Raw genomic sequence first — 72,089 nt, 5'->3', positions numbered from 1 at the left:
TATACCAGCATTTGATATTGATAGATACATTGGAATACGGCAATTCGAGATGATCATCTAAGTTCTTAACCAATGGGAGCTGCAGTTCAAACATTTGGAGGACAGCAGACTGCCTATCCTCAGTTCTAGCATTTCGTTCTTCCCTTGGGACTAATTTTGGTGGGAATAGTCCCAGGGGAAGCACAAAACCGCCTATACAACTACTGCATCTGGTTTTTCAGGTGACAACTTATGAAATAATGCACTGGGGCTGAGCACAACATCTGCCCTTCTGGTATATGCCATATACTCAAATATGAACCCTAAATTGGCTAACATTCTGCTGCTGATATTAAACATCCCTCTCCCCTTGGCGTTCTTCTTTGATCTTTCCAACTTCATGGAAAATGTTGTATATAGACTAGATACAAGGGTCTGGGACTCCTCTCCATTGGTCAGTCCATCAGCAGGGTAACTCACCGAGTTATTGACTAAGATGGGCAGCTATAGAAAATGGATGCGTGGATGGATGAATGAACTTTCTATTTGTAAGCCGCCCTGAGTCTTCCGACAGTGGGCGGCATACAAATTAATTAAATAAATACAAATTAATTAAATAAACTCGGTCACAATTGAGCAGAATGGAACCAAATTGGACATAGGAGGAGAAGCTAACCAAAAGATTGCAAATAGGCCCATGTGTGGATTTGAGATGCAGAGAAAAACATCCAGAAAAAAACATCTCACCTTGAGAGAGAATTGGGCAGTGACTTGGAATGCTGCTACTTCATTTCAGAAAGCCAATCAGAGGTGGTTATTCAGCAGGTTCTCACCAGTTCTGGAGAACCAGTAGCAGAAATTTGGAGTAGTTCGGAGAACCGGTAAATACCACCTCTGACTGGCCCTGCTCCCATCTATTCTCTGCCTCCCAAGTCCCAGCTGATCAGGAGGAAATGGGGATTTTGCAGTAACCTTTCTCCGCTAGATCTACCAAGCCATGCCCCAAGCCACACCCACAAAGCCACGCCCACAGAACTGGTAGTAAAAAAAATTGAACCCCATCACTGAAATCAATTCTGTGCTTCCCCATATTCACATGCATATAAACGGACACTGATGTCACACCCCTATTTGTGCCTAGGGACCCATCCTGATTAGACCCAGATAAGTTACACACAGACAAACACAAGTAACAGCTACGCACATACCTGAGTTAATCCCCGGAGAGAAAAGGGACACAGATGTTACTTACTACACCAAGGAAGCTATAAATGTTTCTTCCTGCCACTGTTGCTAAGGGATTTGGAAAGAATTTAGAAATAATTCTTCTGCATGCTTCCCCTACTTTATTCTTGTAGGAAGTTATCACCCAGCCCTTTCACAGAAAAATGAAATATCCTAGGAAATATTGGTAAAGGCAGAATATTTCTCTGGATGTGAAAAGAAAGAAACATGTTTTAAAAGACAGAATAGCTGCCGGCAGCTTCCTGCCCATCCCCACTTTATCAATGGGCCATTAAGAAGGCCAAGCTAGTCTCTTTACATAATAAAGACTTCTCCACTGCAGCTCCAGGGGGAATGGGAGTAAAAGCATGATAATATTGGTCCTTTACTCAACTGACCACATGGCATCTGAGAACTCAACCAAACCTGGATTCAAAACACAGCCTAGAGAGTAACCCCTGCATGGCCCCATGGGAGTCTGACAACCAATCAGAATACATTTCTTACACAGGAACAGGAAACAGAGAGGTGGGACTGAACAGGTTATAAAAAGCCTAGCAAGCCCCTTCCTCAGCCCTTCTCTTCTTCTCCACCAACATTGAAGCATGTGATCACCTTTTCTGTTCAGGACTCAAGCCATGTGGTCCTGTCCACCAATAAACCATCTTTCCAAGCAGCCTCCATGTCTCCAGTGTCTTTTTCTCCACTTGGAGCTGAACCCAGAAGGACATTTCTTTCATCATTCTATAATTGCAGAACTGGCCAGAAGCCCTTAAAAGCCACCCAGGTGAAGGTAGCTCAGGGTGTCTGGAGGCCTGCATCTGCCTGGCTTTGCAGGGACTACCCTGTCCTCATTCTGTTGCGTTTTAATACATGGCCATCTCATCTCTTCTACCAGTTGAACTAACTGCTCCAGCTAGAGGCTTGCATTTCCTTCCATTCTCTTTCATGTCTTTATTATGCCAAAAAGATTACAAGCACTGATTAGCACCTCTTTAATCAGGCTCACTGCCAAGATGGGAGGGCGGCAATGCTTACTGCTGTTAAAAGAGTGTGTGTCTGAGGAACAGCTTCTTCTATCTTCTCTCTGCCTGTCTGTCTCCAATGCTATAATTCAGCAGCAACAACTTTAGTTGGAGCCTGTGGTCTGGCCTCCTTCTGAGAGCCAGGGTGTAGGAGAGCATATGAATGGCCTTGGGTTCACAGAAGAAATTACCATTCCTTACAGAGATGTTTAGATTAGGAATTCGTAACTTGACTGTCCATGGATAGATTAAGTGGGATGGGAAAAACTGAAGTTTTGTTTTCACTAACTGAAATTCAGCTCTACATTCAGATATCTATTTTTAAGCAACTAGGTGATCTAACTCAGTAGTCATCACCTGGTGGTCCACGAAAATTTTTGGGTGGTCTGCAGAAAAAATTATTTGCATTTTTTAATATTGCACTGCAGGAAGTTATCACCCAGCCCTCTCCCAGAAAAATGAAATATCCTAGGGAATATTGAAAAGGCAGAATATTTCTCTTTATGTGAAAAGAAAGAAACATGTTTTAAAAGGCAGAATAGCTGCCTGTAGCTTCCTACCCATCCCCACTTTGTCAATGGGCCATTAAGAAAGCCAAACTAGTTCCTTTATATAATAAAGACTTCTCCACTTCAGCTCCAGGGGGATGGGATTAAGACATGATACTATTGGCACTTTACCCAACTCACCACATGGCATCTGAGAACTCAACCAAACCTGGATTCAAAACGCAGCCTAGAGAGTTGCCCCTGCATGGCTCCATGGGAGTCTGACAAGAAATCAGAACACAAGCTCAAGATCAAAGGCCAGAGAGGGCATAAAGCCAGGGACTTTCAGCATCTCAGTCCTTCCTTCTCTTTTCTCCACCAACATTGAAGCATGTGATCACCTTTTCTGTTCAGGACTCAAGCCATGTGGTCCTGTCCACCAATAAACCATCTTTCCAAGCAGCCTCCATGTCTCCAGTGTCTTTTTCCCCACTTGGAGCTGAACCCAGAAGGACATTTCTTTCATCAGCACTAAATCAGGGGTCCTCAAACTACGGCCCCTGTGCAGGATGCTTGTGTTGCTGCAGAGAGTCTCCCCCTTCAGGGTCTTTTTGTGGGGGTCAGAGAGGAGGAGAAATTCCGACATGGGGTCTGCTTCAGCCTCCTGGTGTGGGGCTTTGGGCGAAGGCTGGAGGGAAGTGCTGCTGGTGGCGAACAGGAAACAGAGAGTTGGGGCCCAACAGAGGGTATAAAACTCAGGCTCTCTCAGCAGCTTGGCTCCTTTTTTCTGCTCAGGAGCTCAAGCCATGTGATCCTGTCCACCATTAAACCATCTTTCCAAACAGCCTCCATGTTTCCAGTGCCTTTTCCCCCACTTGGGACTGAATCCAGATGGACATTGCTTCCAACATGGCTAACAAAAATTAAATATATATGTATTGGCAAATGAATATCTATATGTACATGTGGATGGCAGGTGTGTTTATTTGTGTGTGTGTGTGTGTGTGTGTGTGTCATTCCCAGCCAACTAACATCAAGTAGCTTCTGAACAGTGACGTGCGGTGAGGTTTATGGCTGGTGAGGCAGTCTTCTCCCCCAACATCCCACTGTCTAAAGTGCTTTCTTTCTTTCGCCCACCTGAGTTCTGACAGGCGGATGAAAGAAAGTAGCAATAGCAATAGCAATAGAAAGTGCCAGAAAGCGGAGTTGTTGGTGCTGCTTTTGGTGAGCGGAGCACGAACAGGCGGCACCATGAGCTCCATTCTGGATGTCCTGAACCTCTACAAGAACCTGATCAACCTCTCGCTGAGAGAAGAGCTGGACGCGCCCGCCTCCGCCTTCTCCTGTGGCCGCTTGGCCTGCTACTCTGAGGCAGTACTGCCGGGCAGCGGGGACTTGGCAGTGTGGTTGCTGTGCAGCCCCTGAAGCCCCAAGGGCGAGCAGCCACGGCCCCTGTTGCGCCCGGACCGCTTGGTCAGCCTGATCGAAGGCAAGGTGGCCCAGCCGCTGCCACCTCCACCGCTGGGCTTCCCGCCGCTCAAGCCACCCGGTGCATCCACCCCATCATCCCACTACAAGACGGAGCTGCGCCAGAGTGTCAGCTTCTCTGGGGTGCCCAGCGCCCCGCCGCGCCTCCCCCTGCTCGGGCTGCCCAACCTGGCCTCCTTCACCTGTGCGCCCTCTTTCTCGCCCTGCCCGCTTCCACTGAGCTCCTCTCACCTGCCTTCGAGCACCTCAACCTGGACCCACTTGCCCTGGTGGCCTCCTTCAGGGACTCGCTGGCGCCGCCCCCCACCGGGGGCTGCTGCTCATACTACTGCGGGAGAAGAGGGCGAATCCCAAACCCAGCCAGCTGAGTCAAAGCCCACCGCAGTCACGGCTGTTGCTCCAAAGCCTCCAGGAGCACCGGCTCCTTTGCAAAAAAATAAACCGAGCGGCGGGAGGGGAGGCGGTCCCTCGAGCCTGAAGTTTGCTCGAAGAACTGACTCCTCCCAGACTCGGCTCTCGTGTGGTCTCTTCTGACAAGAGTGAGCCTCCTCCTTCTCCCCCACTCCTCTCTCCTCTGAAGCACACCCTCCGAAATAACCCGCCCAACGTAAGCGTGCTCAACTGCAAGGCATGATTCGCTGCTCCCAGATCAGGAGGCGGGAGAATCACATGCCTCCTTTGCATACGAAATTTTTCGCTTTTTAACCCTTGCTTAACTCTTAAAAGGCGAAAAATTCCTTATGCAAAGGAGGCCCATAGTTCTCTCGCCTCCTCCTACAGTTAACACTAAGCAGACTCACTGTGACTTGGAGTCTGGCAGCAACTACCTTGGCTTTAATTATTTTAAAAAAAATTCTTTAAAATTCTTTTCTTTTCCTCAGGAGACTGGTGAGGCCCCGCCTCCCCTGCCTCTAGTGACTGCACATCCCTGCTTCTGAACGTATCATTAGCAATAGGATGAGCTTGATTATCTTCATGGCTGCTTTGCCAGGGAAAACAGCCAGATCTTCAAGGCTTTCTGAAAAGTGAGCAGGGTCAACACAAGCTCGAATAGATGGTGTTCAAGAAGGCAGCTGCAGCTTCAGGAAAGGAAATGTTGTTCTCAAGGCACTCATTTCAGCATAGAAATCAATGAGAGCGACTATTGCCTGCTTCTAATTTGCTTCTACATGCGTGTAAGAGTTGACCTTGCATTAAGAGTAATTGGAAAAATGATCCCTATTGGGGCATCACTAATGGCTGTTGAGTTGTAATTACAATGCACTAGTGAAAGGAGAGCTAGTGTCTTTCTCAGTGCTGGCATTGAGTGAAGACGGTGTGTTTCTCACCGTGATCCTAGCTGAAGACACAGATGGGTTTGATAACTTGAGAAAGGCTCTTATAGATCAGCTCTACCAAAGAAATGGAAAGTCCCCAGGAACTCAAGAAGCAAATCAAGGTCAACCTGTACTTGGGCCCAATTGGAGGCTTGAAGTGGTTGCGGAGTATTTAACTCTTTCCTTTATGTGTTGGAGAATTAGCTAATTATTCGTTAATATTTTCAATGATCCAATAGAAAAGAATACAGCATGTGAAGCTCAGGATTGAGTTATAGAGTTCTTGGGGCTCTCTGAACTTGGTTGCTTGCTTGCAGATGTTTCATTCCCCTCGCATCCTGGACATAAATTGTTTCAACTCCTACCCTCAAAATGACGCTATAGAGAACTGTACACCAAGACAACTAGACAACAGGACACCATCCCCGAACGCCATCACTCTGCTAAAGAAATAATTCCCTCAACACTGTCAAACTATTCACTAAGGCTGCATTGCTATTACTATTAGTCTTCTCATCATTCCTATCATCCATCTCCTCCCACTTATGACTGCAGGACTGTAACTTTGTTGCTTGTATCCTTAGGATTTACATTGATATTGTTTCCTGATTGCTTATTTGTACCCTATGGCTATCATTAAGTGTTGTACCTTATGATTGCTGACGAATGTATCTTTTCTTTTATGTACACTGAGAGTATATGCACCAAAGACAGATTCCTTGTGTGTCCAATCACACTTGGCCAATAAAGAATCATAAAGGATCTTGGAGTCCTAGTGGACAACCATTTAAATATGAGCAAGCAGTGTGTAGCAGCTGCCAAAAAAGCCAACACAGTTCTAGGCTGCATAAACAAAGGGATAGAATCAAGATCACGTGAAGTGTTAATACCACTTTATAATGCCTTGGTAAGGCCACACTTGGAATACTGCATTCATTTCTGGTCGCCACCTGGTGTAGAAAAGATGTGGAGACTCTAGAAAGAGTGCAGAGAAGAGCAACAAAGATGATTAGGGGACTGGAGACTAAAACATATGAAGAACGGTTGCAGAAACTGGGTATGTCTAGTTTAATGAAAAGAAGGACTAGGGGTGACAGGATAACAGTGTTCCAATATCTCAGGGGTTGCCACAAAGAAGAGGGAGTCAAATTATTCTCCAAGGCACCTGAGGGTAGACAAGAAGCAATGGGTGGAAACTAATCAAGGAGAGAAGCAACTTAGAACTGAGGAGAAATTTCCTGACAGTTAGAACAATTAATCAGCGGAACAGCTTGCCTCCAGAAGTTGTGAATGCCCCAACACTGGAAGTCTTTAAGATGATGTTGGATAGTCATTTGTCTGAAATGGTATAGGGTTTCCTGCCTAGGCAGGGGGTTGGACTAGAAGACCTCCAAGGTCCCTTCCAACTCTGCCATTGTATTGTATTGTATTGTATTAAGAGGATGACCAAGGTGAATGGACCCTGTTACAATGGTGATGAGTGCACTCTTGTGAATCCTGAAATATCAGGATAGGGACAGGTTATCATGGAGCCAATCTATGTTGTTGTTGTTGTTGTTAGTTGAGAAGTCATGTCTGACCCAAGAATCAGACATTCCTCCATGCCTTCCTGTCCTCTACCATCCTCTGGAGTCCATTTAAGCTCATGGCTACTGCTTCGGTGACTCCATCCATCCACTTCATTCTCTGTCGTCTCCTTCTTCTTTTGCCCTCAATCATTCCTAGCATTAGCCTCTTCTCCAGTGAGTCCTTCCTTCTCATTAGGTGGCCAAAGTATTTGAGCTTCATCTTCAGGATCTGGCCTTCTAAAAAGCAGTCTGGGTTGATCTCCTCTAGGACTGACCAGTTTGATGGCCTTGTAATCCAAGGGACTCGCATGAGTCTTCTCCAGCACCACAGTTCAAAGGCCTCAATTCTTTGGCACTCAGCCTTTCTTATGGTCCAACCTTCACAGCCATACATTGCAACTGCGAAACCATAGCCTTGACTATACGCACTTTTGTTAACAGAATGATGTCCCTGCTTTTAAGTATGCTGTCTAGATTTGCCATAGCTGTGGTCTATGTGGTCGGTCAGAGTTAGATAACTTGATGGCATAAAAGGTACATTGTTTATTTTGAAAGTCTATGTGTCATCAAGCCATTTTTTACTCCTAGCAGGCACATGAATTCATTTTTGAATAATGTTCTGTTCCTAACCTGTTCTTTCAAGTCTTCAAGGGTGAGCTCATCACCACAGTAACGGAGTCCATCCACTTTGCTGCTGGCCTTCCTTTTCTTCTCTTTCCTTCCACTTTCCCAGCAAAATTCCATTTTACAGCTTTAGAAAGGCTTGCCCTTATATTTAAAGCTACTTATGGTAGGAGGTGAGAGATAAGTGTGCTACATGAGATAAATAGGAGTATCTCTATTTATTTCCATAAGATAAATAAAAGCAATCACGAATAAAAGCATTCTACTTATTATTCAGCTCACGAGAGAATATCTAGGCTTCCCTGTTCCTTCTTACAGGGAGAGCCTGTAATTCTACAATTTTGGAAGCATTATTGGGATTTCATAAAGGCTGGGATCTGATGGCCAATTAATTATAGGAGTTGACAAGACAACAGAATGGAGAAAGATGTAGGAAACTATAGCTAAATCCTAACAAATTGTAATTATTGTTAGATGATGAGGGTGTGGGTTTAAGAAATGAGTGAATATTTTTAAATATCTTTATGATAGGATTTCATGGCCTTCAGAAGAGGAATGTAGTTTGAAGGTAGTCCTTAATTCACCTTTAAGAAAGCTAAGCAGAATTTAAGTGTATCCCATTGATCTGATTCCTTTGTGGAAAATTTTGCGATCTTCTGAGTATTTTTCCTTTGAATCTTTAAGTTAAAAGATTTGGAGAAAAAAAATCACAATTTAGGAGGACTATAAAGTTTATAAAGACTATAAAGTGGGTTTTTACCTGTTATGTGTTCACACCAGGCAATGTTCTAGACTTGTTTATTAGATCACGGGAATGCTGAAAATGTACAGTAGCAAATCTTGATCTCAGTAAAAGGTTTCACATGTTCATGTAATATTGTGGTACAATGGACTTACAACTTGATGAAATATCATACCCAAAGGATATTTGAGTGTAAATGGTTTGGTGTTGCCCAGGAGGGAAGTATCATGTTGAGTCTGTCATGACTGTCCTTAGTCCAGGGCTTTTGAACATTTTTATAAACAATCTACAGGATGAGAATGGGGGCCTGTCATATTTGTAGAAGACATCAACTAAAAATAATTGGCTTTAATGACAAAAATAATAATGAACATAGGGTCAAATACGACAGAATGATGTTTATCTATGAGAAGTGTTAAGTCCTACATCTAGAAAAATAAAATTAGCAAATATATAACTGGGAAGCCTGGGTTGGTGAGTTATATTCAAGAAGGGTCTACAGCAAGTGTCAGATTCTTGGCCCACAGTGTGTATCACACACCCACAGCGTGCATCACACACGCTGACCATGCCCACCCCGTTTTAGCAAATGGGGAAAAAATGTGATACGTCACCTGAGAGACCACCTCCTGCTGATTACCTCCCATAGACCGATCAGATCTCACAGGTTAGGTCTCCTCCGGATTCCATCCGCCAGCCAATGTCGGCTGGCGACCCCCCGGGGGAGAGCCTTCTCTGTTGCAGCTCCAGCCCTCTGGAATGATCTCCCTGTCGAGATCCGGACCCTTACGACCCTCCCGGCTTTCCGCAAAAGTCCTGGCTGCTCCAGCAGGCCGGGGGGCCTGTGAAACATCCAGCCCCGCGGAGATTGTGACTGTTGTGGTTTTGTTTTTAAAGTGTTGTCTTTGTCTAGTCTTCCCCCTTGTGTATTGTGAGCCGCCCGGAGTCCTTTGGGAGTGGGCGGCATACAAGACAAATAAATACAATACAAATACAATAAATACAATACATGATGACAACGTGACACCGCGAGTTGACACTCCTGGTCTAGAGGTAGTAAAGGATGACCATCTGAACATGACCAAAAAGTACAATGTACAGATTCAAAAAGAGAAGGATTGCATCCAGAAAATAGGATGAAATAGTTCAATCGTGCTGATTGGACCATATTTTAAATCCGGTGTCCATTACTAAACCCCATACTTTAAAAGAAGACATAACAGATGGAAACTGACCTAGGAGAGATTCAACCTAGAAACAAGGAGGAACTTTCTGACAGTGAGAACAATCAACCAATGGAACAGGAGTTGCCTTCGGAGGTTGTGGGAGCTTCATCACTGGAGGCTTTAAAGAAAAGACTGGACTGCCGTTTGTCAGAAATGGTGTAGGGTCTCCTGCTTGGGTGGGGGGTTGGACTAGATGACCTACAAGGTCCCTTCCAACTAGGTTAATCTGATGATCTGATGACAATGGAGTGGATTTGGAGGAGAGCTACTAGAATGGTAAAGGGTCTGGGAAACAATAAAAAAGATGGATGTATTTTATTTGTGAAAGAGAAGACTACGGGAAGATTTAATAGCAGTTCAGAAATATTTTAAAGCGGGTGGGATCTATTCTCTGTTGAAACAAAGACCTGAAGCTGGCCTGAAGACTTAGAATTAAATGAAAGAAACAAGCTAAATTTTAGGTGAAATTTCCTCATAATAAAAGCTGCGGTAAAAGTATCTGCCTAGAATAGAGAAGGCCTCCTCTGTCATGGAGATTTTCAAATGGTGACAATAGCTTCCTGTTGGAGTTGGTTTAGTGCAGTGGTAGTCAACCTGGTCCCTACCGCCCACTAGTGGGCGTTCCAGCTTTCATGGTGGGCGGTAGGGGTTTGCTGTAACTCTGCTTTATACATTTTATAAAGTAAAGTTACTTCCCTACTTTATAAATCACCATTACTGTGGAACTGGTGGTCAGTTAGAAAATTTTACTACTAAAAGAGATACAAAAGTGGGCAGTAGGCATAAAAAGGTTGACTACCCCTGGTTTAGTGGGTTCCGGCCCTGAGCAGGGATTAGAGTAGAAGATGCAAAAGTCCCTTTCAACAAGCACATTCAATGGTTCTATCAGACGGGGTCTCTGAGCAAAGAGATTTGCACTCTTAGGTGCAAATGAGTTACTGAAGAGTACCGTACAAAATTCTTGGCCTCCTTAAGTATCTTTAAAAAAGAAGGCAAATTGCTTTTCTAATGACAAGCGATACTTCTAGATGACTGTGCCTTCCATGAGTCCATTGAAAGTAGAACCCCCACCTTAGCTAGTGCCAGGATCTATGGATTTTTAACAATTGCTTTTCATCACTTGTTGCCTAGACAACTTTGGCGTCATGCAACCCTTTTCACAAACTTTGTCTAGTTTTTTGGTTGGCTCAATGGCTGGGCAGGATAACCTGACCACGCAGTCTATTATACTGAAAACAATTCATGAAAAATGATTTGTAAGATTTAAGTGCTGCAGAATTCAGCTACCCAAACTGTAACTGCTGTCATTAGTTGGAATACTTTTCACATTAATTTTAGAAGAGCCATACCACATTCCAAGCCCACTTCAAGATGAAAAAACAAACAAACTAAAGTCTCCTCATGTCAAAGTGGACTACATATTGCTTTATTGTCTTCTTCTGGGATTTCCCCATCCCACCAAGGTTCTAATTCCAATTTATCATTCTTGACTTGCTGGGTGGTCTCCCATCCAAATGCTAACTGGATCAGGGCTATTGTATCAAAAGTGCAAAACTTTGGATGATTTTGAGATGATAGGTATGAGTTTTCTTGTCTCTTTGCTGCCAACTGGTGGCTATTTGAATTTCTATAGGCTTGATAAGGTAAAGGTAAAGGTTCTGCTCGCACATATGTGCTAGTTATTCCCGACTCTAGAGGGCGGTGCTCATCTCCGTTTCAAAGCCAAAGAGCCAGTGCTGTCCGAAGACGTCCGGCATGTGGCTGGCATGACTAAACGCTGAAGGCGCACGGAATGCTGTTACCTTCCCACCAAAGGTTCCCACCTATTTTTCTACTTGCATTTACTTTCAAACTGCTAGGTTGGCAGAAGTTGGGACAAGTAATGGGAGCTCACTCCCTTACGTGGCACTAGAGATTTGAACTACCGAACTGCCAACCTTTCTGATCGGCAAGCATCTTAGCCCCCGAGCCACTGCGTCCCACAGAGGCTTGATATGGCAGCCCTAACTAGTTTTGAAAGTGGACATGATAAGATAGAACCCCAAATTACTCAGGCTTCTCGTGTAATGTGTAATGTGCCATGGATTTCAGTGGAAGCAAATTGTATGATCTCTGAAAAATATTTTACTGTACCCCAGACAGATGGAAATGAACAAGTCTGCCAATGTCTTTCATCCACCAATCAAAACCCCTCACAAACAACCCCTGCGGTTTTATTTATTGTGACTTTTACATCTTGTTTTTTCTTTGAAAGCTCAGAGTAGTTTATGAGGGAATGAGAATCTTCCATTTTTGATCTCTACAACTGCAATGCTTTGAAGTCTGTTGGAAAGAGAGAAATAGACAAAAATCATTTCCTGAACTCCAGTTGGTAAAGTTTGAGTCTCACTTGCTCCAGCCCCCCTCATCATGTTCCTACCCGGACGCATCTCACAAAAGAACCTCAGAAAAACACGGATCCTCTTCTCCTAATATACTGATGAGAAAATTGTCTGGAAGAAAGGGGGGAAAATACACACAAAGGTCTGTAAATCAATAATTTGTCAATAACATCAAATTGATCACCTAGTAATCTCCTTAGGGCTTTACCTCCAGGTATTTGAAGCTGGAGTTTGAAGAATGGCCTGTAATTTTTCTTTTATTCATTTATTCATGCTCCTGCACATTACCTTGGTGACTGCAAGGAGGACAGAAAATGTATTTGTAGATAAAAGAGACCTACAGGGAGATTGTAAGCAAGGAGTGGGGTCACTGATCCTGCATCTCTTAGCTGTCCCCATCTATTATCAGAGCATCAGCTGCTTCATACAGCATCTGAATGTAAAGGGTCATTATAGAATTGTTGGCTTCGTTGAAAAAAATATATGCTTCACCAGCTTGGTTAAAGACCTAATGAGCCACATTCAGACAATATGTGAAGCTTGGATAGTGCGGCCATTATTAGTATTGCTCTGGCTTCATGTTTGCTAGTGTTGTGGTCTGCCAGCAGCCAGCAAATCTGGCAGTAGATTCAGACAGTGAGGAGGTTGGGGAGGAACATGGGCCAGTCTTGGAGTCCGGGGAAGACTCTAATGAGGACTCTGTGTTAGAGGCAGAGAGGGGGCCAGGGCCGTATGCCAGTTATCAGCTGCCCTCAGAGTCAGACATCAGTGAGGCAGATGAACAGCTGCAGCCTGTTCCCAGTGTGTGCATGAACAGAGTTGCCAGATGAAGGGAACAGCTAAAGAACAGGGGTCGACTTGAGAGTAAGGCTACAGGTGGACGGTAAATGGCCCCTCCCAGAGGAAATAAAAGAGGGGTGAAAGGGGAGTGGAGTTTGCAGGAGACTATTAGTTTGCTTAATAGAGCCGAGGTGGCACAGTGGTTAAATGCAGCACTACAGGCTACTTCAGCTGACTGCAGTTCTGCAGTTCAGCTGTTCAAATCTCACTGGCTCAGGGTTGACTCAGCCTTCCATCCTTCCGAGGTGGGTAAAATGAGGACCCGGATTGTTGTTGGGGGCAATATGCTGACTCTATAAACCGCTTAGAGAGGGCTGAAAGCCCTATGAAGCGGTATATAAGTCTAACTGCTATTGCTATTGCTATTGCTAATTGGTTTGTGACTCTCCGAGACTCCTTGCCAAATTTTGCAGATATCGGCCTGTCAGCTCTCCAAGCCAGGTAAAGTCTGTGACTGTAAATCCTCCCTTGAAAGACTTTGCTGGATGTGAATGAGTAAATTAATAAAATGATTTTTTGGGGGGAGGGGGAACACAAGGAGTTCCCTGCGTGCTCTTGGGAAGCCTAGGTCAGAACAGCTACACATCCAGTTAGTTTGACTTTATGGCTCAGTCCCCTTTACTAACTCAACTGGATGAACTTAGTAGTCAGGCTGGGCAGGTTGCAGGGATGCAATGTAGAGTGGTCATGGTCTTGGAAGTTATCTAGAGATAGATGTGGAGGTTTTCCAGCCTCTTCTGAGATCCTTCCATGACAACAAGGTCTTCTCTCCTAAGTTGTTCTGTTTCACTGTTTTTTTTTAATGTTTAACATTTTTACTGGGTTATAAAATAAAGTAAGATTCAAACTATGAAAGTAAATAGGAAAACAGTGGGAGGAAGAGGGGGGAGAGAAGCGAGGGAGGGTAAGAAAAAAACAAAACAAAACATTGACTCCCAACTCTTGTTGTTACACTACAATAAGTGTCAGAGTTCCAAATAGCATCCTCAATGAAATAAGAGTCCGACGCTAGGCTTTCCTCAAAGTTCCCAATAATTAGAAGAGCCATGTTGGCATGTCTGGGAAAACCCGAATCTGAAAGCTTCCAGGTTTTCCCCATCCAGTTGAAAGTTGAAGTCCCTGCCCAGCACCCACATGTCCATCACATGGCCCAATCCAGTGATGGGTTTCAAATTTTTTTAGAACCTCTTCTGTAGGTGTGGCCTGCTTTGTGGGAGTGACTTGTGACCGGGTGGGAGTGGCTTGCCAGCCATGTGACTGGGTGGGAGTGGCTTGCCAGCCATGTGACTGGGTGGGCATGGCCAACTTGTAAAATGTGATGAAACTCACTTAACAACGCTCTTGCCTAGCAACCAAAATGTTGGCTCAGAAACTCTGGCATTTGAAGCACGCAAGTCTTAAAGCTGTCAAGTTACAAGATCCTTGCACCACTAACCCTTTAGAAAAAAAACCCAGGGGTGTTCAAACTTGACAGCTTTAAGACTTGTGGACTTCAACTCCCAGAATTCCTCCTCTCCCTATTCATCTTGATGATGTGCGGATGGGCGGGGGGGGGGGAGCTGGAACTGGTTCTAAACGGCACTGTAGATTTGTGGAACCTCTTCTATAGAAGAGGCTAGAACTGGCAGGAACCCACCCCTGGTCCAATCAGTTACTGTCCCACAGAGAGATTCCTCCCAGCGATGCCCCTCCAGGTGCCGAGGCCAGATGACCTTCCATTAACATCAAATCACAACTTTTTTTTCATAATAATATGAACAAGCCATTTCTATTAGATTCTATCAATGTAATTGGTAAAACCCAAAATCAAAGTTTCATTCTTTTCCACTTCAAGCACAAAGTTCAGAAGCAGTCTCCATATGGAAATAAAAGTACTTGTGTTGTTTTTTTAAATCAAAATAGTTGATTTTGCCATTTTAGCCAACTCTATTGGCTTCAGCAACCATTCGTCCATGATAGAAATCAAAGTGTCTTTCCATTTTTGTGCGCAGTCTGTTTCCCTGTTGAAACAGGACTCCACTAGAATTCCTCTACCCCCAGCAGAAATTTCATTTATTTATTTAGTAAATTTATATGCCACCCATCTCATTGTTACTCATTCTTACAAGGTTACACAAATGTACTTTTTGTGATTTCTACTTAGGCACCATTGCTTCTAACATTGAAGGGATTTTCACAGGGATAGTTTGTCACACAGTAAATTCTCAAAAGCAAAAAAAATATCTTTGAACATTTGTAGTTTTTTTTAAAGGAACAGACCTTGGTTATGCTGCTCTCAGGATGGATAAATTGACCTGTTTGTTTTTTGTTTACTTCTCATATTTTGCATTTGTTTAAGCCCCTTTGTGCATCACTTGGAAATTAATTTCACATCCACGCACAAAGGAATGTCATTTTGGCTGCATTTCCAATACGTATCTTTTTCAGCAAGGATCTTTCTTAACAAATGACTTTCTGGCAGGCATTTCCCCTTTAATATTACGTATCGTGTACATTCTTTTCATTAAACTGTTCCTTTTCCCACTCATTTTTCAATACCGTAATAATGTTTTTTTCTCAAAAAAATGCAGACTGCTTTTGGGAACATGGAAATATGAGTTGGCTTGATGGTTAATGTAAGAAATCATTAAATGTCACTCGGATTATTAGCAAATTATTATTATTATTATTATTATTATTATTATTATTATTATTATTATTATTATCATTAAATGTCACTCGGATGAAATGGGCAGTGTAGAAATTTAATAAATAAATATGAATGTAGTCAATTCCTTTTTAAAACTAATTTTATTAAAAGTTTTAGTTACAATAGCAAAAGATAAAAAAAGGTAAAGGAGTCCTTGCAGATTTTACTCTGCTAGTCATTGCCAACTCTAGGGATGGCGCTCATCTCCATCTCAAGGCCATTGAGCCAGTGCTGTCCAAAGACATTTCTGCGGTCATGTGGTCAGCATGGCATCACAGAGAAGTGTTACCTTCCCACTGAAGTGGTACCTATTTATCTATTCCCGTTTGCACGCCTTTAAACTGCTGGGTGGGCAGGAGCTGAGGCGAGGAAGGGAGTGCTCAGGTCTCAAACCTAGGCTGCCACCTTTCCCACGGACAACCCCAGCATCGTAACTACTGAGCGATTGCATCACCCTAGTAAAAGATAATTCAAACCAAGAAAGAAAAAAAGAGAAAGAGAATAAAAGATGCAAAAAAATGAAAAAGGAAGAAAAAAGGGAGAAATCCCCAAGAAAGAGATTTCCCCCCCTCATCATGACAAGCATAAGCAATTTTACTCTAATGAGCAGATATAAAACTCTTCCTGCTGTAACTCAACTTCTATAGGCAAATCCAATAAGGAACAGTCTTCTCCAATCCAGCTATCAATTAGGAATAATGTATGAATGTGAACAGATGTTTCTGTCCTACTGCTAAATTTGTTTACTTAGATGGGGCTACAGAATTATGCAAGCAAGCCTGTTGATGCTCCAAGCTCATTGATTTAGTTAGCTTGTCTTGTCTGACTCCTCTCTTATTGCTGGTGCTAAATCCTAGGTGAGCACTAAGAATCCTTTATCTTTTCAGTAGGGGTTTTGCTAGGCTATGGTTAGATCTTATGGCTCTTTTCCTCCACAATTTGGTGACTGCACACTTAAAAAGATGTCGGGGCATTATTCCTTACCATGAAATGTTACTGGTTTTTATCATCTCTTTGCCTTTCATTACAGCATTACAGCACACAGAGCCCTCTCTCTGGGCACACCAGCTGTCACCCCAGCCCAGTTCCACTGCGCATGTGTTTGAATTGTTCGCCACCCTGAGTCCTCCCGGAGAAGGGCGGCATACAAATAATAAAATACCAAATACCAAAAATACCAATGTCTCCCACCAGCCAGCTGATCTTTGGGCCTCTGCTGTGCATACGCGGGAGCGGGGCACATGTGTAAGGTGACCAGATTTTCAGATTGGTAAAGAGGGACCCCTTTGACTGGGGGTGGGGGGCTTGATTAAAAATTTTATACGGAACAACAAAAATTTTCATACAACGCAAAAATAGTATTGTAATTTTTTAAAATTTCAACATAACTACAATTTACAAATATAAATTGTAACTGTTGCCAAACATCAAAAATTTGATCACGTGACCATGAGGATGCTGCAATGGTCGCTAAGTGTGAAAATGGTCGCTAAGTGTGAAAAATGGTCATCAGTCACTTTTTTCAATGCCATTGTAACTTTGGTCACTATACCACCTTTCTTGCCACAGTTCTTAAGTGAATAACTGCAGCTGGCATTTTGTATTTTGGATAGAATCTTTTTTTAAATAGTCTAAGATAATTTAAAAAAAGAATCCACACAGAATAAATTGAAGTAAAACATTTCAAAGTATTGTACATAGAATTTTTAAAAATGGTTTAACTTCAATTTATTTTGGATAGAATCTTTTTCAAAATAGTCTAAGACAATTTAAAAAAAGAATCCACACAGAATAAAACTATTTTAAAATATCCTATGCACAATAAATACAATATTATTTTAAAATACATTAAAAAAATAAAAGAAAAAAAACCAGCTCACTTACCAGCAGGCACAAGTGAGCACTCCAAGTCAATCCAGAATGATGTAGATGTTAATACAAAGAACTGAGCAAATTAAAATGGTGAAATTAGTCAGGGAAATATGTTTCAAAGAAACTTTGCCACCATTTTTTCCACACGAGCCGACCTCCAACCTCTGTGCCCCTCCCCTCCGGAAAATCCAGGAAGGAACACTCGCTACCTCTTTAGCCAAGTATTTCCTGGAGCTCTATGGTACTGGGTCATCTTTTCTTATAAAAGTGAGTAAAAGGGGCAGGGGAGATCCGTTTTCTTGCTTTAAAGTTTTAATATCTTCAATGAAAGTACTGAGACAGAGAGAGAGAGGTTAGACAGAGTGTCTTTTGTCTTGCCCCGGTTAGGATTTCTTAAGCAAATCCACTGGGCTTTCAACATGAAGCCAGAAAATCGGGACTTTTTAAAAACGCCCCGGGACACGGGACAAATTGTTATAAATTGTGACTGTCCCACTGAAATCGGGATGTTTGGTCACCTTACACATGTGGGGAATGTGCATGTGCATGTGCAGGAGTGGGGGGGACATGTGGGGGGCACTTGCATTGTATTTTTGGGACCTCGCACCCCTTTTGGGTTTCCAGGTGAGTGCAGGGGGCCTTCCAGGCCGAAACCGGGGTGCGAGGGGGTCACACGTGCATGCCTGGGGGCACAGGGGTTGTTGCACGGGCATTGCATTGTGGGTGTTTCGGCACATGACAACAAAATGGTTAGCCATCATTGCTTTAGAGGTTGATGAGAAATGAGCAGGCAATTAAGAATTTGGAGCTGTTGACTAGCTGCAGTAATATGACAATAGCATTAACATCTGGCCCTTTTAAACATTATTGAAAATTGAGATATAGAACATTTCGCTGCCTTTGCATGCATCTTTTTAAAAATTTATATAAGAGCAACAAGGTCTATAAGACCATAATCTCCAATCAAGGTTCTATTTTAGGCCCAGTGCTCATCAACATCTTCATAAACAATTTAGATGAAGGACTAGATAGGGAACTCATAAAATTTGCAGATGACGCCAAGCCAGCAGGAACAGCCAATACTCCAGAAGATAGGCTCAAGGTCCAAATGGATTTTGCCAGACTTGAACACTAGGCCCTATTTAACAAAATGAAACTCAATGTAGAGAAAAATAAAAAGAGAAAACAAAAACAATTGTACAGGTACAGATTAGATGAAATGTGGGTATGTAGTAACTGCGAGAGGGGTCTTGGAATCCTAATGGACAATCACTTAAATATGAGCCAGGATGTGCTGCAGCTGCCAAAAAAGCCGATACAGTCCTAGGCTGCATTAACAGAGGGATAGAATCAAAATCACAGTGTAGGAAGTTATCACCCAGCCCTCTCTCAGAAAAATGAAATATCCTAGGAAAAATTGAAAAGAAAGAAACATGTTTTAAAAGACAGAATAGCTGCCTGCAGCTTCCTGCCTATCTCCCTTTGTCAATGAGCCATTAAAGCCTGAGCTAGTCCACTTTAAATAATAAAGAGTTCTCCCCTTCAGCTCCGGAGTGATGGAATTAAGGCATGATAATATTGGCCCTTTACCCAACTCGCCACACGGCATCTGAGAACTCAACCAAACCTGGATTCAAAACACAGCCTAGAGAGTTGCCCCTGCATGGCCCCATGGGAGTCTAACGACCAATCAGAATACAAGCTCAAGATCAAAGGCCAGAGAGGGCATAAAACCAGGGACTTGGCATCTCAGTCAGCCCTTCTCTTTTCTCCACCGACATTGAAGCATGTGATCACCTTTTCTGTTCAGGACTCAAGCCATGTGGTCCTGCCCACCATTAAAACCATCTTTCCAAGCAGCCTCCATGTCTCCAGTGTCTTTTCCCCCACTTGGAGCTGAACCCAGAAGACATTTCTTCCAACAATGGGAAGCGTTAGTACTGCTTTATAAACCCTTGGTAAAGCCACTCTTGGAATACTGCATCCGGTTTTGGTCACCACAACTTAAAACAGATGTTGAGACTGTGGAAAGAGTTCAGAGAAGAGCAACAAAGATGATTGCGGGGCTGGAGGCTAAAACATATTAGAACAGTTGCAGGAATTGAGTATGTCTAGTTGTCAGCCTCTGCTTCGCTGCTGCTTTTCGGCTGCCATTGAAACGGGGAGGGGAGGCATGGTATTTGGGAGGGGAATCATTATGTACTGGAGGATTGTTATTAGGAGCTGTCCTGACCATCTATCTGCGCATGTGGAACAAGGGAGTTTCCCACCAAGGCCAATTGTCCAGCATTCCACCCTGATGATGCTTTTTGAAGACATCTCCCACCTGACGGGTGAATTATTATTGAACTATGAACTGGGGTGCCAAGGGGAGGGGATTGAATTATACATGATATTTATTGCTTTCGCGCCTTTTTACTCAGACTCAGATTTGCTTTGCTACTCATCGTTTGTAATTAGTAAAAGTACACTTAATTCTAACCATGGAGTTGAGTGGTTTCTTTCTTGATTATTAAACGAAGGTGCACCTGACACTAGTCTAGTGAAAAGAAGGACTAGGAGTGGCACGATAGCAAGCAGTATAGTAAGTATAGCAAGTAATATAGCAGTATAGCAAACAGCATTCCAATATTTGAGGGGGTGCCACAAAGAAGAGGGGATCAAACTATTTTCCAAAGCACCAGAAGGCAGAGACAAGCAGCAATGGATGAAAACTAATTAAGGAGAGAACTAACCTAGAACTAAGGAGAAATTTCTTGACAGTGACAACAATAAACCAATGGAACAGCTTACCTTTGGAAGTTCTGGGTACTCCATCACTGAATGCTTTTAAGAAGAGACTGGACAGCCACTTGTCTGAAATTATACAGGGTCTTCTGCTTGAGCAGGGGTTGGACTAGAAGACCTCCAAGGTCTCTTCCAACTGTGTTATTCTGTTATTTAGAATGAAGAGTCGAAGTCATCAAAACGTAAAAACAGATTGTGAAATATTAAAGCAGCACAGATACGATTTCTATCCCATGTTTAATGGGTTATATGACAATAATCCATTTGACTGGTTTATGATCCAGTACGCAAACACAAAAAATGAATTGATTCAGTGACCAGGTAAAGAGTAATGTGTGAAAGTAGTGAAAAAATTATTTCGGTTGGGGAGAATAACAGTTTTGGCAGCAACTAAGCATAATTAGCTGAAAAAGTACACCGTTGCGCTTAGTCCAAATTTATTTTCATTATATTATCATTTAGCTAGCATGCTATTCAGGATTCCAGTTTGGCTGAAATCTTCCAGTATTTAATGATACTAGCTTTCAACTGTTAAGAGCAAAAACAACCTTGAAACTTGATTGGATTGCACAGGGCTGTTACCAAGAAATCTGTGAAAAAGAACTGAGCGACTGGAAGAGAAGAAAAAAGCATTTATATTGATCATGGGTGGTGTGCTTATATGAATATAATCGGCTAACAATACTACAATGCCTCTTTGTGTGATTCTGACCAGTGGATTGATTGACATTGATTACGTGCCAACGAAGCCACTTTTTAAAAATCCCAATGATCACATAGGTAGAAGAGAAAATGGTCAGAGAAACAGAGATAAAACCAAAGGCCGTGAATACAGGACAGATAGTCCTCAATTTACAACAGTTCATTTAGTGACCATTCAAAGGTGACTAACGATTGTTTTTCCACACTTACGACCCTTGCAGCATCCCCGTGGTCACATGATCAAAATTCAGGCACTTGGAAACTCACTCATATTTTTTTTTCAATATTTTTTGATTATTTTTACATTTAAAACAATGCAGTACCGCGGAGTCGAAGTGACCATACATTCACATTATATACAGCTAGTCTCAACCATTAACAATTAGCCTACTTAATACATTATCTATCCTTCTATCCAATCACAATATATACAGTTTGTTCCAGTCTTGTCACCTTGTCTTATACCAATCATAAAATCTGTTCCAGACTTCAAAATATTCTGATTCTCCTTTATTTTTAAGTTCAAGAGTGAGCCGATCTGCTTCCACACAGGCCAACACTTTTCTGATTATATCTAGCTCTGATGGTGTATTTTCTTTTTTCCAATATTGTGCATAAGTTATGCGCGCTGCAATTACTACATGTATAATTAAATAAAGTATATCTTTCTTAAACCCTTCCAGTATTATACCTAGGAGAAAAATTTCTGGTTTAAACAAGATTTGGTCTCCCACCATTTGTTCTAACCATGATAGAATCATTTTCCAATAATTTTTTGCCTCATTGCACGTCCACCACATATGATAAAAAGTGCCCTGGTGTCACTCATATTTATGACGGTTGCATGTTCTGGGGTCATGTGATCACCTTTTGCGACCTTCTGACAAGCAAAGTCAATGAGGAAGCCATATTCACTTAACAACCATGTGGCTAACTGTTTGATTCACTTAACAACTATGGGAAGAAAGTTGTAAAATGGGGCAAAACACACTTAACAAATGTCTTGTTTAGCTACATAAATTTTGGGCTCAACTGTGGTCATAAGTCGAGGACTGTACAAGTACAAGAAGAATTTGGTACTTTCATGAGAGTGAAGGAGAGAATCAAATTTCGTTGGTGATATTTGTTTTGCTGAATCCATTTTTCTTCTCCTCGTTTATGAAAACTCAGGCATGTTCACTTCTTCATTTCACTCCCTTGCTATTTGTAGTACATAATGGAAGCTGGGGGGATGGAGGACTTTTTTTCTGATGAAAAACAAGACGACACAATCACCATTCCTCTATTTCCACTAAGCCCGTATTCAGAAAGAAATCATAATATTAGTTCATTTTCCAACCTTATAAAGCAGACAATTTCCAGAAAACAGGTTTGCTTTGACCGTGACCCTGGGATTTCTGTGCTTCCAATCATCTGACAGCAGAGCTAATGGCTGGAGATAATGGGAGTTATAGTACATTACTGCCTAAGCAAGGACTTACATTGTGGTATTTGTTGTATACCCCTGCTACATTATTATAACAGAAGGGATGGAACGGAAAAAGGAAAAGGAATTATATTAAGGAGAAAAGGATGCCGAGATATGATTTGCAAGTTGTTTTGGAGAAAACAGTACAGGAATGGCACAAATCAAAAGGATTGTGTTCCCCCTGACTTTCTCTAAGAAACTCTTGAAGGTGCAACTAATGAATATAACATTAGGGGAAGAAAAAGCTGTGTTACCACAAGCACATCATAGGACAATACTTTCCAGGTGTGACTACAGGTAGAGTTTTGATCATACTGCTTGTGGCTGTTATCTTGACTTTGTTGATCACAGCCTACAAATTTCTTTGATACTTTCCCATTTTTGAAGTTCCCAATGTTGGGATTCTTCAAGCTGATGAAAAATTCCCTGTTCTGACCTAGGTTTCCCAAGAGCATGAAGCAAACTCCTTGTCCAGACAAAAGCCCCTTTTATTGATTTACTGTGAATTCTGCTCATTCACATCCAGCAAAGACTTTCAAGCCAGGATTTATAGTCACAGACCTTATCTGGCTTGGAGAGCTGACAGGCTGATATCTGCAAAACTTGGCAAGGAGCCTCGGAAAGTCACGAAGCAATTAAGTAAACTAATTGTCTCCTGCAAACTCCACTCCCCTTTTGCTCCCTTTTTATTTCCTCTGGGAGGGGTCATCCATCATCCACCTGTGCTTAACTCCCAAGTCGACCCCTGTTCTTTAGTTCTTCCCTTCATCTGGCAACTCTGCACATGCGCACACTGAGAACAGGCTGCAGCTGTTCATCTGCCTGACTGATGTCTGACTCTGAAGGCAGCTGATAACTGGCATATGACTTTGGTTCCCTTTCTGCCCCCGACACAGAGCCCTCATCAGAGCCTTCCCCAGACTCCAGGACTGGCCCATGTTCCTCCCCAACCTCCTCACTGTCTGAATCTGCTGCCAGTTCTGCTGGCCACTGGCAAGCCACAACAGGTTCCCCTCTTAGAACTAACATGGAGATAGATCTGTTTCAGAACATTCTCACTTAATATAGCTTGTTTAATCACATGGCATGGTGGTGTAATACTATCAATTAAAAATAGTCAGGGACTAACTACAAACACAAATCATATAAATATGCAACAGACATTTATCTGAATTTTAAAAACCTGCCACAGGAGATCCTTGATTTCATAAAAGTGCCAGAAAAATGGTCTGAGAAGGGAAATTTATTTTGATTTAGAATGTATTAACTATTTGGGTGTAGCCACATAATAATTAAATGAGTGAAATATCTCCTTTCATATTTATAAATATGGATACTTTTTAACATGTAAGAAAAATTCTATTGGAGTAAACAAACAAACAAAAAAAGCTTTATTCTGGTTACAATAAATGGGATGCAACCAAAGCTAGGGATGGGGATGACATGTATTGAAGTCAACTTGCCAGAGCAGTTGACAGAATTGTAGAATAACAGTTTGATGGGACTTTGGAGGTCTTCTAGTCCAACCCCCTGCACAAGCAGGAGACCCTCTACCATTTCAGACAAATGGCTGTCCATTTAAAAAACAAAAACAAAGCACCCATAACTTCTGGAGGCAAGGTAGCGCAGTGGTTAGGGTGCAGTACTGAAGGCCACTACAGCTGTCTGTTATCTGCAGTTCAGCGGTTCTAATCTCACCGGCTCAAGGTTGACTCAGCCTTCCATCCTTCCGAGGTGGGTGAAATGAGGACCCAGACTGTGGGGGCGATATGCTGATTCTGTAAACCGCTTAGAGAGGGCTGAAAGCCCTATGAAGCGGTATATAAGTCTAACTGCTATTGCTATTGCTATTACTTATTCATTATTCTCACTGTCAGGAAATTTCTTCTTAATACCAGATCGGATCACTCTTTGATAAGCTCCCATCTGTTACTTCTTGCCAGCCCTCAGGAGCTTTGGAGAATAGCTTGACCCCCTCACTGTGATTGTCATCCCTAGTCCTTCTCTACATTAGGTTAGTTTGTTTTGTTGATTTGGGTACCCATGTAAAAACTGTAAATACTTTATTGTTGTTGTTAGTTGTGAAGTCATGTCTGGCCCATTGCAACCCCATGAACAACATTCCTCCAGGCCTTCCTGTCCTCTACCATCGTCTGGAGTCCATTGAAGCTCATGCCCACTGCTTTGGTGACTCCATCCAGCCGCCTCATTCTCTGTCATCCCCTTCTTCTTTTGCCCTCAATCTTTCCCAGCATTAGGCTCTTCTCCAGTGAGTCCTTCCTTCTCATTAGGTGGTCAAACTACTTGAGTTTCATCCTCAGGATCTGGTCTTCTAAAGAGCACTCAGGGTTGATCTCCTCTAGGACTGACTGGTTTGATCGCCTTGTACTCCAAGGGACTCGCAGGAGTCTTCTCCAGCACCATAGGTCAAAGGCCTATAAATGTTATTTTTAATGTGAATTTATCCATTTTCAGCCAATAGATGAACTGAAGCTTAATTATTCAGCATTTGCAGTTTTTCCATTTTTGCAGTGCAGTTTCTCTAGATACATGCACACGCACATGCGCGCACACACAGACAAACGAAATCCATATATTCAGTACAATAATAAGCTGGGATGGCAACATCCATTTCTCCCTCTTGTGGTTTAAAATCTGAAAAATGTTGGCATGGTGTTATTGAGTAGGCACATTTAATCTGTGCCCTTTCTAACAGTCTATGACTGTTTTTCCTTGGACACATCATATATTATTGCGTCACATCAACTAATAGTTGCAGACCTGTGTGCATTTCTCTTTCCACCACCTCTAATATTTTTTTATTCTCTCTTGTCTAGTTTGTCCAACATTTCTTTTCTTGCTTAGGTCTTTCTGATGCCATGTTCATTATTCATTCCACATCCCTTACTCTTCAACAGAATCATAAATATGAGAGTGGGAGGGGAAGGAGAGGGGGAGGGGGAGGGAGCGGGGATGGAGAGAGAGAGAGAGAGAGAATGAATGAGAATATTTTATTCAGTTTTGTTGCAAATCTTAGATGATCTACTGTACTGTTAGTTACCCTGTGGCTTGTTCTGGCTTAGCCCCGAGTACTAGGAATATATATATATAGTTTTGTAAAGCAGGAAACAGTTTCATCAGTAGGAAAACCTATGCCTCAGCTTTCCAACCACCCAAAGAAATTCAAGTTGGTTTGAAGATTAATTGGCTTGTCTTTTGTGTGGGAGAAAAATCATCACTTTCTTTTCACTGATGAAAACCCTTTCAGCTCTCAGCCATTTGGTCTTTTGGTGGAAAAAACTCAACTTTACCATGTCTGTTTTTCATGTTCATTGTCACTTGGTGATCAAGAATTCAAGAAATGACTAGGAATTATTTAGTGTGATTAGAAGTAAATATTTTTACTCACCCTATTAATCAAATACTATCTAATTAGTGTTAGCTAATTAGCCATCCCCAGCCTGTCCCCCTTCAGATATGCTGAACTATGGACCTATTTAGTTCTATTTAGCAGCAGCTGTAGCTAAGGTAGCGGAGGCTCGTGGGCTCAAACATCTGGGGAAAATGGTTTTATTCTAAGAAGAGCATGTGGATGGAAGCTAACTCTCCTGCTCTAAGTTATGATCTCTCTTTGGAATTTCCATCTTTCCATGATTTCATCTACTTTGCCTGGCACCAGCTTTCTAACACCTATATTAGAGGAAACATTTATGCAAAGATTAATCCAGATTTGGACTTTCTCTACCAATTGGATCTGCTGGATAGGAAGATGTGCTATCAGATTCCTCCTGCAGCTAGTCTTTACTAAAGCATCCAATTCTACTCGAGCTCTGTAATAGGACTTTGAGCTCTTCTGATTTGGCCTGAAGCTCCTGTTCTTTTCTCATTCTAAAGAATTGTCTTGGATCCAACTAGCATGTTGTCCAAGACAGATTGGGCCTGGAAGAAATTTTCCCAAGCCCATTGAAAGGGCTTCAAGAGGCGCGATTCTTGGCTTGAAATCGAATCCAGTTGGATACAGTTTGATTGGATAGCCCCCAAAGTGACTTACTGCCCTTTATTCAAGGAAGATGATGATAAATAGGAGTGGTACAGTGGCCAAGAGGTGAAGCTCTTGCCTCACAATCAGGAGGTGTCAGTTCGATCCTAGGTAAAGGAAGATATTTCTCTCTCTGGGCACAATGAGAATATATCTGCTGAAGTAAACTCCGCATAGGTGATAGGAAGGGCGTCTGGCCAGTAAACACTCTGCTAGCTCCATTCAGTCTCCCAGACTCCACCCCGTAAGGGATTATGGGGTTGTTAAAAGAAGAAGATGAAGTACAGTCTTTGATATTTGATGGATTGAATCAGTGGTGAGATTCAAATAATTTAACAACCGGTTCTCTGTCCTAATGACCAGATGGGCAGGTGGGGCTAGTGGTCATGTGACCATGTGGGTGTGGCCAACTCAACGTCTCTCAGGTCGATGGGCACTTTGCCTTAGCTGTTACAATGTAATAAGGTTTAACCAGAGAGGCAGTGTCTGTACGCAGGGTAATAAAGATTAAGCTAGAAACAACACCAGAATGTTTCCTTCCTGCCTTCCTTACAGGATTAGGCCTGTAAAGCGGAAAAAAAACAAAAGAAGATTTCTTCCAACAACCGGTTCTCTGAACCTCTTAGCAAGTTAATCCCACCACTGGATTGAATCCAAAATTTCCCCAGCCAAATGTACCCTATGCATGCCCTACACATACATACCATTGATCAATGCTTGCCTTTTCCATGATTGGCCTTAAAACTGTTATTTCTTGTGTGTTTCTATAATTGCATTCACCCAACATCTTTAACTTGGTTGCTCAAGCAGCCTATGTTATGAGCCATAAACTAACAAAATGAGTTGGTTTTATACCATATACTAAGTCAACCCCTGCTGAAAAACATGCCAAGCCAAGCCAAACCAAACCAGCAGCAAAGTCAAAACAAAAACACGGTTATGGTAATACTGATATTTTGACTTCAACTCAGAATGCACTGCTAATTCAGCCATTCATTTTTTTTTTTTGCTTGAAATATTGTTTCAAAGGAATTGGGTAGGTATTGGAAGGATCCTATGTAGGGGATCTTAGAATGAAACAGCTCCTTGAATTCCGGATATATGTGTTAAAACAATTGTTATGTGCACCAGGGGTGTGGAACTTGTAGTATTTCAGATATTTCTGAACTATAAATTCCATTGGTTGTTGTTGTTGTTGTTGTTAGTTGTGAAGACATGTCCGGCCCATCGCGACCCCATGGACAACATTCCTCCAGGCCTTCCTGTCCTCTACCATCCTCTGGAGTCCATTTAAGCTCAGGTCTACTGCTTCAGTGACTCCAGCCAGCCACTTCATTCTCTGTCGTCCCCTTCTTCTTTTGCCCTCATTTTTTCCCAGCATTAGGCTCTTCTCAGTGAGTCCATACCTTTGGCCATTCTGGCTGAGGTTGGTGGGAACTGTGATTCAATCACATTTTACACACCACAGATTGATACTCCACCTCTGCTTTCTAATATCTATCATATTTTATATCTTAAAATCTGTAGTTCTTTCCTTCTCATTGGCAGAAAAGCACCTTATTTCCTAAATCCTGTATCTGTACACTTTTTCTTTTCACCCAAGGTATGTATTGTTGTCCAGAATCATCTGATTTCTAGCATTCCTATTTCCATTCCATCCACTGAATTTACTAACAGGGCAACAAGTGTGCTTAATTCCACTAGCTCAGAGATTTCACTGAGTGTCCTCCTGCCAGCTATGGTAATACAGTCATTCTCCTTTATTCTTTTCCATCACCCCATGGAAATAATATAATTTCTCCAACATGAAGGCCAACATTTCAGTCATAAAATAATGGCTGGTTGTTGATCACTTGGAGAGATAAAGGTCCTTTAATGTTACTCCCACTGAAGATATCTACTCCCACCCATCCAACTCTACTATTGAAAGACAGAACATTAGCGTTGTATTCTCTCTTTGAACTTTGTTTTCCCTAAAACAAATCTCCAAACTAGCAGAATTTTGTGTCTTAGAGCCAAGGCTTAGACTTGAAATCCCATAATGGAAATACTGATTAAAGAACTTTGTAAGCCTGCAAACAAGGGATAGATTTTCCTCCCCTGAAACTTTAATCTCTTTGGTGGCCTTTCTTTCTGCTGAAAACAGATTTACTGCAGCAAAGAGCACTGTTGTTCACTCCACTGTTTCTTTGTTGTGTCAGGTGAGAGTTTGTAGTTAACTTAATCTGCCACCAAAAAAAATGGAATGAAGGAACAGGGATGATGACAAATTCATGCATTTCTTCAAGTGCCAGTATCTTGAACAACTTGTGGTCACCTGTTATGGAAAACCAGGTGGTGGGACAGGAGGTGTAACTTGCATGTCCCACCTGTGCCACAATAGGACCTGTAGTAGGAAGGAAGTAACATCGCATGCCTCATGATGTCAACATGCAATGCCATTGGCGTACAATTCATGTAATTTGTGCAATAGTATTATGGCCCACATGATATCATGTTTATTATTGCAGGAAAGCAATAATGGTCATAATCCTGGATAATTGATGTAGCAGAACCAGGGGAAAGTAGAACAAAGTCAAAAAATTATAGGTCACAAAGTATCAAGATCTGAAAATCTAAATTGAAAGAATATGCCATAAATAGTACTTATCACCACATTGGGTGCCATATCAAAACATCTTGGATGATACCTAGAAAATCTTTGCCTTTACAAAATTTTCATCTGTCAATTGCAAAAGGCCACACTGCTTGGATCTGCACATATACTAAGTTGATACATTACAACATTCCTGGTTGTTGGAAAGGATTGATGCATATGAAGGTCAACACCATCTAAAAAAATGTCAACTGTGACTTCACATTGCTGCACATAGAAAATAAAATAATGAGACATGGCAAGGTAAAGTATTACATGGTCAATATAAAAAAAAATCAAACAAGCAAAGCAGATAACAGCAAGACTTGGCAATGCTAAGAGCAGGAAAGTTGAAGAAAGACACAGAAGGGCTCATTCTGGTTAGCCAACGAAAGACGACTCCAAGGCTTCAGGTTTCTCAAAGTTCCATTTTATTAGACAGGTCATATTGGCCCATCTGGGAAAACCTGCATCTGAAAGCTTCCACGTTTTCTACCCAAAAGAAAGTTCAATCCCCTGCCCAGCGCCCACATGCTCAATCAAATCATTGTCCCAACTGGAGATGCCTCCCAATCACCCAAACTATATTATATTATATTATATTATATTATATTATATTATATTATATTATATTATATTATATTATATTATATTATATTATATTATATTATATTATATTATATTATATTATATTATATTATATTATATTATATTATATTATATTATATTATATTATATTATATTATATTATATTATTATATTATTATATTATATTATATTATATTATATTATATTATATTATATTATATTATATTATATTATATTATATTATATTATATTATATTATATTATATTATATTATATTATATTATATTATATTATAATATTATATTATATTATATTATATTATATTATATTATATTATATTATATTATATTATATTATTATATTATATTATATTATATTATATTATATTATATTATATTATATTATATTATATTATATTATATTATATTATATTAATTATATTATATTATTAATTATAATATTATATTATATTTGTATGTATGTATGTAAAAATAAGTATAGAGACTAATGATGAACAGACAAATGTTAAATAGCAATTATAAGAATCTATATCTATGAATGAATTTGAAAGGGAAAAATAAAAAAAATTAAAAGAGAAAATGCCCATCAATTGCAAAAGGCAGCTTTACTTGGAAAAGCTCACATCCTGCGATGATATGTTTCACCAAACAACCACATCTGCTAACCCAGGTTCTTGGGGAGAACTTGGTAGGTGGATAAAAATGCCAACTCAACTCTAAACATCTGGCTCACTCAGGGGTGGTGGGTACGCATGCACACACTTGCGCACATGCACGTGGTGGATGCCCGGTACTGTTGCAGCATTCCGGTTGCAACGGGATCAGAAGCCACCCCTGGTTGTCTGGTATTTTCAACAGTTCCATTTTCTAACTTCTCACTGACCTCATCCTGATACTTTGGCTCAAGAACTGATTTTCCCCCAGAAAACCCTCCCAATAGAAACAGAGATTGGAGAGGATTGAGAATAATGCCTTCAGAGCTTGGAGAAGACTAGACTTTATTTATTTATGTGCTTCCCCATTGAAAACTGTTATTGGCATCGTCCCCTAATTTGAAGAAAGCTGCTCTCATAGCAAATACCTACCTCTTGTCAGTCAGAGATCTTACATGGCTAGTTGTAAAATTCATCCATTGAATATTTTGGCTGAAAAGGTGGCTCAGTCCTAGAGACAAGGGTGAAATCCTCCCAGTTCATCCTGGTTTGGCTGAACTGGTAGGAACGATTTTCCTTGGTTCTGCAAACAGGTAGTAAACGAAAAAAGCTTCCGAGGATTGCGTGGCTCAGCTGTGAGCCACAAGATTGTTGGAAACTTTAAAAAAAACTTTTTAAAGCATTTTTCCCTGCTGGTTCAGTGGGGGGGGGGTTTGCTGTGAAAGAAAGAGAGAGAGGGAGAGAGAGAGAGAGAGAGAGGGAGAGAGAGGGAGGGACGGACGAAGGGACAGAGGGAAAAAGGAGAGGGAAGAAGGACCACAAACCTGGCACTAGACGCAGCTTCAGAGGATACCTTGACAGAGCATAGCAATCCAGGGCTGGAGGGGGCTTGGAAGTCATCTAGTCCAACCCCCTGCTCCAGCAGGACATTGTTAAAGTGAGTTTCTGTCTTTTGACCCCCCCCCCCAAATCACATAACTAGATAGCCACACTCACCCAGTCACATGACCCCCACCAAGCCACACCCACAGAACTGGTAGGAAAAAATTGTAGATTTCACCACTGCCTAGTTCACATCTCCAGGCACAATCAGCTGGTTGGACACTACTTACACCTTATGGGCTCCAACCCCTGGGCTGCGGACCACTACTGGCCCATGGCCCATTGAGAACTGGGCTGCCAAAGTGTCAGGCAAGTTCATGAAGCCTTATTTGTGCATACACGGGATTTAGGTTGGGGGTGTGAAACTCCCCCTCCACACTGCTGAAACCGCTGAAGCCACCACTAATGGTTCTTCAGAACCAAAAAGGTTGGGGAGCCCTGGCTTACACCCACCATGTTTCCTAGTCTTTTGCATGCTGGTACTTTTAATCACTCCCAAAAACTAAGCAAAGTCAGATCTGATTCTTATTTAGATGGGTAAAATCCAGAAGTCCAGATCTACAAGTCTCTACGGCCTTGTCTAGTAGTCTATTTAAATATTTTTATGCCTTTAAAATCCACAGACCTCTTCTAATGAGAAGCAGAGGTGGAGTGGTGGTGGTGTCAAATCTAGAAAAAACAGTTCAAGGTTTTTTTTTTAAACCCCAGAGATGGAGTGGTTTCCTGGTTCTGAATGCAATGCTAGCATTAATATGCAGATCTGGGTCCTATGCAGCTATCCTGTTCCCCCTGTCTTTAATTTGCTGCCTTTATTAAAAAAAATTAAATCATTCCTTTTGCTCTAGAGATGGGCTAATATGACTGCCATTTACTTAAAAATGTATTATTTTTTTAAAAACTACCCTTGGGTCACCCTGGTTAAAAGGTGGAACTAGTTCCTTTGAGTTAAAACCTGAGAAAGTGAATCTTCTGCTTTCAAGATTCCAAGGGAAATAGAAGCATTTTCCCATCTAAGAAGAAGTGGTATCAGCTTGGCTTTCCGCCTACTGGAATTCTTTCATCTGAGGAAACAGCTGCATTCAAATACCCAGGCATGCTGGCTGGGGAATTCTGGGAGTTGAAGTCTACACACCTTAAAGTTGACAAGGTGTGCCACAGGCAGACTGGGAAGCCTAAATAAATGCTTTGTAAATAAACTGCCCAGATTCACACAAGTGTGATGGGTGGCATGAGACGTTGACAAACAAAAACAAACAAACAAACAAACAAATAAATAAATGCATATTGGAGGAAGGTAAATGGCAAACCACTTCCATACTCCCATCCAGAAATCTATATGGATGTGTCCAAGAAGTCTCCAGAAGTCAAGACATTTTCTTTTAAACTGAACTGAACTGAACTGAACTGAACTGAACCAAACCAAACCAAACCAAACCAAACCAAACCAAACCAAACCGAACCAACGCAACGCAACGCAACGCAACCCAACGCAACGCAACCCAACCCAACACAATGCAACCCAACCCAACCCAACCCAACCCAATGCAACCCAACTGAAACCAAACCAAACCAAACCAAACCAAAACATTTAGTTAATCTGTAGCTAGGAAGAACTTTTCTGAAATGTCTAAATTTAAGGAAATTTAATCCATAAAAACATAGGAGGCATTTTGAAGGAATACTTTTTATTAAAATGTCTTTAACAAAATGTGTAATAATACTGAAAAATTCCCCTTTGATACAATATCCAAGAAAGAAAGTTTGGCTGTTGTTGTAGAGCTTATGGTATGCTAAAGCCATGCACAAATGTTGCAATTGATTTAACGTCAGTTTTCTGCACTGATCGATTTTTACTTCTGGATTATACTACATGTAACTGTAGATTTGAACGTCATGCCCTTCAATGAACATCAGATGCTCAGAGCAAATACGACAACTGCTTAAAGACGTCAAGCTTTTCCTTGGGCGTGAAATGCTGTGGAGGCACGTTTTTTGACATCTTGACCTATACAACTGCAAATGATTCAGAGCCATTTTTGCATACAACATTAGGTCCCCTGAGCAGGGCAACAAGGAAATGTTTTAAGATTGCTGAAAATGCTAGACAGATTGTCATTCTGGAAACCCTGGAGTGACGGCATCTGTCTGCAAGTGAATTTTTCAGACTTAATTTCTAGCCTTCCAAAAGAATCACATAATTCTTCATATCAATTGTGGTCTGTTTTGCTGATTAACAGAGTAAATCTGTAGTTTATGCCTTTCACTCTTTCAAATAAGGATTGACGTTGGTAGCTGGGATTCCCACCTTGAAATAAGTCATGAGAGCCAACCTAGAACTAAGGAGAAATTTCCTGACAGATCAATTAATCATTGGAACAGCTTGCCTCTACTGAAGTTGTGGTAGCTCCAACAATGGAAGTTTTCAAGAAGAGATTCAATAACCATTTGTATGAGAGGGTATAGAGCTTACCGCTTAAGCAGTAGGTTGAACTAGAAGACTTCCAAGACCCCTTCCAACCAGTGGTGGGATTCATTTTTTTTTACTACCGGTTCTGTGGGCGTGGCTTGATGGGCGTGGCAGGGAAAGGATACTGTAAAATCTGCATTCCCTCCTGATCAGATGGGACTCAGGAGGCAGAGAATAGATGGGGGTGGGGCCAGTCAGAAGTGGTATTTACCATTTCTCCGAACTAGTCAAAATTTCTGCTACCGGTTCTCCAGAACTGGTCAGAACCTGCTGAATACCACGTCTGCTTCCAACTCTGTTATGATTTATTAAACAAACCATAATGGCTGAGTTCATATAGCAAGTTAAGTCAAAACCAAAGAAACAATATTATCAATCTATCAACCCCTTAAAACATTGTTGTCTTGTTTACTATCAGATGAAGTTGACACTGCAGAATGGAAAAAAAGCTATAAACAGGGATAGGGTTTATACCAAGGATGATTGGGGTGTGTGTGTGTGTGTGTGTGTTAACAAAATGTGCTGATCCTTAAACTTTAGTAAGATCCCTCACTCTTGTAAGCCTAGGAGTCTAGCTGAGCCCTCTAAATGTCTGCAGAATGTAGAATAAGAGAGTTGGAAGGAACCTTGAAGATCTTCTAGTCCAATCCCCTGCTAAGGCAGAAAACCCTACACCACTTCAGACAAATGGATATCCAACATCTTAAAAACTTGCAGCGTTGGAGCATTCACAGCTTCTGGAGGCAAGTTGTTCCACTGATTAATTTTTCTAACTATCAGGAAATTTCTCCTTAGTTCTAAGTTACATCTTTCCTTGATTAGTTTCCACCCACTGCTTCTTGTTCTACCCTCAGGTGCCTTGGAGAATAGTTTGACTCCCTCTTCTTTGTGGCAATCCCTGAGATATTGGAACACAGCTATCATGTCTCCCCTAGTCCTTCTTTTCATTAAACTAGACATACCCAGTTCCTGCCTTAGCACATCTCAACACATATGTAGGTGGAGCTAATAAGATGCATGAGAAAAATGGCAGCAGATTAAAAAGATCCTCATTCTTTGGCTGACTGAACCATGAGGCAAAAGGAAATATGCTAAAGGAGAGGAGATCACAATGGTGCTAAATGCTCATCATTGTTACTGCAATAAGTATAGCCATTCTCTAAAGCTGCCTTTCAGCCAGGCAACTCAAAGGATGTCACTTTCAACATACCTGGGTACTGTTGAAAAATGCATGCCTATATCTGTCCTTATGCTTGGTAGGATCCCAAATAAGGACTTGTTTGCCCCACAGGCCTCCTTATCTCAAGGCAACAGCTCTTAGAAGACATCTAGCATTTCCTTATCAGACCTTTTTTTTTCTCCTGGCCAACATCCCTTATCTGCCCAGTCCTAATTGTGTTAATGATGAAATTCTCAAAGGTTAATTATTCATGAAAATTCCAAAGAAAGGAGGAGGAAGGAAGAAACATTTAGAGAAAAAATAAATTATTATTGTTCTAAAATGTTCCGTCTATCCAGCATTTTCATTTTTATTCTTTAAAAAAAAAACCTCAAGTAGAATTTGTAACTTGGTTCTCGATGAACATAAATCCAGTTCTGCGCTCTAGCATTTCAGGTAGAGCAGAAACACATAGAACACAATGTATATATCTAGTCTCCTTGAAAGAGTGACAACTGAAAATGTGATTTGTTGAATTGCATTCTGAAAACTATACTTATTGCTTTCTCCCTCAAAATATAAAGCTCCCAGTATATTGACAAAAGAGAATATTTGTAGCTCAGGATTGAATTGCGGGGTCCTTGGTACTCTCTGAGATTTACTGTTTTCTTGGGGATGTTTCATTACCAAACTACCAAACTCACTGATGATGTTACATAGTTTGTTTATGAAACATCTGCAAAAAAAAACCCCAACAACAACTAAGTTCAAAGAGCACCAAGGCCCCCACAGTTCAACCCTGAGTTACAAAAACAGTATATTCTCTGGAACTTGCCCAATAAGAATTTAAATACTGAATGGTTTTTTTTAAATACTTCAAAGAGTATAGAGAATATAAATTGGCATATATATTGTTCCAAAGTACAGGGACTGAATGAATGGATTTAAATTACAGGAAGTCAGATTATTTTATTTATTTTTTTATTTATGTTATTAGTTTGTCAAACATGTACAAGATAGCAGGTATAAGTATGAACATGGGCGTGAATAAAGGAAATGAGTACAAATAAATGGGGATAGTAGGACAGGGATGGTAGGCATGCTGGTGCACTTATGAACACTCCCTTTAGGAATGGGGTGACGTCCATGGTAGACAGTTTAAGGATGAAGCTGTAGGGATTGAGGATGTAGCAACAGAGTCAGGTAGAGCATTCAAGTGTTGACCAATCTGTTGCTGAAGTCGTATTTTCTGTAATGGAGTTTGGAGCAGTTTACTTTGAATTTGTATCTACTGTTTGCCTGTGTATTATTGTGGTTGAAGCTGAAGTTGTTGTTGACAGGTAGGACATTGTAGCAGACAATTTTGTGTATTATGTTTAGGTCCAACCACAAGCGGTGTAGTTCCAGATTGTCCAAGCCCAAAATTTTGAGCCCAATGACATAAGGGATTCTATTGTGAACAGAGGAGTGGAGGATTCTTCTCATGAAGTACCTCTGGACCCGCTCAATTGTATTAATGTCCAATGTAAAGCAGGGATTCCAAGCAGATGAGCTGCATTCGAGAATTGGTCTGGTGAAAGTTTTATATGCCCTAGTTAGGAATATAATGTTACCAAACAAGAAGCTTTGCAAAATTAGGTTAGCAACTCTTAATGCCTTTTTGGCAATTCTATTGCAGTGGGCTCTGGGGCTTAGATAGTTTGAGATGAGTACTCCTAGGTTCTTGACAGAGTGGGGGGGAGGGGGTCTCATCTTTGTGGTCATATCCACCTAGCTTGTATTTGGTGTTCTGATTTTTATTGCCAATGTGTTAAACATAGCTCAGTTGGGAACAAGATAAATGGTAACGGATGCAATGTTGGAAGACCTGCAAGACCACATTGGGGGCAGATCATCCTGGAGAAAATCTGTCTCTTTAGTGGTTACCAAGGATTGACACTGACCTGATGGCTCAAACTCCATCTATCAGGGAGCAAATAACCTCCAGTGCTGGTGAACTCCTCAAGATGGAATAATGCAGTCTTCTCTTTAGAATTGTTCTAGTTTAGATTCCTGCATGCAGCAGGAAGTCGCTTGAAGACATTTCACCTGCTGTATGAGTTCATTGTTTGTTCAAATTTCAAACTTAAACATGTTTTTGACTTCACCTTCGACAGGAAGAGTTCTCTCAGTATTTTTTCCGCTGTCCAAAGTGCTGAAATACATTTTTTCCCAGCTGCTGCAAATGGAGAGCTGGGTTAATACAGATAGTCCTTGACTTACAAATAGTTCATGGAGTGATTTGATTTGATTGTATTTCTATGCCGCCCTATTCCCAGAGGGACTCAGGGCGGCTCAAAACCAAGTGTGTGTGGGGGGTACAAACAGGAAAAAAAAAAGAAAGACAATGGACAACACAACACCACAATTTAAAAACAATCAACAGCCACACCATTCGAGCAGGGACAGGAACTCATCAGCCCCAGGCCTGTCAGAACAGTCAGGTTTTTAAGGCTTTGCAGAAAGCCTGGAGGGTGGTGAGGGTCCGAATCTCCACAGGGAGCTCGTTCCAGAGGGCCGGAGCAGCCACAGAGAAGGCCCTCTTCCGGGTGGTAGCCAATCGGCATTGGCCAGTGGATGGAATTCAGAGGAGGCCTAATCTGTGGGATCTAATCGGTCTGTTGGAGGTAATTGGCAGCAGGCGGTCTCTCAAGTACCCAGGTCCAATACCATGAAGGTACCCAGATCCAATACCATGGAGTGGCCATTCAAAGCTTCAATGGCATTGAAAAAAGTGACTTATGACCATTTTTCACAGTTGCGACCCTGCAGCATCCTCATGATCATGTCAGTGGTGCATTCCTACCGGTTCGGACCGGTTCAGCTGAACCGGTAGTGGTTTGGCGGCCTGGGTCGCTGGAACCAGCAGCGACCCCGGCCTGCCACGCCCCCAAACTGTTTCTCCATTTCTATGCAGAACCATTTTTATTGCACTATGCATGTGCATGCAGCACGCTCACGAGCAAACTGGCAGTCGTGCCTACTGGAACCCACCCCTAGATCATGTGATCAAAATTCAGGTCATGTGACCACTTTTTGAAACCTTCTGGCAAGCAAAGTCAATGGGGAAGCCAGATTCACTTTAGAACCATGTTACTAGCTCAACAACTGAAGTGGTTCACTTAACTACTCTGGCAAGAAAGATTATAGGTAAAGGTAAAGGTTTCCCTCGCACATATGTGCTAGTCGTTTCCAGCTCTAAGGGGCAAGGCTCATGCCTGTTTCGAAGCTGAAGAGCCAGCACTGTCCAAAGACGTCTCCATGGTCATGTGGCCAGCATGACTAAATGCCAAAGGGTCACGAAATGCTGTTATCTTCCCAACAAAGGTGGTCCCTATTTTTCTACTTGCATTTTTTATGTGCTTTCAAACTGCTAGGTTGGCAGAAGCTGGGACAAATAACAGGTGCTCACTCTGTTACACGGCACTAGGGATTCGAACCACCGAACTGCTGACCTTTCTGATCGACAAGCTCAGCATCTTAGCCACTGAGCCACCGCATCCCTTACAAGAAAGGTTATACAATGCGGCAAAATTCACTTAACAAATGTCTCACTTAACAACAGAAATTTTGGGTGCAATTACGGTGATAATTCAAGGACTACCTTTGTATGGGAGCCTAAAAATTAGGAGTCTGGTAGCACCTTTTCAGAGTGAGCCATTTTAATACAAGGCATCGGCTTCATCAGGTGTAACCCCACTCTTCCTGATTTTATTTCATTTTTATGGCAGGCACTAATCAAACACATTATGCAGTAAAACATAGCAGAAGACCTTTAAAAACGTTTTCCCTGCTGGATTGGGATTGATTTAACTTCAAATGAAGCCTTATTTTCCCTCCCCAGTCTTTATTATGTAATTATGATTGATGAATTTTAAATTTGCTTTTTGATTTATTCTGATCCGTAATGAAGCTCCCCCCAAAAAGAATTCTGGTCTGGGAGAATCCCTTCTGTTTATTCTTACTTATTTTTTTTTTCAAAAAAACCCAGCAACTCTTAACTGTATTTTACATTGATTGAATAAAACGAGGGGGATTTTTAAAAAAAGCATAGTTGTCATGCTGTTTGGGATTTGTCAAATCTCTGTTGAAAAAACTTCCCTTTCCATTTTCCGTTTTAAACATATGGAGAGATTCTGTTTTATAGGCATATGCAAGGAAACAGATGGTGTTTAAGGATGCTGGGTAGCAAGCAAGAACAACATGGAAGGCCTCGAAAAGGCAAAGTGGTGCAGTTGGATTGCTGAATCTAAAGGCTCAGCACAATATAATGATATTAGGGGTCAGGATTGTGGGAAGCCATGCCTCAGTTCAGTCTGTATGCAAGGATATGGAAAGACCTCTGCAGAATTCATCCTAGGACCAATCTATTACCACCCAAATCTTTTGGGACTGTAAGTGTCAGTACAAAGATGGACACTAGTTGGGGGTCCAGGGATGCATCTGGTCCAGCTTCTGACATCAGGGATTGTTCCACATTGACACCATTAAAATAATGGTGTCACTGCTTCCCTAATGCCCTCTGACTGTTTTCCTCCAAGTAAAACGAATTCTGGGGCATTCTGATGCCTCTCCCTCTCCTTCTCCTCTCCCCTTTCCTTCCTTCCTTAGCAATAGCATTTAGACTTATATACTGCTTCATAGTGCTTTTACAGCCCTCTCTGAGCAGTTTACAGAGTCAGCCTATTGCCCCAACAATCTGGGTCCTCATTTTACCCACCTCGGAAGGATGGAAGGCTGAGTCAACCTTGAGTCTGGTGAGATTTGAATTGCCCAACTGCTGGTAGTTCGGCAGTCAGCTGAAATAGACTGCAGTACTGCACTCTAACCATTGCGCCACCTCAGCTCCTTCCTTCCTTCCTTTCTTCCTTCCGCAACTCTGAACTGCTTACATTAACAGTAAGAAATACAAAGAAAAAGCAATACTCAAACATCAACAAAAAACAAATCCGATTAAAAGAACAGTATTATCAGAAAGGCAGCCCATGAACACTGCTTCACAGTAGCAGTGAAATCTCTATAGACCAGCAGAGTCTTCACAATGTTACAAAAGGCAAGCAGGATGAGGTCCCATCAATCTCAAAGGCTTAGTAATGCCACCAAGAACTGTCTCTGGCTCCCACTCCTTTCACTTCACACCACACGGTGACCACTATCATCCCTCTCTGAATTACTGCACAAAATTGATTAAACCCAGTCAGGGGCAGTGGTGGGTTGCAGGCGGTACACCCCGGCATGGGCGTACCGGTGCCTGCCCGGAGCACCAGATACCGTTCCAGTATGGTGCTCCGGAGGGCCCACCTGCCCGCCCATGCTTCTTACCTGTCTTTCTACTCTTCAGCACTTCCACGCATGCGCATGGCGCATACAGTGCCTGCGTGATGCTCCACTGAGCAGCTGGAGCATCACGGAGGTGTTGCTGGAGGGTAAGATGCATGGGCACACTGTGCACATTTATGTGGAAAATGCCAGAACCTGTTGCAACCATACCGGTTACAACAGGATCTGGAACCCACCCCTGATCAGGAGAGATTATGTAGCTGGGCCATAGATTAATGCAAGGACTTTGAATTGGACCTGAAACGTATTGGTAACAAATGCAGCAACCAGAGCACCAACCATGGTTATGTAGCAAAAAACCAATCATTCTTGGAAAATTGCATTTTGGACTACCTGTTTCTTACAATTCATCTTCAGAGGTAGCCTTGTGGACTCCACACTGCAGTGATATAATCATATAACGGTGAGACCCCAAGTTCTCTTTATCACGAAAGTCTCTAGGTGAACTCTCTTTGAAAGCCATTTAAGTTAGTGGCCATCACACCATGCAGCATTTTCTCCACATCAGTGTACATTTCATTTCAAAAGACATGAGAGCAGTTTCCCAATATTTGAGGGGCTGCCACAGACAGGAGGTGGTCAAGCTACTGTATTTTCCAAAGCACCTGAAGGCCAGACAAGGAATAATGGAAACTGATCAAGGAGAGATTCAACCTAGAAACAAGGGGGAACTTTCTGACAATGAGAACAATCAACCAATGGAACAGAAGTTGCCTTCAGAAGTTGTGGGAGCTTCATCACTGGAGGCTTTTAAGAAGAGATTGGACTGCCATTTGTCAGAAATGGTGTAGGGTCTCCTGCCAGGGCAGGGATTTGGTCTAGAAGACCTACAATACGAGGTCCCTTCCAACTCTGTTAATCTGTTAAATTTCTTTTAAAGTTTAGGAAGTTATTTGAGCCCGGGCAATCATATTGTTTTACTGTGTTTTTAACTTATGCATTGGACATATTGTAAGCCACCTACAGCAGTGTTTTTTCAATCTTGGCAACTTTAAGATGTATGGACTTCAGTTCCAAGAATTCCCCAGCCAGCATAATTTTAGAGCTGCCAAGATTGAGAAACACTGATCTAGAGGCTATCTGGAGTTAGGTGGCCTTAACAAATGCAATGTATAAAAAAAATAGTCTAAAACAAAGGCGGCAGTCTGATTTTGGTGGCTGAGCTTTATCAAGCTTGCTCATGTCTTATTTGCCTTAACGTGTGAAAGGGCTGTGGATAAAGCCTATTTTAATTCTTCTTGCATGGATACTGGGAAGAGGAATACCATCTGATCCTAAAGAAATCTCCACTAGATCATTATAGATAATGCTGTCACATATGCCATATGTTGGAGGAGGGGGGGGGGGCGTGAAGAATAAGTGTTGATATAGCTTAAAGATAAAGGTTCCCCTCCCACATATGTGCTAGTCATTCCCAACTCTAGGGGGCGGTGCTCATCTCTGTTTCAAAGTCGAAAAGCCAGAACTGTCCGAAGACGCCTTTGAAGGTCATGTGGCTGGCATGACTAAACTCTGAAGGTGCACGGAACGCTGTTGCCTTCCCACCAAAGGTGGTCCCTATTTTTGTACTTGCATTTTTACATGCTTTCAAACTGCTGGGTTGGCAGAAGCTGGGACAAGGAGCGGGAGCTCACTCCATTACGTGGCACTAGGGATTCAAACTGCTGAACTGTCAACCTTTCTGATTGACAAGCTCAGCGTCTTAGCCACTGAGTCACCGTGTCCCTACTGATATAGCTTACTAAAGTGCTCACTTGAGTCATAGTGCCACCCTTGAATGGGTTATCTGGTTGTACTTCAATCTGGTTTCCAGTTGGAGTATAGCTTGGAAACTATTGTCTTCTTGCTGATAGATGGTTACCAGAATGAAATCAGAGGGAATATGATCCTGCTAATTCCATGGTTTCAACACCCTTGCTAATACTTTCTTTCTGGATTACTTCTATGTTCCCCCCCCCCAACAATTGTTCAGTTCTTACTTGGTTGAATAGTTCCAGAAGGTAGTGAACTGATGTTAAATCTCATATTGAGTTGTTCAGAAGACTTTTGTTCCATTCCATTTTTGGAGCATGAAAGAATTAGGAAGTGATGCGAATGAAATTAGGAAGTGATGTAGTTCAAGGCTTTTGATCGATATGTCATAGTTTTTTTTTTAGTTTCCAGGTTGACTAAATTCCATAAAAAGTTATTAAATGCTCAAATACTCTTTGAGGTCCTTGGCATATAGGACGGAGAAAGCTTCTCCTGGGGATTCTTGTTCTTCCTTCAATCAGGGAAGAGAAAAGGAAGGAAAGTGCCAGACCCACAGTCAGAAATACTAACAGAATAACAAGGGATCTTGGAATTTATCTAGTCCAACCCCTCTGCTCAGGCAGGAAACCCTATAACATTTCAGACAAATGGTTGTCCAATCTCTTCTTTTTTTAATTTAATTTATTTTATTTTATACACATAAACACATCAACAGAACACATAAACACATTAACAAAAATAACCACATAACTTAAAAACAACAGAGCCGAGGTGGCGCAGTGGTTAGGGTGCAGTACTGCAGGCCACTTCAGCTGACTGTTTTCTGCAGTTCAGCGGTTCTAATCTCACCGGCTCAAGGTTGACTCAGCCTTCCATCCTTCCAAGGTGGGTGAAATGAGGACCCAGACTGTTGGGGGCGATATGCTGACTCTGTAAACTGCTTAGAGAGGGCTGAAAGCCCTATGAAGCGGTATATAAGTCTAACTGCTATTGCTACTAACATAGGAACAATAAGTTCCATCGTATATCATACAGCAGTTCCGAATCGGTTTCTTTGCAGTTAGTGTTTTCCTTTCTATACATTTCTATCTTGCGTTCGTAATCTCATTACTCATTATCCATTTTTATATCCATTTCTTTATTTATTTATACTTAGCTACTTATGATCAAGTATTATTTACCTATATTGTGCTTTATATTTTTACTCTCATCTATTCTCTTACGTGGAGTTATAGGTATACATTCACATAGTTATTCTTTTTCTTTGCCATTCTTATATTATTATTATTATTCCATTTAAAAGGTTATAAGGTATAATTTGAAATGTATTATTTATCATCCTTCACACCAGCTATGACACCACCTTATATGAAAAAAAAATGGACTTGTGGAAATAACACCCTCAAGAAAACATAAACTGGATTTGAAAGAGACACCTATAACAATAGAAAAAGAAAGGAAGGGAAGAAGGAAGGAAAGGAGGGGAGGAAGGAAATAGAGAATGGAGGGATGAAGGAAAGGAAAGAAGTGGAGGGTGGGAGAGAGAGAGAGAGAAGGAGAGATAGTAGGAGAGGAAGAAGAAATGTGGAGGAGGGGTAGGGGAAGAAGAGGGTGGAAGGGAGAGAAAGAGAAGGAGATGAGGGAGGAAGAGAGAAAAAGAGAAGGAGAGAGGGTAGGAAGGAGAAGAAAGAGGGTAGAAGTAGGGGAGAAGTAAGGGAAGGAAGAAGGGGAAGTAGAGAAGGAAGGGAGGGAGAAAAGAAAAGAAAGAGAAAATAAGGTGTCCAATCTCTTCTTGAAATCCTCCAGTTTGGAGCACTCACAACTTCTCGAGGCAAGTTGTTTCACTAATTAATTGTCAGTGGACATTCCGCCTTAGTTCTAGATTGGTTCTCTCCTTGATTAGTTTCTATCCATTGCTTCAGACTTTGTCCTGCCTTCAGGTGCTTTGGAGTATAGGTAGACCTCATCTTCTTTGTAGCAGCTCCTTAGATATTGGAACACTGCTATCCTGTCACCTCTAGTCCTTCTTTTCATTAAACTAGACATACCCAGTTCCTGCAACCATTCGTCATATGTTTTAGCTTCCAGTTACCTCATCACCTTGTTGCTTTTCTCTGCACTCTTTCTAGAATCTCAGCATCTTTTTTATAACATGATGACCAAAACAGGATGAATATTCTAAGTGTGGTCTTACCAAGGCATTATAAAGTAATAGTAACTTGATTCTATCCCTGGGTTAATGCTGCCTAGGTTTGCATTGGCTTTTTTGGCAGCTGCAGCACACTGCTGGCTCATATTCAAATGATTGTCCACTCCAAGATCCTTCTCGCAGTCATGACTGTTGAGCCAGGTACCAACTATTAGCAATAGCAATAGCAGTAGACTTATATACCGCTTCATAGGCCTTTCAGGCCTCTCTAAGCGGTTTACAGAGAGTCAGCATATTGCCCCCAACAATCTGGGTCCTCATTTTACCCACCTCGGAAGGATGGAAGGCTGAGTCAACCCTGAGCCGGTGAGATTTGAACCGCTGACCTGCTGATCTAGCAGTAGCCTGCAGTGCTGCATTTAACCACTGTGCCACCTTGGCTCTTTTATACCTGTGCATTTGGTTTTTCTTGCTTAAATGCAGAGCCTTACATTTCTCACCACTGAATATATTAAGCTGATTTTCTGGAGTGTTGATGAGTTCCCCTTCTAGCCCATCATCTAAATCTTTGATGAAGATATTGAAGATTACTGGACCTAAGACTGAGCCTTGAGATGCCCCACTGCATACTTCTGTCCATGTAGATGCAGTTCCATTAAGGACTACATCAGAGGTGGGTTCCTACCAGTTCGCACCTATTCGGTAGAACCAGTTCATCAAATCTACTGAACTGGTTAGAGGAGGTTCCACCAGTGGACCTGGAAAGCAGGCCACACCTACAGAAGAGGTTCCAATTTTTTTTGAAACCCACCACTGGTCCTTGGATATGATTATTCTACACTACCATGCTCATATTTATAAAACTCAGTGCCTCTGTGAAAGGTAAGGATGACTACTGCGTTTGTGGTGCAATCAGAACATTGCATGTGTTGAAGTTGTTTTAACCCAAACCAAATATGCCTTTTAAAAAATAAGTTTACATCATATTCTTATGCATGCCAGTGCTGTGTGTGAGGTAATTTAAGGTGGTTCTGACAAGTGTCATCGGCATCTTCATATCCGGTCACATGGGCAGCAAGCCACTCCCACAAAGAAGGCCACACCCACAGAGTAGGTTCAAACAATTTTTGAAACCCACCACTGGACTACATGTTGAGTACAGTTGATCAGCCCTTTCCATTAAGTGTTGATGCTGTCTAACCCACATTTTTCTATCTTATCAAGTAGTAGGTTGTGGTCTATTTTATAAAATGCCCGAAGTCCAAGTAAATGATATCCACAACATTTCTCTGGTCCACTAATTTTGTCACATTGTCAAAGATTTGTCTGGCATGATCTGTTTTTCACAAACCCATGTTGGCTTCTAGTTATGACTTTGTTTGTATCTAGATGTTCACAGATCCATGGCTTGATTTTCTTTTCCAGACTCTTCCAGGTATTGAGATCAGGCTGATAGGTGTGTAGTTTCCTGGATCTGTTCCCCCACCCCCTTTTTTTGAAGGTGTGAACTACATCAGCTCTTTTCCTGTCCTCTGGCAGTTCTTTGAAAGAAATAGTTCAGTGGTTCTGAGATCTGAGTCTGCCAGTTCCTTCAGAACCTTGGGGTGCAATCCATCTGGTCCTGGAGATTTGAACTCATTTAGAATGGACAGATGTTCTATTTCCAATTTCTTGCCTATTTTTACTTGTATTCCCAATCTGACTTTTATGATACTGTTTTTGATATGTTGAACTTTTTCCCATTTTGTGAAAAGACAGATGCAAAAAAAAAATCAGCTGATTCCCTGTTGCTTGTCACCTTCTTGCCATTTTCTTCTGTTAATGAACCAATCATTTCCTTGACTTTTTCCCTTGTTTTTTACACGTTGAAAGAAGCTTTAAAAAAAAAAAACTTTTAACACAAGTTTGTTTTGAGCTTTCCTGACTTCATCTTTCCAAACTCAGGATATTTGCTGATATTCTGCCTTGGCAATGTGCCCTCCTTTCCACTTTTTATACTTGTCCTTTGTCAGTTTATCAGACACAGTAAGTGTGTAGCCATACTGGTTTCTTATGAGATTACTTATTTTTCTTCTTTGTGGGGCTTTTAGAATCTCACTTTTCAAATTTCCCAAGGTTTCTTGGGGTTTTCCCCCCTTGATGATTCTCATCCATGGAATCCTTCCCAAGCTCTCTTTAAGTTTATTGAAATCAACTCTCTTAAAGTCCAAGACTCTAGTTTGACTTTGTTCTATTGCTTGTGCTTGCATAATGTTGAATTCCAATATTGCCTGGTCAATCCTCCCCCCCACCCCCCCAAAGGTTCCTGTAAATTCAATGTCTTTTATCATTTCATTTCTGTTGGTGAAAATTAAGTCCAGTATGGTTGACCTGTGGGACACAGTGGCTCAGTGGCTAAGATGGTGAGCTTGTCGATCAGAAAGGTCGGCAGTTCAGCAGTTCAAATCCCTAGCACTGAGTAACAGAGTGAGCTCCCGTTACTTGTCCCAGCTTCTGCCAACCTAGCAGTTTGAAAGCATGTAAAAATGCAAGTAGAAAAATAGAAACCACTTTTGGTGGGAAAGTAACAGTGCTCCGTGCGCCTTGGGCATTTAGTCATGCCGGCCACATGACCATGGTGATGTCTTCAGACAGCGCTGGGTCTTCAGCTTTGAAACGGAGATGAGCATTGCCCCCTAGAGTCTGGAACAACTAACACATATGTGAAAGGGGAACCTTTACCTCATGGTTGACCCGCTAGTTCCCTTCTCTACATTTTGGGAGAGATAGTTGTCTGCTAGATTTGTCAGCAACCTGTTTGATCTTCCACTGGGTGTAGAGTTTGTTTCCTAATTGATGTCAGGGTAGTTAGGGCCTCCCATTACTATTGTAATGTGCTTCCTACATACCTTCGTTAACTGACTAGCAAAATGTTCATCTATTTCCTCTGTCTGTCTGGTATATATATGCAGGTCTTGGTGTATTCGGGTCTTTTCCCATGTAAGATTGAGAGTATCTTGGCGACGTTTCGACCAGGTCCCACTTGCCATAATCAGGCTGGTGCCTTTGGTTTCGTGCTTGTGTGAGCAAAGTGTGAACGGAGCTGCCGTCTTTCTATAAATATTGGTGTGTGTGTGGAGTGCTGGCTTTGTTGCTGTTGGCTGTGTTGTTACATCTTGATTAGTTGATGGAGTTGATGTATGCAGATTAGTTGGCTGTTTCGTAACATCCTGTGTGGCTGAGGTACTAGCTGTGTGCCCATTAGTCTTTTCTGTTGTAACGACCTGGGTAATGGGCTGTGTGAAGACATCCTGAGCTCTAGTGTAGTGATATCCTGAGTCCTGTGCTGCAACATCCTGGTGAGTGGGACCTTATCGAAACGTGGCCAAGATACTCTCAATCTTACACGGGAAAAGACCCGAATACACCAAGACCTGCATACCTGGTTTCGACGAGGTCCCACTCGTCATCTTCAGGCTGGTGTCTTCGTCCTCATGCCTGTGCGAGCAAAGCTATACACACACACACACACACATACACCCCCCCCCCACACACAAATAAATATATTTAATAAATAAATATATATTTAAGTCCCTCTAGGTGTATATTCCATTCATGAGTTTCATCCCAACAAGTTTCCATAATGGCAACAATATCATATCTGCCCTCATGAATTTGGATTTCTAGTTCATGTTGTATATTGCTCATACTTTGTGCATTGGTATATAGGCATTAGAGTCACCTCAGGAATTAAAGAACCATTGCAAGGGAGACAAAACATGCATACAAATGGTCTTATATATTGCTCAATGTTACATATTCATGGTCAGCATTTAGTGCAAGTAGGTAGTTAATGTTGAATTCTAATGATTAACAAAGCTGCAAAAATCGGAAATCAGAAGTAGGCCTATGTTCCCTAGAAGGAAGGTGCTGTTTCCCCATGCTATTTGCCATCATCTCACTATCTAAAAGGTTGCTATAAAGAAGAAGGGGGCCAACCTGTTCTCCAAACCACCTGAAGGCAGGACAAGAAGCAATGGATGGAAACTAATCAGGGAGGGAAGGAACCTGGAATTAAGGAGAAATTTCCTGACAGTCAGAACAATTAATCAGTGGAATAACTTGCCTCCAGAAGTTGTGGGTGCTCCATCACTGGAAATTTTAAAGAAGAGATTGGACAACCATTTGTCTGAAATGGTATAAGGCAGGATTGTCAAACTCAATGTCATTGAGGGCTGCATCAGGGCTCTGATTGACCAAGGGGGCCCGGGAGGGCATGGCTGACTGGGTGGGCATGGCCAGCTTGATACCATTCCCCAAATCGCTGGCATGTTTACTCTTCGCACTGGGTAGACCAGTCCGAAGCCATGCTGGCCTGATATTTCCTCTTCAAGCGGGATAGATCAGGCTGAAGTTATGTGGGATGGCCCCTTACATTTTCTAGGATGGCCCTGTGGGCCAGACACGACCACATTGCAGGCCAGATCTGGCCCACGGGCCTTGTGTTTGACACCCCTAGTATAGGGTTTCCTGTCTGAGCAGAGGGTTGGACTAGAAGACCTCAAGGTCCCTTCCAAATATGATATTCTGTTATTTTTCTGTAAAGTGATTCTGGTGAGATGGGAGGCATCTTGATCCCCATGAAATTCCACTCGGATGAAAAGACACTGTCTGCACAAGGCAGAAAAACTTCCTCTAGTACTATCAGTACCAGGCCTTCTATGAGAATAGCCCACTCCCCTGCCATTCCTGCCTACTTACTGGGATCATGTAGGTTGATGTGAAGGACCCATTTCATTTCCAGCCCTCTGGTTGCTCATGGCTGTCATCTAAATTACACAAATCAGACATGTTAAATGTGTGCATGTATTGTGTATTATCTACACCGGCTCTGCTTTTTTAAAAGTATCTCTTGTACAAAATCCAATAAAAAGCCTCTACTCGGTACAAGCAAATTATTGAGAGCTTTGAGACTTTTGTTTGTTTATATTCCTGCTCTAACTCTCCCTCCAGAAATTGCACTTAGGGTAGTCTGCAATCATACAATAAATGCTGTCACACACAGAGACACCCACATGCATAGAAATTTCAAATTAAATAGTCTCAAAGCCATTCTAATAACAGTAGCATACAAATAACAGAACAATGAGCTCCCAAATTGTAGGATGCTTGGCAGAAGGATACACAGGCACACACAAACGTTTTCCCTAAATGCCTTATACTGCTGACAAAGCAAGCTTGATGGGTCTATGTAGGTGTGAGCCATGTAACAGCTCAGCCATCACTGGAGGAGAAAAGAGATACTTCATAGCTCTTCTGTGAGATAACCGTAGTCCTCCAGCAAGTTGGAGATTAAATACCGCACTTGGTGTTTATTTGCAGGCAGGTTCTCTTACCAAATGCTTGCAGTTACATCTTCAGATGTATGAATCTGACCCATGCAAGCATCTTTCAAGCTGACCAACTGAGTACCTTCAAGATACAGCACCTCAGGTACCGAGGAAGTCTGGAAGGTTTAACTAATTCTTAGCTTAACTAATTCTTATTATGTTAAAAAGAATCAAAAGTACACATTCTAAAGGTCACATGTTGAACTAATTATATGGATCAACAGTCAAACATAGTATTCAAATTAATCCATGTACACAAAAGGAACTTCCATCAATAGCAAGTGGGTTGGTGTAAGTGCCAATGTGGGGTGAAGGAAATTATACACCCTGGGTTCTTACTACATATTAAATCAGGGGTGTCAAACGGAATTTCATTGAGGGACGCATCAGGGCTGTCATTGACCTGGGGGGGGGGGCAAGTGGATGTGGCTGACTGAGTGGGTGTGGCCAGTTGGGTGGGCATGGCTAGCTTGATGCCACTCACCGGGCATGGCCGATTGGGTGGGCGTGGCCAGCTTGATGCAACTCCCCAAACTGCTGGCATGTTTCCTCTTCGCACTGGATAGATCAGGCTGAAGCCATGCTGCCCCGATGCTTCCTCTTCGCATTGGGCAGAACAGGCAGAAGCTGCATTGGGCATATCGGGCTGAAGCCGCATTGGGTAGACCGGGCTGAAGTGATGCAGGCCGGCTGCTTACATTTTCCAGGATGGCCCTGCGGGCTTGATCCAATCACATCACAAGCTGGATCCAACCGGTGGGCTTTGTGTTTGACACCCCTGGTCTAGACGGTTGCTGGATTCCCACAGTTCAAAGTTCCATTAACTTTCCAAATCTATTTTATCTTAACTAGAGTATATAAGTAGTCCTTGATTTATGATCATTTGTTTAATGACTCTTTGAAGTTATTAAGATGCTGGAAAAGGTGACTTGCAACTGGTCCTCACGCCTGCAACTGCTGCATCACCAACCCTGTGGTTGTATGATGGCAGTTTAGGCACCTGGAAACCATCGTATTTATGATGGTTGCAGTGTCCTGGGGACACTGTTCAACATTTGCAACCTTCCTAGCTCGCTTTAGAGAAGCAAAATCAATGGTTATAAAAAAAGATCATAAAATCAGGGGCGAACTCACTTAAAGACCACATCACTTAGCAACAGAAATTCTGGTCCTTGTAATTGTGCTTGCAAGTTGAGGGCTACTTGGATTCTAAGAGAGTCAGTTTGGTTTAGTGCTAAAGGCTCCAAGATAGAGGACTGTGAGTTCTATTCCTTCCTTGGGAACAAAGTCAGTTCAGTGACTTTGGGTCAGCCTTTCTGTTTGAACCTTAGGAAAAACACGATAATGCCAAAACACTTCCAAGAATGTGCCAAGAAAATTGCAGGGACCTCTTCAGGGAGTTGACAGGAATTCAAGACCCACTTGGAGGATGGAGGGAGGGAGGGGTGGATGGACGAATAGCAATAGCACTTAGATTTATATGCTGCTTTGTAGTGCTTTACAGCCCTCTTTAAGTGGTTTACAGAGTCAGCATATTGCCCCCAACAATCTGGGTCTTTATTTTACTGGCTTTGGAAGGATGGAAGGAGTCAACCTTGAGTTGGTCAGGATTGAACTGCTAACAGTCAGCAGAATAAGCCTGCAATACTGTATTCTAACCACTACACCATCATGATGATAAATAGATAGATAAATAGATAGATAAATAGATAGATAGATAGATAGATAGATAGATAGATAGATAGATAGATAGATAGATAGATGATAGATAGATAGATAGTCAGTCCACATCCAGTCAGAGTTTGGAATGGTACATCATTGGTTAATAAATTCTTGCTATTGGTTGATGGACTACTACATCTACTATAAACCCAAATCTGAATGATTGAGCCCTCTTATGTCCTGCCATTTCTGTGATGGTGATAAATAAAGATGAATTCCTCCTTGAGAAAAGCAGATAGAAGCTCTTTTGAGCCATCTTACGGCTGATTTTGGGACACAAAGCAGACCTGAATAAGTGACACAGGGATCTTACCTCTCTTCGATAATCCTTTTGTTTTACAGCCACAACCTTTTGACTTCTGCCTTTCTGCAGACATGACTAGCAAAATTGCAGTTCGGTCTCTGCACCAGCCCTTGGAAGGTCATCAGATCCTGTTGTACAGCTCCTGTTAATATTTATGTCCTTGCTTAAGCTTGGAGGAAGGAAAGTGAATCAGGTTATTCCCAAATGAATAACTATGAAGACATTTAACAATTCTGGAGGCATTCTGAATTACAGGTCAGGATTGGAGGCTGAGCACTTTCTGAAGTTTTTATGATTGGATTGAAACAGGTATTTACTGGTGTTGAAAAATGTCAAAATGGTAGCCACCGTCTACCAAAGCCCCACCTAATGTTTACACTGCCTATAAAAGAGGGGTGGGCTTTGATCATATGATAACAGCTACCAACAGATCAGCCAACACCTAGAAACAAGTAAAGTAATAACTAGCAGCCAGCATGGGTTTGTTAAAAACAGATCATGCCAAACCAATCTTATTTCATTGTAAAACATAGTGACTAAATTAGTAGACCAGCGATATACTGTGGACATAGTACACCTAGACTTTAGCAAGGGATTTGACAAAGTAGACCACAACCTACTTCTTCTTAAACTAGAAAAAAAGAGGGATAGGTAGCTTCACCACCAGATGGATTTGCAACTGGCTGACAAACTGTACTCAACGTGTAGTCCTTAATGGGTCTAGGTCTACATGGAGAGAAGTAAGCAGTGGGGTACCACAAGGTTCCACCTTAGGCCCAGTACTCTTCAATATCTTCATAAACGACTTAAATGGGGGAACAGAAGGGGAACTTACCAAATTTGCAGATGATATTAAGCTGCCAGGAATAGCTAACACCCTAGAAGATAGGCTCAAGAGCCAGATGGATCTTGACAGACTTGAACACTTGGCCCTATCTAACTAAATGAAATTCAATGTAGAGAAAAGTAAAGTCCTACACTTAGGTAAGAAAAACCAAAAGTACACATATGAACTGGGTGAAACCAGGCTTAATAGCAGTGACTGTGAGAGGGATTTTGGAGTCTTAGTGGACAACCAGCTAAATATGAGCCAGTAGTGCAGGGGCAGCCAAAAAAGCCAATGCAATCCTAAATTGTGTTAAGAGAGGGATACAATCAAGATCAAGTGAAGTATTAATACCAATCTATAAAGCCCTAGTAAGTAGAGTATTGCATCCAGTTTTGGTCACCACACTATAAAAAAGATGTGGAGACTCTAGAAAGAGGGCAGAGAAGAGCAACAAAGATGATCAGGGGACTGGAGGCTAAAACACATAAAAATGGTTATAGGAACTGGGTATATCTAGTCTGATGAAAAAAAAGGACTACAGGAGACATGATAGCAGTGTTCCAATATCTCAGGGGTTGCCTCAAAGAAGTGGGAGTCAAGCTATTCTCCAAAGCACCTGAGGGAAGAACAAGAAGCAATGGGTGGAAACTAATCAAGGAGAGAAGCAACCTAGAACTAAGGAGACAGAACAATTAACCAATGGAACAACTTTCCTCCAGAAGTTGTGAATGCTCCAACCCTGGAAGTTTTTAAGAAGATGTTGGATAACCATTTATCTGAAGTGGTGTAGGCTTTCCTGCCTAAGCAGGGCGTTGGACTAGAAGACCTCCAAGGTCTCTTCCAACTCTTTTATTCTATTCAATTCTAACAGGTGAGAATGTCAAATAAGAGAAAAATGTGATATACATAGAAGCAGAGTTTTTCTTGTGTTTGGTCATTTGGAATCTTTTCTTGCTTTACTGCTTTACTCTTGTATTATTCCTATTTTGTAGCTCTTTTTGTTTTATTTGTCTTAATTTTTTTTTAAAAAGGCATGGCTGATTTTCTGCAACTGCCATCAAAGAGGACCTTTATAGCACCTTCAGAAACCCCTGGTCTCCGAAGGTCTCTGTTTGCTTTCCCTTGTTTTATATTCTTAAGTGCTGCGGCCATTTCAAAGCCCAATGAAGCAAGGAGAGGTTTATAGTTCTCCTCTGTAGTTGCTGGTTGGAGATCAAAATGAAATCCCTTTGCTCTGTGAATCCAAGGGAAAAGACTAGAAATGTAGAAAAGCAGGTTGGGTGAAGATTTTTTTTGGGGGGGGGGGAACGGGAGCTATTGAGCTGGATTAGGAGCTCATCCAAACTGGCTTCCATCAATGAATTAGAGGGCAGAACAACAAATGGTGTTTTGCAATACAGTATAAATCAGAACTTTATTTAAAAACTCCCCATGGAGGTTGATTTTTGTTTGCTTTACAGCAGCTGATTTGGAATGCAACTCTCAACTGAAATCAAGCCTGAAATGCTTGATTTCGATCTGAAGGGAGTGAGAGTGCTCTGGAAAATTGAATAGTTATTGCTGCAAGGTAAAGGTAAAAGTTCCCCTCGCACATATGTGCTAGTTGTTGCCAACTCTAGGGGATGGTGCTCAGCTTCGTTTCTAAGCCTATCCGAAGACGTCTCTGTGGTCATGTGGCCAAAGGCGCATGGAGCACTGTTACCTTCCCACCAAGGATGGTTCCAATTTTTCTACTTGCATTTTTTTACGTGCTTTCGAACTGCTAGGTTGGCAGAAGCTGGGATAAGTAACGGGAGCTCACTCCGTTAAGCAGCACTAGGGATTCGAACTGCTGAACTGCTGACATTCTGATTGACAAGCTCAGCGTCTTAGTCACTGAGCTACCACGTCCCCAGTTATTGCTGTACTAGAAAACAAATCCTTCACCTTGTCACTTTCCCTTCCAGTGCTACAGTCAAGACTTTAGTTCTTCAGTCATATTGTAACATCTTTAAATGCTTTAGCTTTCTGGTGGTTTTTAAAAAAACCAAATTTAACAAGATATCAAAAATATATACAGTATGTATTGAATATGGCTGATTTTCTTAAACAGAGAGCAGTTGAGGAAGAGCTCCCTTCATTAAGATCTTATTGTTCAGACAAGATGAAACATCAGTTTTCATTAGGATAACATGGGCTAGCCTTAAGCTGTGATTGGCGTTCATTTACCTAGCAACCTTTTTGCAGCTCCCAGGGACCCCAGATTATTCAGGACTTACATTTCCCAAATTGTCTTTGGTTTTGGAGGGCAGGGAAGGAAACTATTGGGTGATGACAAAGTGGGAAATGGTGTTTTGAGCAATTCTTACAAACCTTAGAGCTGCTTTCCCAAGTCAAACCAATTTTCATCATTTTGGTGTATTGGGGACTTCCCAACCCAACAAAAAAGGAAGTGGCAACCTATTTGGCCATGGCTATTAACATTTTTAAATTTTATTTATTTATTTTATTTATTAAATTTAGAATAGAGTAGAATGGAATGGAATAGAATAGAATAGAATAGAAAAGGAGGAGTTGATTTCGTGATGACACGACGTGCGATCTTGGAGCTCCAAGATTGCAGTCAATACTTTTGCTGCTGGATGGTCCTTTTGGACCTAAACCGCCCCGAAGAGATGGTGACAGGGAAGAGTACGTCCTGCTGATCTCAGGGACACCACAAAGTCCCTGATTGATCCAGGAGAATCTCTTTTTGCCGGCAACAGAATTGCAGCCATTGAAGTTGCTGAAATTGTGTCAGCTCTGGAATGGGAGGCAAACGGAAAAAGAAAGTGTGTCCATCTGGTGAGGAAATCTTATTATTATAAAAGAGGCTACCCCCAAAAAATTAAAGCTAAATTAAATTTGAAAACAGAAGAGAACAAGCAGTGAAATTAAGCTACATTAGACAGTGTGTTATCCTTTTTTAAAAATTTTATTTTACGGATGGAACTTTTGCAAATGTTTCCTATTCTTTAAATTGAATGGATTAGTTTTTCTTCTACTTTTTATATTCATTTTTTTATACCTATGGATTAAAATCTTTTCCCTTATTTTTATAATGCTGGATTTGATGTTTTTTTTTCTTTGCTCCATTTAATAATTTTGCTTTCTTTAAGCCTGGAATATAAAGAAGATATAAAAGGAATACAAAGGGCTGTAATAACAGAGGGAAAGGAAGTAATACTGACACTTGGAGGCTGGAGGCTTGGAAGGCTTGGAAATATTGTCTTTTCTTTTTTCTCTTTGATCATTTGACTTTGCATTTCAAGATTCTTCAGCTTGTTTACGGAGAGTGATAGTGAGAAGAGTGTGGGTTGTTTATACAGGTGCTCTTCAGGAGCTTTATTGGCAGCTGGAGTGGAGTGAAAACAAAGCCTTGTCTTGAAAGATTATAAATGAACTTGCTTTAAATTTAATAAAAAGTTTTGAATTCCAGAGTGGCAGTGTTTACAAGTTGGAAGAATGGCGCAACATGAAAAATAACTTAACATTGCAAAAGATTATGTTTGAAATTCAAAAATTATTAGAAGTAACAGAGAAAATTGAGAAAAGATTGAAGAACATAGATCTTAGAACAGTAAAATTTGATGGAAAAATTGAGGATGTTCATCAAATGAAGAAAGTGGAGGTTAGAGTTTTAAAAACTGAAGGAAAAAATAAGTAAAGAGACAAGAAAATTGTTGATACTGACAGTGAACTGAACGTGGTTGGAAATGGAAAGAGTGGAATATAGAAAGGGGAGATAGATGGACTGGAGCTCTACCCCAGATTTCAAAGTAGAAGAAGAAAGAGAGAAGAATATATGGAACTAAGGAGAGAAATCTTGTCAGAAGCACTAGTGATAACCAAAGATAAGCTGATTGAAGAAGCATATGGAGGGTTTCAAGCTTATACAAGATATGCAATAAATTGTGAAGAGAAGTCCATACAAAACTTACTATGGAAATAACCAGAATACTAATGCCACAAATGGCAAGAGACATCTGGAATATTTTATATAAAAGGACGTAAAAACAATTATAGTCAAATGAAGGTTGAGGTATGATGATAGTAATATATATATAAATATATTTGATTTAAAATATATGATTTGATATGAATTGTAGGTGATGACTGTGGAAGGGATGCACGGAAGTTTTTTGTAACCAATTGACACACTTTCTACAATTTGGAATGGAAGATGGTTTTATGTTTTTTTTTGTGTGTTTTGTCTGTTTGTGTTTATTCAAAAATAAAAAAAAATTCTTCATAAAAAAAGAATAAAATAGAATAGAATTCTTTATTGGCCAAGTGTGATTGGACTCACAAGGAATTTGTCTTTGGTGCATATGCTCTCAGCTTACATAAGGAGAATAAAATACATTCATCAAGAATAAAAAGATACCACACTTAGTGATAGTCAAGGTTACTAATACGCTATCAAATCATACTAGGAAACAAATAAAAACAATATAAACTGAAAGATACGAGCAACGTGGTTATAGTCATAAGTTGGGAGAGATAGATATTAGGAAGGAAGAGAAGAATAATAGTAATACAGCCTTAGTAAATTATTGATAGTGTTGTGGGAATCAGTGGTTTAGCAGAGTGATGGCATTCGAGGAAAAATTGTCCTTGTGTCTACTTGTTCTGGTGTGCAGTGCCCTATAGCATTGTTTTGAGGGTAGAAGTTGAAACAATTTATGTCCAGGATGTGAGGGGTCTGTAGATATTTTCAAAGCCCTCTTTTTGACTCACGCATTTGGCTTGTGTATTCAATTTATATGGCTATCCAACTCACATGTGGTATTAAAACATTAAAAATCCACGGTGTAAAATCTCCACCTCCCTTTCTCTTATGACAGCACATATTTTCTCATTGTTCTACCTGCACGTAATAACCTAAGATTTTAGCCCATTTTATCATTGGCGTAATGGTTTTCAGGACCGTTATACCATATCAATATATAACATCTGTATCACTGTGTATCGTAAACACATTTTTAGATGCATATTTATAATGTGCACTGTTTTGCAAGCAATTCTGAGACCATGTAAAAATAAACATATAAGCAGTGACTAAATCAAAATGAAAACAATTTGTCGGAGCTTGGGTCGGTGAATTTTCTCAGACTATTTGCTGTCTGAGAAACTGTCAGGACAATTTGTTATCAGAGGAGGTGTTTGACTATAAAGTTGCTTTGTTTATTTCTTTTGTCAGGGTAAAGTTTTTTCTAAGAGGTTTGTGGCATCTGCCATCTGAACTTATTAAATGATAATATTTTTTGTCAGATTTTAAAGTACAATCAGATTTTATGTTTAGTCTAAACGTTATACAGCTGTGACCAGATAAATATTTTTTTCTTTTTTAGAAAGAACCATCTCTGGTATATAGTGCCAATATCACAAACCCATGTGTTATTTAAGGCAACTTGTAAATCATACTATGGGCATTTGTGTTTACTATTGTTTAGCCTGGTTACTGAGTTAACCCAATTTCTGGGTTGTCTCATTTTTTCATCAGTTTGTGAATATTATTAAAAATTCCCACATGCATTTTCATGAGAAAGAAAGTCTGTCTGCTTTGTTTATGTGCGGTTCCCCTAAGGCATATATGTTTTGCAAGCATTTTCTTCTAAGATACTTGTTTTTAGATGCAATTTCCTCTAATACATGGATTTTTGCACACGACATTTGATAGGAGGGCTGCACCAAAGACTCTGGAGAAGTGTGAAAAGAAGACTGAACAATAATTACATTTTGGTTCATGTATTAGTTTAGGAAGTGTAAATTAGGTTGGTCTGTATTAAAATGCAAACCAAATGAGTTTTTGTGTTACTTCCTTAGTACAGTGTATAGGGAAGATTTGACTGGAAGGAGAAGAACTGTGGCTCTGACTACAGTATCATATTCCTTTTTGTTTTTATTTATTTATAAATCATATTTATAGGGCTGCCCATCTCAGATAATGTGAATCTAGGTAGTGAACAATAAAACCATAAAATAACTATTAAAGCAGAATCCCATTACAAACACTGATATTATTATTATTTTAAAAAATAAGCAATAAGCAAGAATGTTGATAGAATGAACAGTGGAGCCTTAGGAGATGTTAGTTTGTTCATTTTCACATCACCAGTTAAGAAAGTGTCAGGAACAATAAATAGACTTAAAATCAGAACTATTCTTATTATGCAGGGAAATATAATAAAAAAATTCAATATCTAGTGCTACATGTAATAACAGTGGCTAGAATCACGTATGCATAAAATTGGAAAAACGGAAACATACCTACGAAGCAGTGGTGAAATTCAATATTTTTTTTCTACCAGTTCTGTGGGCGTGGCTTGTTGGGCATGGCAGGGGAAGGGTATTGCAAAATCCCTATTCCCTCCTCACTCCTGGGGGAAGGATACTGCAAAATCCCCATTCCCACCTCACTCTGGGGCCATCCAGAGGTGGTATTTGCTGGTTCTCTGAACTACTCAAATTTTTCACTACTGGTTCTTCAGAACCTGTCAGAACCTGCTGAATTTCACCCTTGCTACAGAGGTAATGGTAATAAAGAAAATATTAGAATGCGCTGAAATGGACAGGTTAATGGTGGAAATTAAAGACAAAGGAGAAGCAGAGTATTATTTAACATGGAACTTATGGTACAATTGGTTAGATAGTAGATGCAAAGACTAGAAAGCTAATGATGAAAGATGTTTAACAAACCAGAAATATAGGTATAAAGTTATATGGAAGAATACATATTGTAAGCAATATTACTACCAGAATGTACAACAGTGTAAATTAAAATATATAGAATGATAAATGTATAGAGAGCTATGTTAGAATCATGGAAACAATAGATATAAGTTTGTCATAAAATATCAAATTTCTATATTTTTCTTTCTTTATTCTTTTTTACATTGACTATACTGTATGAATAAGAGAAAAATTGACACAACTAGGATATATAACAGCATGTACATCTTAAAAGGTGCTGATATAACCAGTATATCACTGTTGCAAAGTTGAAACTGTGATGTTAAACAAAGAAAAACGTAGAATAATATTTTTTTTAAAAAAGGTGCCAGGATCACTTCCAAAGTTTTGGTTTGCCAAAACAGACCAATAAGATAGATAGACTCAAAGGGAAAAACACCATCACCACCACTTTGCAACAGATTAAAAAATGGTAACAAATAAATATGTCTAATAACAGGATCCTCCAACTCAAACAGGTATTATTGGGAATGAGAAAAAAAACAGAAAACAACACTGCTGTACCACAGCTGTGCAATTACAATTATTTTAATTAGTTGCTCTGAGCAGTCTGTGAGATGTTGGAAGGAGAAATGAAAATTTCACAGATAAAGAAATATGCTTCCCTGTTGGTTTCCTTATCTTTATTTTACCAAAACTAAGCTTCTAAAGATTGAAAAGTACTTTCCCATGATGCAAGATCTGGCTTTTTCTCCGGGGGGGGGGTGACTTTCATTTCCCCCAGCAAAAATGAAACCAAAAAAATCCCCCAACCAAAGGATCCCTCCCACACAGAAAGTGAGCAACTCCAGATGCTTTTCACTTACATATCGCATAGACCCAATGATACTGAGCACACACAATGTGCTAAAAGCATATAAGTTATTATTAAAACAATTACTGATTAAAACCACAATTGATTAGGGATTACCATCAGCCACCGAGGGGAGTTTATAAGCTACAAGGGATGGTCAACCCAGATGCTAAAGCAAAGTCATAACATCGTGAATGGCTTAGTGCAGTGTTGGCAAACTGAGTGCCGAAACCAGACCGCGGCACAACCCAGAAGAGCAGCTGGTCTTTGCACATGCGGGAGCGCCAGAAAACGGAAGAGCAGCTTCCTGGTGCACATGTGCACACCGGCCAGCTGCTCTTCTGAGTTCTGGCGCTTTTGCGCACACAAAGACCAGTTGGGTGGTGTGCATGCACATGCCGGAACCTGGAAGAGCAGCTGGTGACAGCACGCATGCCCAGAGAGAGGGCTCTGTGTGCCACCTGTGGCACACGTGCCATAGGTTCACCATCACGGGCCTAGTGCGATGCATGAAATGTGCCATAGGTTGGGTTCTGAAACCAAAAGAAGAGAACATTTGTGACATCACCCTCTTACCAAATGTCTGTTTGGAACATGAAAGACTACTGAGTAAAACAGCTGAAGAAAATAGGTTCTGTGTAGCAGATGAGTTCAGTTGCCACCAAAGGGTTTGGCAATGTATGGTAAAGCAAGGTAATAGTCATGATACACCATCATGTCTGTCGACTTTCTACAATGTTGTCATCTTGCGCAAAAGTCTTCAGATAAACTATATAGAATGTTGATATGGAAAGTTGCAGAGCCTCTTACCATTTTGCCATAGTAATCGCATGGTTTGGTGATAAAATTTGGGAGCAAACATTTCAAAGGTCATATTTTTCTTTGGGAATGAATTTTGGGATTGTTTTTTAAAAAACACCCTATCTCCCAAAGACAAAAGGGAATAAATAATATCAGCTAGTTTAGAGTGATTTACACACTACTCAATCCAATAGGTTGGCAGGACATTAATTTTCGCCAATCCAGTCTATATTATCTCCTTCATTCAAAAAAATAATAATTCAGGAATAATAAACCTGATAGATTGCAAGTAATTTGTAATAAGGCATGTAATTCTCCAGTGATCTAACATTATGATTCAAGTCTACTCCCAGATTATAGTTCCAGCTATGCAGCCTAGATGCAAGCGTAATGCTTACTGCATTGATTTTGGCTTCAAATTCCCCTTAAGATCCTAACTTTCTCCTCTTTTATTTTCATTAAAGCTTTTTGCCTAGCATAATTAAATGCTGAAAGCAGAATGAGGAATGGATTGCTCTTCAAAAAAAAAAAGTAAAGTGCTGATAGAAAGGAATACTTTCTGAGGAAAACATTCAAATTAGGAGGGGGAAAAGGCATTAAAGATAAAAGAGAGAGAGAGAAAGAGAGAAAGATTTGCCAGTTGACTCCCATCACCATTCACCACATCTTATGAGAAAGGAAGGATTTTCCCACAATACCTAGTTTTTCCAGTTCATGATTGGTTGGCAGTCAAACTCTGCTGGCCAATAGTTATCCAGCAGATGGCTTTTGATACTAGATTTTCCCAGGGGGCTCTTTCCAGCAGCTGCTGGGCAGATGACTTCCAATTAAATGCAGAAAAACTAGAAGGGCACTGGTGACATCCTTCTGAAGGTGAGTCATTTCTTAATGGAATTGCTTTAGGACGTTCTTGTTTATGGGCAATTGGATTGCATGAGCTGCAATAGCTTGAGAGCTGAATTATGACCTGTTGTTGGGAGCGAAGATGAAAATGCTAGCTCACCCACTCATGTTTATGAGTCATTGGAGGGTCCTGCATCTATTCAGACAGCTAGAGCCAACCACCAATACCTATTTAAATAGGAAGCACCAAGTCCTCTTAATTTGCTTCGTCAATACCCACAGAAGCCTGGCAGCAAAGATCCATATTTATCAATACTATGTTTGGAATTGGGATGGTGAGCAAACTCTAAATGCAGCAGTTAAAACAAGAGCAAGAAACATGCACAAGCGGATGGGTCACAGGGAGTGCAATGTTTTGATTTTGTCATATATACACCACTCCCTACAGCTTTTGATTCAATCCGAGGTGCTGGAAATAGAGCTGTGTTACTGGGTAATTTTTGTGCATGTGTACGAGAACCAATATGTTGATGTCAGAAAGTGCTCAAGCTTTAATTTGGAAACAGCAGATCTTTATGTTCTTGCCCCATCTGTTCACGCTTAACCCTTTTGCTGAATTAATTTTTCCCCCCCTCTAGATTCACACATTATATTGCATGAAGGGCTGAGTTAATCCAACATACAAATACCCACCACATTTAATGCTAATCAAGTCTAGCATGTTGTACGAGTGCCACCGCTTGAGCTTAATTAAGTGCGTTGGTGAATACAGTGCCTAGGTGATCTGATGCACCCAGGGTCTATTTTGTGTACATTTAAATGATGAGATGAATGTAATCATATTTTATATTGAGTAGGCATGTGAGAGGGTGGAATCATATGCTGCTATAAACTGCTTTGATTGCTTTTTATTGATAATATATTTATAGAAAATTTGCTTCACATAAAGAGTACAGAACCTGGGTAAATGTTTGAAAAGCATTGCATAATAAAGAAAAAACGCACAAAGAACAAAGATGCTATAATTCAGAGCTATGTCTGTTGCAGCAGATTTGAGGTTTGCAATCTACTTACGAAAGACAAGGAGCCAATACCACAAGGTTCCAAGAGAAGACAGGTTTTATTTGGACGCGTCCAGAGTTCAGTTGAGTGACACCAAGACTGAACTGCCTGGGCTATCCCCTGGCAGAGATTTTATACTTTTTAATTAAACATTACAAATCAGGAGGCGTTACAATAGGCAGATGCACTCTGCTGAGATCAGTAAAAAGACATTTTTGGGAAAGTTACAAATACATGATTCTCATAAAATTCCAAGTTACAATAGGGAAGTGAATCTTGGTTACTCATGAAGCGAACAGGATATATTGCTAAAATATTGCTAAAATATAGCTGATTGAAAGTTAAAATATTGCTGATTTTGAACTGACATTTTAAACACGCAGGCTGTCATGAATATTTTTAGTTTGTTCCTTACACCCATGCTTTCCTGTTTCATTCTTGTGCAAAGCTTGCATTTTACGTTCCCTTATTTTTGCAAGAGGAAAAAAGAGGAAGTCCTTTAGGCCAGTAAGTCAGAAGTGAGCTTTGATTTTGATTTTTAAGCATTTTAAAGGTTATAATATTTAGCCTGTTAGAATCACCTAACCTGATCAACTATTGGGGGTTTTTACCTTTGCAGCCCCTCCTGCATCATGTCGATTGCCCTCCTTCCTTCTAAAGGACTAACTTTATCTCTGTTTAATAAAACAAAATGAAGGTGATTTAAGACTTCTTCTTCTTTTCTACATTTCAAGCACCTATCTCTGTTGCCAGTGGCCCAATAATATCTCCTAATCATGGTGGCTCAGTGGCTAAAATGCTGAGCTTGTCAATCAGAAAGGTCAGCAGTTCAGTGGTTCAAATCCCTAGCACCATATAATGGAGTGAGCTCCCATTACTTGTCCCAGCTTCTGCCAACCTACCAGTTCGAAAGCATGTAAAAATGCAAGTAGAAAAATAGGGATCACCTTTGGTGGGAAGGTAACAGACTTCCATCCACCTTCAGCATTTAGTCATGCCAGCCACATGACCACAGAGATGGCTTTGGACAGCACTGTCTCTTCGGCTTAGAAACAGAGCTGAGCACCGCCTCCTAATGTCGGGAACAACGAACACATATGTGCAAGGGGAACATTTACCTTTAATCATGGTTAGCACAACCTCTGTTTAGTGGCATCCCCTGCCTCTTTAACTCACCTATTTGTGCTGATAAAGCAAGTATCTATTGCTTTATTTTCTGGAAAAGTCTTGAAAGAAATGCAGCTTCCACTGGAGAATCTAGTATGAGCCTCTTATTTTTTTTCCCTCCCCACTGACTTCCTGTCAGATTTGACACCTTCCCATCTGCTGCACCCAACAGCGAACTTGTCAAGAAAGAAAAGTAAATAGAAAGAAAACACTACATTTTTACCCACTTTTCCTGCTATTGAGGAAAAACAAGGGAATTAAAAAAAAACCTCTAGAATTCACTGTTCTGCCAGTTAACTTTTTTTTTTTTAAAGCTAGCTTTTCAATGTTTCATGGATGAACTGGGAAAAAAGGGAGGGGCATTCTTCTCACAATGCTCAGTAGCCAAATGGATTGGACGTGTTTTGTCGAAAATGAAATGAACAGTAGGAGAATTGCGCAGTGATATTTGGGCCTCCACAAGTGAGAAAACACTACTTTTGACACTAGCAGGAGAAAAAAAGGGTGAGAATTGTCTTTCTGGTAACATTGCATATTTCTGCTTTGAGAAATGGCCAGGGGTCGGTCAGGTCAGGAAACAGATTCCACAAAAATGACTGAAACTGTGCTTTATTGATAATAGAATAGAATAATAGAATAGAATCTTGAAAGCCTGATATTTCCTCTCCTCCCCTCTCCTCTCCTCACCTCTCCTTTCCTTTCCCTTCTCCTTCCCTTCCCTTCCCTTCCTTTCCCTTCTAGTTTTCTTGGGAAGAACCCTCCCCATCTATCCCAGTTCTGTGTCATCCTATTTAGCCACATTTTCTAAGCTGTGTGCATGGTCTCATGGTGTCCTAGTTTCTAACCTGATATCTTTGTGCAACACCAATCTTGACTTTCCAATTTCTCTTCCTTTCCTCTAATACCAAAGAAGAGCAATCTAGAGGGGTGAAATTGACACGGAGAAGGAAGTCCTACTGAAAACAATAAAACATAAATATCTAGAGAAACAAACATCTGGATTCCCTACCTATTTGAGAGTCTTGGAGGCCAAGATTGCTCTTCTCTGGTCCTTGAGAGATTTCCAAGGGGCTGTAAAGATATCCATTCATCCCCTCTATGGATCAAGGGAGAAGTGCAATTTCAGAAGAAGACCAATGTTCTTGGAGATCTTTTTCCAAACTGCAGCAGAATCTCTAATGCTCTTGCCTCTGTCACATCCGAGCTCTGACATCACCAAAGTTAAAAAGTGACTTTTTAAGTTTCTGGACATGAATCTCATGAGTTTATTTATTTACTAGATCTGTATGGCTGACCATCAAACGCAACTTGGACAGCTTGCAACAACAGTAAAATCTCGGATTTACTATTTTACTAAAATCATTTCGATTTTGACTCCTTTTGATTGCAATATCAAGAGTTGTGTGTTGTATCATAACTTTTTTATTAAATACAACCAGAAGGGAAAGGTAATAAAACACAATTTTATTTCTCCTTACCGCAACAAGTAGAATTTCTCTACTAGGAGCTCATTTCTCAAAATGTTCCAAGTCAGGGTTCCAAGTAACACACCCAAAGGAATCAAAACCCCAAGATGGGCTTGTTCCTCAAAGTATAGGTTTATTAGGCATGCCATATCTGGGGAAAACCCGACTCTAAACTCCTGTGGGTCCCCCCCTCCGTTAAAATACAGTTTTCTTCCCTCCTTCTATGCAGTCCATGATATGGTCCAATCAGGTCACTTGAGTCAATTGGTCCAGACTCCACCTTGGTCCTTGGTTCCCAGAGGAAAGAATTTTGTTTTGGCTACAAGTTCCCAGCTAACTCTACCGCCACCCCCCCACCCGTGTGCCCATAGCTCAACCCAGCTCTGCTGTGGCAGCCTTGAAGATGCTAAAGAAAATGGGTTATGGCAGTGGGATTTCTCCATCAGAGTTTTCCCTCCCCACAAGAAAATCTGTTAGTTTTAACAGTGTCGTGCGTAAGTTTCTCTTTCTCTCCTATTGTTTCAAGCTTTCCAGCAGAGTTTCTCTAGTGCTCTCAAATTAATAGAGAGGCATTGAACAGTCTCACTGGGAGCTGTTTTGAAGTGCAAGAATGAAAATTGCTATAACCTATCACATAAGTTCCAAATTAATGTTTCTAATCAAATTTGAGAGGTTTAGAGCTGGGGTGGAAAAGAGGGAAAGAAAGAAAGAAAGAAAAAACACCCGCCTAACATTTACAATTTTAGTTTCATCCAGCAGAATTCTAATATATATATTTTCGGAAGGGCCAAGCCTTCCATTAACTCTTTCAAGCAAGATGGCCAGGAGCACAAGCAGTCCGATAACTTGAGAGATTTGGTGAACAAGTTTCAAGGGGGAAGAGTCAGATTTTCATCGCTCACTTTTCAACTGTCTGGAATGCTCTGATGCAGTCTTTACAACCTTTTTAAATATGCCACAGAATTGTAATTTTTAATACGACACAAGAGGCAAATTATTAACTTCTTGGGGAATTGGGATATTAATGGCATTCACTTAATTACATTTTATTTTAATGAATATTCTACTCAATTGTTCTGGATCAGCACTTAGAATAATGCTGGTTTAATTCCCTGGGAATAACTACGAGTGCTATTGGCACCCAGGTCCTCTCATATACCCTTCACTTGCCTGTTTTCCCCTCTGTCATGAAAATGTTGGAAGGAATTCCTAAACTTCCAAAGAAATTTTGATGCAGATATCTCTGAAAATAAATTCTACTTTTGAGAACTGGCTGCAAGCTGGATCTGTATAGACATGGAGATATAAGGCAGAGGGTTTTCAAAAAAAGCAATGAAGGCATTCAAATTTTTCTGCAGGGGTTGGAATTACAAATTATTTAGTCTCTTCCTCCCCCCCCCAAATATTTGGTACATTAAAATCTTGTGTTTGTACATAGGGCGATGGTGGTGGTGGTGGTTATAAGAGCAATTTCAATTCTGTATATTTCATCACAGCTTTCAGTTCACGACAATACTTCCATTCTTTCTCCCCTCTGAACGTTTTATTTGTTTATTACATTTCTTTGTTGCCCAGCTCCGCTGTAAGATTTCAAAGATTTCATTTGAAATGTGGTATCTTTTAAAATAAAGTCTGCTTGGAGGGATTGCATGCATCGTGACAGACACCATTAATTCGGTAAAGAATTAGAGAAATACCCAAATATAAGACAGGCTGTTCTCCAGTCAACCTCATGCCATCCTATTGTGTTAAGAAGTTTTTCTCAATGTAAGGGAGAATTTTACCTGTTGGTTCTAATCTGGTCATTAGAGTGATCTGCTTGGGCTAATTTATAGCATTATATGTTAATATGTTACAGAACACACATTCTGTATTCTATCCTATACAGTGGGGACTGAACTTCTGATTGGTTATTTATGTGGCCGTAAAGTGAGACATCATGTAACCATATCGCTTAGTGGCTGCAATCCTGGCAATCCCTGTTGTCATTCTTAAGTGAATTTTACTGATTGTTAGCCAAGAACCCTAGCCAAAACAAACCACTCTAGCATGTGGGTCAGTTTATAAAATTACTGTGAATATTTTTAAGTTGGGGGGGAAGGAATCAATAAAATCTATGAGTAAACAGCACAGGAATATCAAACCTACTTGCCCTACAACACTCAGAAAAAAAGGCAGGCATAGCATAGAAACAACCTTTGTTAGACTAGTAGTTGATTGTAGAGCAAAGGCCAAGAATGGGGAGATGAACAATGGAATTAGCCAAAGCCCCTTCCCTTTTGTACTTGTGTTGCAATATAAACAAAAAAGAGTGGGCTTTAACCACATCAGAGCTGGGTTGCTGCCGGTTTGGCCTGGATCAGCCGAACTGGTAGTAGTGTGAGCGGGAGGCTCTGCCCATCGCACACACATGTGGGGGCAGGCAGGGAGCGTGCCTGAACCAGTAATAAAAAAATTGGCAACCCACTTCTGAACCACATGGTAACCCTTCCTGTTTACTTCTGTTCTGACCCAAGCTTCCTTAAACAGCAAGAAGCAGAGTCTTGGTCCTGGCCAAACCCCTTTTATTTTCATGACTGGGAATTCCTTTCATTCACAGTCCGCAAGGCTTAGCAAGCAGTGTTTCAGAGGAATGTTTATCAAATATGAACTTTATCTCATTTGACAAGCTGCCAAATAATTAGTTTCCAAACTCAGGGCAAGGCCAAACTTGGCACAGAGTCTCTTATAGTTACAAACAGAACTTTCCACTCTTGACACGACCGAATGAACGAATTGTTTCCTGCAAAAGCCCACTCCCCGTTCACTCATCTTTTGTTTACTATGGGAGGGGCCAATGACCTCCACGAAGTGGCTTTACTCTTAAGTTGACCCTGCTTTCTTAGTTCTTGTCTTCTGGCAGCTCTGCACATGCACAGACTGGGAACAGGCTCCAGCTGTTCCTCTGCCTCGCTGCTGTCTAGCTCCCTCTCTTCCTCTGATGCAGAACCCTCAACTGAACTTTCCTCAGCCCCCAGGACTGGCCCCATGTTCCTCCCCAACCTTCTCACTGTCCGACTCTGCTGCCAGCTCCACAACAACATCTATCACTTTCCAAGTCCCATATGTGTATCATAATTTCCCCCCTCAATGTGGGAATATGATCCAAAAGTTTATGCAATAGTAAATGTGTCCCCTCCCCTCCAAATACCTCAAAGATCTTTAGTTTTAGCAATTGGTTCAAGGTGCTGGCTATCCCCTTTAAAACCCTACCCAGGTTACTTGCAAGACCACCTCCTCCTGAGGATATCTGCCTGTCCCATTAGATTGGATATGATGAGCATGCTCCAGGATCCTTCCCTAAAACATTGCTTTCCATTGGAACTTAGCAATGTGGCTGTTCCTACCTTATAAGATACACTCTCTCCAGAAATCCAGCAAGCATCCAGCCTCTTAGCTCCCGGAAGACTATTAAAACCTGGCTCTTTACTCAGGCATTATGCTAGATGGTGGAGCCTCTGGAGCAGGGGTGAAATTCAGCAGGTTCTGACCGGTTCTCGAGAACTGGTAGTGGAAATTTTAAGTAGTTCGGAGACCAACAAATACCACCTCTGACTGGGAATTGGGGTGGGGAGGGAATGGAGATTTTACAGTATTCTTGCCCTGGAGAGGGGAGGGAATGGAGATTTTACAGTATCCTTCCCCAGGAGTGGGGAGGGAATGGAAATTTTACAGTATTCTTGCCCTGGAGTGGGGAAGGAATGGTGATTGTGCAATATCCTTCCCCTGGAGTGGGGAGGGAATGGAGATTTGCAGTATCCTTTCGCTGCCATGCCTACCAAGCCACGCTCACAGAACCGGTAGTAAAAAAAAATTGAATTTCACCACTGCTCTTGAGAGTTGCTAGGGCAGCCTGGGAGATTGACGGAGGCACAGGGATTTTGTTTTTTTATATGTGTTTATAGTTTTGATAGTTTTATTGCTTTGAGCTTTTCAGGATCTCAAAGCAAGTCCCACCAACAAAAGATCAGGAGGTGATGGACTCTTCTCTGTTGGAAGCTGAATGGCCCCCTGTTGGGGATGATGTAGTGGCTGATTCCTGCGGATTTATTCTACAGGGAATTGGACTAGATTCTCTTGAAGGTCCCGACCCTCCTTCATCTTCAACGATTCAGTGACCACCTGCTTCATGATCCTTCAGAGCAATGCTCCCCATGATGCAACCTTTTGCGCTGCTTAAAGGATTGCCCATCTTCCTCTATGAAATTGCACAAGAGCTGGGATTAAGAGAAGGTAAGTGTGGGAGCATCTGTTCTTTCCAGTCCCTGCTGGGGGATTTTTTACTTAGAGGCAATTGCCTGCACATAGAGAGCGACAAAAGATAATGCTGCTCATTAGGAAAATCATCAAGCAATCAATTTGGTCAGACATTTCTCCAGGCAGTTACATCTGACATTACTCCTCCACTCTTACTCATGCAACTCCTGACCTTTTTGAGATTTTACTGCCTCTTTCTTCAGCTGGCATGACAGCCGCACAGAAAACGGTGACACCGACTTTCAGCAGTTAATGACCAGTTTAACAATCACAGTTGACTACCCACAGGAACTTTTCTCAAAATTTTATAATTGTATTTGTTATACAAATGCCATCGGCAAGGAAGTTCAAAACAAGGCAGATAATTATCCTGCACGGTTCTTAGTAGTACAAAGCCCAGGGACTATCAGAACACCATTTAGAAGGACTAGGGGTGACATGGTAGCAGTCTTCCAATATTTGAGGGGCTATCACAGAGAAGAAAGGGTTGACTTATTCTTCAAAGCACCTGAGGGCAGGACAAGAAGTAACAGATGGAAGCTTGTCAAACATAGATCCGACCTAGAATTAACAAGAAATTTCCCGTCAACAGAGGGGATTAATTCCACAATTAATCAGTGGAACTCCTTGCCTCCAGAAATTGTGGGTGCCCCATCAAGGAGGTTTTTAAGAAGAGTTCGAGAATTATTTGTCCAAAATGGTAATGGGTCTCCTGCTTGAGCAGGGGGTTGGACTGGAAGACCTCCAAAATCACTTCCAACTCTGTTATTCTGAATTCTGTTTGGTTGTGCGTCCATCTCTGTTTCCTTCTTCAATTATCTCCCAATCCCTTGAATATATATTTCTATAATACAACACTCTCATCCTTTTTAAAGTGCCAAGTACATGAATGTCATAGCTATAACACTAATTGTAATACTAGCAGGAGTATTGCTATAGTAAGGGCGACTGAAGTGTCTCAGTAAGCAAAGTGCCTTCTCAAGACAGAACAGTTGCAATGCAGTCAACCCTGATGCTATAATGTTGTTGTTGGAGGGGATGATGATGATGATGATGATGATGATGATGATGATGATGATGATGCATTTATATTCACATCCATTTTCCTGGAGTTCTAGGCAATATCCGCCTTCCTTCCAATTTATTCTAACATCTGTTCTAAGAGGTAGATTAGCCTGAGAGATAATAACTGGGCCAATCATTCACAGTTGGAGACTCAAACTTGGGTCTCCCCAGACCTCCAACATTCAGTTCACTGCAACACACTAACTATCAGTGCATGGACTTCATAGCTACAACATCAAAGTTAGGTACCAAGTGCTTCAGAAATGCTAATGAAAATGATTTCTGGCATCTTCTTATTTCATTATGGAACAGAATCCCTTGTCATTTGCGCTTGCTGGTTTGTGGTTCTTACTCAGTGGAGCTTCCGGAGAAGTCATCTATTTGACAAGCTCTACAAGAAGATTAACAGATTAATATAACCCCTCTCCACTATCTTTGCTTAAGAATAAAAAGATCCGCCTGTTTCATTTGCCATCGTAGAACTTGGCATCTAGATACTCACTATTTTTGCCGCCTTCTTTTGATTTTACCAACGTCACAAGCTGTCTAAACTTATCATTTGGGCCACTTCCTTGAATGTGTTCTGTAAAGACATGGACCGTTTTTGTATCCAAGGGCAGGCCATTTTTCGGAAGCTGAGTGCCATGACACGGATGGAACAATATCATAAATAATGCAAACCTTTTGGTTGTTTTTTCCCCTTCCTTTTAAAAAATTGGGTTCTAGTTGGTTTAAGTTTTACAATGCAGTTTTAATTTCTTTTCCTATCTCAAAGTGTCAGGAAATTATGAGAATAGTTTTTGATTGTGCATGATGGAAGCATCTTTAAGAGTTGCAAAAAGAGCTGGAGGAAAATATGTGGACTTGGGGCTGCAGAATGCCTATCTTTGGACTAGAGACAAGGAAATCAGACTTTTTTCCCCCCCTGAACCAAAACAGTCTGGGACAGGTGCAACTCCAGTACAATTTGACATATGATTGATATTACTGGTGAATTTAAAATCCTAAAAGAAACATGGAAGGAAAAAGCGATGCAGATCTAATTAGCAAACTGGTTCTAAACAGCAATAACAATAGCACTTAGACTTATATACCGCTTCACAGTGCTTTACAGCCCACTCTAAGCAGTTTACAGAGTCAGCATATTGCCCCCCAACAATCTGAGTCCTAAAAGTCTGTTGGAGGTCCAGGTTGAGTGAAGAACAAATCTACTAGGAATTTCTTAGATTAAATCCTACTGTAGTGTCTTCAGAAGGTGAACGGAGTGTCCATTCCCACAACAATTCTATGATAAGGTTGACTAAGAGAGGAGGATTGGTCCAAAGTTACCTAATGCAAAAGAAGAGCAAGCAGAGCTGGGTGTGTGGGTGGTGTTAAGAGTGTCATCAGTTTAGAGTTGTGTTCCCACAAGTGCCCCAAATCCAATTCCTCCTAAATTCTATTGACCTTTGCCTGG

This window comes from Thamnophis sirtalis, unplaced genomic scaffold (assembly GCF_051295495.1).
Source record: "Thamnophis sirtalis isolate CommonGarterSnake01/CBP01778 unplaced genomic scaffold, rThaSir2_p1.2 scaffold_6, whole genome shotgun sequence".
NCBI classification, from domain to species: domain Eukaryota; kingdom Metazoa; phylum Chordata; class Lepidosauria; order Squamata; family Natricidae; genus Thamnophis; species Thamnophis sirtalis.
The sequence above is the reverse complement of the archived record's forward strand: the minus strand, read 5'-3'. Positions refer to the sequence as shown.